This window comes from Pipistrellus hanaki (genome assembly GCF_964339955.1).
Source record: "Pipistrellus hanaki genome assembly, chromosome: 16".
Classification (NCBI taxonomy): domain Eukaryota; kingdom Metazoa; phylum Chordata; class Mammalia; order Chiroptera; family Vespertilionidae; genus Pipistrellus; species Pipistrellus hanaki.
In genome coordinates this window covers 7,365,591-7,428,080 of record NC_140518.1, presented here as the reverse complement: position 1 = coordinate 7,428,080, position 62,490 = coordinate 7,365,591, and the positions used below count along the sequence as shown (strand labels likewise).

The 62,490-nt window shown below is 49.7% G+C and overlaps 3 protein-coding genes across 5 annotated transcripts; all 3 read left to right on the top strand.

Moving 5' to 3' along the window:
* Window positions 1-3,046: 3,046 nt before the first annotated feature.
* On the top strand, window positions 3,047-15,417 carry MSL1 (MSL complex subunit 1). Of its 2 annotated transcripts, XM_084862208.1 has the most exons (9): window positions 3,047-3,975; window positions 6,691-6,914; window positions 7,974-8,356; window positions 10,266-10,313; window positions 10,751-10,815; window positions 11,437-11,504; window positions 11,929-12,053; window positions 12,222-12,294; window positions 12,877-15,417. In XM_084862208.1, the coding sequence occupies exons 1-9, from the start codon at window positions 3,199-3,201 to the stop codon at window positions 12,965-12,967; spliced, it is 1,854 nt and encodes a 617-aa protein (XP_084718334.1). In that variant the 5' UTR covers window positions 3,047-3,198; the 3' UTR covers window positions 12,968-15,417. The 2 variants fall into 2 exon arrangements, with proteins under 2 accessions (XP_084718334.1, XP_084718335.1); XM_084862209.1 differs by lacking the exon at window positions 10,266-10,313.
* A 1,450-nt stretch (window positions 15,418-16,867) lies between these two features.
* Window positions 16,868-35,324, top strand: CASC3 (CASC3 exon junction complex subunit). 2 transcript variants are annotated; one of them, XM_084862206.1, is made up of 14 exons: window positions 16,868-17,161; window positions 17,560-17,587; window positions 17,920-17,957; window positions 24,378-24,536; window positions 24,621-24,760; window positions 25,258-25,434; window positions 25,581-26,272; window positions 29,174-29,238; window positions 29,744-29,858; window positions 30,097-30,195; window positions 30,421-30,635; window positions 32,205-32,324; window positions 32,565-32,628; window positions 33,553-35,324. In XM_084862206.1, the coding sequence occupies exons 1-13, from the start codon at window positions 16,931-16,933 to the stop codon at window positions 32,586-32,588; spliced, it is 2,103 nt and encodes a 700-aa protein (XP_084718332.1). In that variant the 5' UTR covers window positions 16,868-16,930; the 3' UTR covers window positions 32,589-32,628; window positions 33,553-35,324. The 2 variants fall into 2 exon arrangements, with proteins under 2 accessions (XP_084718332.1, XP_084718331.1); XM_084862205.1 differs by having other exon boundaries at window positions 16,889-17,161; window positions 33,558-35,324.
* A 3,452-nt stretch (window positions 35,325-38,776) lies between these two features.
* On the top strand, window positions 38,777-55,034 carry RAPGEFL1 (Rap guanine nucleotide exchange factor like 1). The gene is made up of 15 exons (XM_084863148.1): window positions 38,777-39,648; window positions 42,381-42,459; window positions 43,296-43,431; window positions 43,623-43,720; window positions 46,028-46,140; window positions 46,379-46,546; window positions 47,695-47,792; window positions 47,912-48,034; window positions 49,013-49,191; window positions 49,340-49,430; window positions 49,902-49,952; window positions 50,271-50,358; window positions 50,524-50,588; window positions 50,956-51,010; window positions 51,590-55,034. Exons 1-15 carry the CDS (start codon window positions 39,144-39,146, stop codon window positions 51,712-51,714), a joined length of 1,974 nt encoding a protein of 657 aa, XP_084719274.1. The 5' UTR covers window positions 38,777-39,143; the 3' UTR covers window positions 51,715-55,034.
* Window positions 55,035-62,490: the final 7,456 nt, after the last annotated feature.

Genomic DNA, 62,490 nt, shown 5'->3' with positions numbered 1-62,490 from the left:
AAAACCAGCTAAGGCACCATCACCATGAGTTTAAGAGTCTCATGCTCTACCAACTGAGCTAGCCGGGCACCTTATCACCATGAGTGTAGAAGAAAGAGAAAAACATGATCTCACTTGTGATCCCCATGGCTGTTGTGCTGAGAACAGATATAAGTAGGGGAAGGCACAGGTTGAAATTGGGTGGCTCAGTTGGTTAGAGCAGTGGTCGGCAAACTGCGGCTTGCCAGCCACATGCTGCTCTTTGGCCCCTTGAGTGTGGCTCTTCCACAAAATACCACGTGCGGGCACGCACATACAGTGCGATAGAAACTTCGTGGCTCATGCACAGAAGTTGGTTTTCGGTTCTCAAAAGAAATTTCAATCATTGTACTGTTGACTAATGAGTTTGCCGACCACTGGCCTAGACCAAGGCTGTTGAGGTGTTGCTAAGGTATGTGATCCTGGATATATATTTTGAAGGCCAGTGGAATTGAAGACTGATTGGATATAAGGAGAGAAAGGAAGGCTGAAGAAAAAGCAAGATTTGGGAGGGGGAAATTCAGGAGTGTGATTTTAATTTTTTAAAAAATATTTTGATTTTTTACAGAGAGGAAAGGAGGAGTTAGAAACATTGATGAAAGAGAAAGATCAATCAGCTGTCTCCTGCACACCTCCTACTGGGGATGTGCTGTGTCTGCAACCAAGGTACATGACCTGGATCTCAGTCCGTAGGCCGACACTCTACCCAGTGAGCCAAACTGGCTAGGGCCAGGAGTGTGATTTTAGATTTAAGTTTGAAATGCCTATTGGACATCCAAGTGGATATGTCTCCTAGGGAGTTGGATGTATGATTTTGAAGTTAGGGGATGCATCCAGGAAGAAGATACACATTTGTGAGTTGATCAGTGTACAGGTGGTATTGAAAGTTTTTTTTTTTAAAAAACATATTTTATTGATTTTTTACAGAGAGGAAGGGAGAGGGATAGAGACTTAGAAACATCGATGAGAGAGAATCATCGATCAGCTACCTCTTGCACATCTCCTACTGGGGATGTGCCCGAAACCAAGGTACATGCCCTTGACTGGAATCGAACCTGGGATCCTTGAGTCCTCAGGCCGATGCTCTATCCACTGAGCCAAACCAGTCAGGGTGGTATTGAAAGTTTTGATGCTGGAGAGATCAGCATTTGAAATCACCTCTCAGCACATCACACCCTTCTAATCCCAGTACTTCCCCTGCAGAGCTGAGGCCTCAGAGTCTGGTGGGGAGCAGACTGGGGCTCTCCTGGCTTCTTAACCATTCACACCTGGTGTGTAAATTTCCCGTGCTCCATGCTTCGGGCCCACAAGGCAGAGACTAGTTTTAACCGAGGTTTTCACATTAGGCCAAGAATGTTAGTCTTTTTCATCTCCATACGGGTTGAAAATATATATACCTCAACAGAAAATAAAAACAGCCAATTAAAACTAAAAGCTTTTTCACGACGAATTCTGGGAGGACTTACTGGCTAAAGTTGCCTGGAAATTAAGACACACACACGATGAACACTGAAAGGTGACAAGTGCTCAGCAAAGCTCAATACCCCAACGCAGTGGTCGGCAAACTCATGAGTCCACAGAGCCAAATATCCATAGTACGACGATTGAAATTTCTTTGGAGAGCCAAATTTTTTAAACGTAAACTTCTTCTAATACCACTTCTTCAACATAGGCTCGCCCAGGCCGTGGTATTTTGTGGAAGAGCCACACTCAAGGGGCCAAAGGGCCGCATGTGGCTCGCGAGCCGCAGTTTGCCGACCACTGCCCTAACTAACGTGTTCCTATCCCCAGGAAAGGTAAACATGACTGCTTTTGCCCCGACTCTCCCGGAGGCCCCAGGATGCGGGGAGGCAGGGACACGGAGGCCAGGACGGCCGTTGGGAGGGCACTGTTGGTGGTTGGCGGCCCTCATTGCAGGGAGGCGGCGGGCGGACATCATGGACTGTACCCCCCGGTGACAGCCCGAGGTTCGCCCGCTTCTGCCCCGGATCCCTCAGAGACAAAGGACTTCGTTTCCACCCCCACCACGGGTGTGGGGCGAATGGGGAGCGGAGGGGGTGGCGGGGCTGGAACCCCACCCGGGAAACACCCACGGGCTCCCCGGGGAGACTGAGTCAGGTTCTGGTCCCGGAGGCGGGCGGGCGGGCAGGGCTGCGGGGCCCGCCGGCCAGGGGAAGGGGCCGCCGAGCGCGGGCCAGGGACGTGGGGCGAGGGGTCCCCGCCCGCCGAGGGCGGCTCTGCGCCCGCAGCCCCCTTCCCTCCCTCCCTCCTTCCCTCCCTCCTTCCTTCCTCTCAGGTCCATTCTCTCGCGCTCCTGTTCCCCGGGGAGCCTCCGCAGGCCCCGTCCGCCGTCGCCGCCCTCGCCCTTTCCTCCCTCCCCCCGCAGCCCACCTTCACCCCGCTCCTCCGCGGGCTCCTGCGGGCTCGCCCCCCGCCCGGCCTCCCCGCGCCCCTCCCGCCCCCTCGCGGCGGCGGCGGCCCCTGCACAATGGCGCGCCGCCTCCCCGCTCGCGGCTCCCGGTTCGCTCCCGCCCGCCGCCCGCCCCGCGCATGCGCCCTGCGGCCGGCGGCGGCGGCTGCGGCAGAGTCGGCTGCGAGCGGCTCCGTTTTTTTAAAGGGAAACGCCGAGGCGCCGGCCGGGGTGACTGTGGGGGAGGGGACCCCGAGCTGCGGAGACCCCCCGAGGGAGGCGACAGACCCCCTCCCGGAGTAGGAGGGCTTTGGGCGGACCCATTCCTCCCACCCCTTCCCGAGGCAGCGCGGGGGGGAAATGGAGGCTCGGGGCGGCTGAGGCGAGCTCGGGGCGGGGGGCCGGGCGGGGACGGGGGGTGCGGGGTGGGGAGACGAGGCGGGCCCGGCCGGGCCAGGGGGGGCCGCGGCGAGCGCCGGGGATGAGCTCGGGGGCGGCTCGGGGCGAGCTCCTGCCTCCGAGGCGGCGGCGGCGGCAGCAGAGGCGGCGGCGAGGCCCCCGTGGGCCGGCGGCGGGCCTCAGCCGCGGCCTCCACGCGTCCGCACGCCGGCGGGATGGCGCCCGGGCCCCGGAGGCGCCGCGCTAGCCGAGGCCCGCGGCCGCGCTGCTGAGGCGAGCCCGCCAACTCCCCTCCCCCCGCCCGCGACCCCCCGCACCTCGCCCCTTCCCCGCCCCCTCCCCGCCGCGGGCCCCGGCCGCTCCGGACCACTATGACCATGAGATCCGCCGTGTTCAAGGCGGCCGCGGCCCCGGCCGGCGGCAACCCCGAGCAGCGCCTGGACTACGAGCGCGCCGCGGCGCTGGGCGGGCCCGAGGACGAGGCCGGCGCGGCCGAAGCCCACTTCCTCCCGCGGCACCGCAAGCTCAAGGAGCCGGGGCCGCCGCCGGCCTCCGCCCAGGGCGGCAGCCCCGCGCCCGCCCCGGCCGGCTGCGGCGCCAAGGGCCGCGGCTTGCTCCTGCCGGCCGGGGCGGCCCCGGGGCAGCAGGAGGAGAGCTGGGGCGGCTCGGTGCCCTTGCCTTGCCCGCCCCCGGCCACCAAACAAGCCGGCGTCGGGGGGGACCCCGCGGCCGCCGCCGCCGGCTGCAGCCCCCGGCCCAAGTACCAGGCGGTGCTGCCCATTCAGACGGGCTCGCTCGTGGTGGCGGCGGCCAAGGAGCCGACGCCCTGGGCCGGGGACAAGGGTGGGGCGGCTGCCCCGGCCGCCACCGCCTCGGACCCGGCGGGACCCCCGCCACTACCTCTGCCCGGGCCGCCGCCCCTCGCGCCCGCCGCCGCCGCCGCCGCCGGGAGCCTGGCGGCCAGCGAGGGCAGATGGAAGAGTACGAGGAAGAGCCCCCTCGGGGGCGGCGGCGGCTCGGGAGCCTCCAGCCAGGCCGCCTGCCTCAAACAGATACTTCTGCTGCAATTGGACCTCATCGAACAGCAGCAGCAGCAGCTGCAGGCCAAGGAGAAGGAGATCGAGGAGCTCAAGTCCGAGAGAGACACGGTACGGGAGGGGTTAATCGGCGGTCGGGCCTGGGGGCGCGTTGTGCGCATGCTCGGGGCCAGGGGCTGTGGGAGGCGAAGGTCTCCCCCCGTTAGGGGGAAGGAGGTTGACCGCCAGGCAGAGGAGTACCCTTAGGCGCCGGGTCCCTGGGAGCCGGGCTCCCAGACACGTTGGGCTGGAGGGAAGGGTGAAAGGGCACCCTCCCGAGGGGGTGGGGGGAGGTGGGAAGGGAAGGTTGCAGGTGCCAAAGGGTTAATTTAAAATGACAGCAGCAGGCTTGTGGGAAAGATGGTTAGCGTGGGGGAAAGACCCGGTGTGTGATGGGCTGGCGCTGAAATGGTGGGGTGCACCCGTGGTGGCTTGGAGGAAGGGGTTAACTTAAAGAGCTGCTGCGTTAGGGAGTCATTGTGGAGGAGAGGGACAGAGCAGCTGTTGCTCTAACCTCTGCCGTAGCATCTTCGGGTAGGGTGGCAGGCCTGTTCATTGGCAGAGGGGGAGAGGTGATTCACGGTGGAATCCTCTTTCAGTTTTCTTAAATGATATTAAGAGAATTACTGCTTTCGATTTTATTTTTATTTTTTTAAATAGGAATCTGTTCTAAAACCTGACCCAGTGACCGGCTCCCTTGTATAAGAATGGTATTTAGCCCGGCTGGTGTGGCTCAGTGGATAGAGTGTCAGCCTGCAGACTAAAGGGTCCCAGGTTCGGTTCTGGTCAAGGGCAACATGCCTAGGTTGCCGGCTTGATCCCCAGTAGGGGAAGTGTGGGAGGCAGCCAGTCAGTGATTCTCTCTCATCATTGATGTTTCTCTCTTTCCCTCTCCCTTCTTCTCTGAAATCAATAAAGATATATATATATATATATATATATATTTTTTTTTTTTTTTTAAAAAGGAATGGTGTTTAGAGGCTGGAAGATTTTAAGGCATCAGGGGAAAGTGAGCTTATTAAATGTGTTATGTAGACCCTCTCCACCCCCCAAAGTCTCTATATGTTAGAATCTTAAGGTAGCAGGGAAGTCACTTATTTATTTGTACTTCTGAGCCGCCTTAAGGGCACCTTATGTGCTGAAACATATTCCTTCAGATATCAGGAGAGCTGTGGTGATTGGGTATTACTGTGCTAGCATACCTTGCAGCTGCCTAAAAATAAACATGGTTTCTACAATTGTGTTAAGGTTGCAGCAGTCTCTGTGCACGCGCGCTCGCGCTCGCGCTCTCTCTCTCTCTCTCTCTCTCTCTCTCTCTCTCTCTCTTTCTCTCTCTCTCTCTGTTTGTGCCAAGGGCTGAGCAAGGGAGCAGGGGGCTATTCATTGTGTTTGCTTTCCAAATGAATTGCATTAGGCAGCGGCTGTTTGAGGAATGCATTCTGCAAGGTGGAATGGGAGCTGGGGTAGATTTCATTAAAATACCTCCTGGTGTTGATTTGTGGAAGTTACTCAACATGGAGGTGGCCCTGCTCAGCTACTGTACTGCAGTCCAGGGGTGTGATGGTACTGTCATTACAACACACCATATCCTTACATGGGGGGGGGGGGGGCCCAGGAGAAGAAATCAAGGAAATGTCACCCACAAACCATGGTTAAGTAATGTTAAGGCTGCGAGTCAAAACAGAAGGGGATGAAGAGAGAGTATGGTGACAGGGGCTCTGCTGATGGTGGAGGTCTCTGCTCAGCTCCTGAGGAATGGCCTCTTTGCAGATTTTCCTAGGCAGGAAAAGTGAGGTGAGTTAAGGATAGAGCGCCAGTCTGAACTTGGCATTCGCTGCTTCTGTTGTGTATTGCAGTCTTAGTGTTGTTTAAGCTTGTTTCTCTTTTTCCAGTTGTTGTTTGGCCTCTACTGAAATCTGTGTACAGCTATGGAGATGTAACAGAGGCAGCATTAATATCACTGTCTACCCCAAATAAGATCTTATTTATAGGATATCAGTAGCCCAGTTGGCACCTTTTCTCAGAACATTTTGATGTGACGTTTTCAGTGATAATAGACTTCCATTTTCTGTTTGATTCTGTCGTTCTCCCTTTAGAGTTAAAAGACTACGTTTAGTCAATATTCAGAGAAGTAGGTATAATTTTCTTCTGTTGTCTCAAGTGCAAAGCAGCAAAGCAGTATGCATATTTCACCATAGATGGGATTTATGGTAATACTTTCTATTTCAATTCTTCCAAATTAAATGTTCATTGTTTAGATGACACCCATCCATCCAACCAGACCCCTTTCAAATGACACTGCAATCCCTATTGGCACTGTGACTGTGTGAGTGTTTAATTCCTTCTCAATGTACTCTTTGGACTTTGCCCTTGATTATAGGTAGAGAGGATAGGATCTGGAGAACCCTAGGGCCTCCTAAAAGAACCTACGGTTAATTCTGGAAACCACCAAGCTGACTTGGAGCCACATGCTTAGCAGTGGCAGAGACCATGCTGTTTAAAAGGCATGTTGAGGCCCCTCCCAGTGAAGAGGATCTTGTTTCAGAAGAATGAACTACAAATTCCCCCGCGTCCCTCGGTTAGCCCCTAAAATTAAGCAGTGCAATATCCCTTGTCTTCTCTGTTGTGTTTAAGGAGAACTATTTAGATTAATGTCTGCCTATTAAAAATAAGTTTAATTGCTGTGACCCATGGAAAGAGGTAGAAGACCCTATGGATTCCTATAGGCCTGAGTACCTGCATTTAACTTTTTGTGTATTAAGTCTGCATTTTGCCACTCTCTTTTAGCTCCTTGCTCGGATTGAACGTATGGAAAGGCGGATGCAGCTGGTAAAGAAGGATAACGAGAAAGAAAGGCATAAGCTGTTTCAGGGCTATGAAACTGAAGAGAGAGAGGAAACGGAGCTATCTGAGAAAATTAAACTGGAGTGCCCCCCAGAGCTTTCTGAGACATCCCAGACTCTGCCTCCCAAGCCCTTCTCCTGTGGGCGGAGTGGAAAGGGCCACAAAAGGTGCGCTGCTGACTTTGTTATGCTGTCTGGACTTGATGAGGACACTGATTTCCCGGGACTGGCCGTAGGGGTTGGGACTTATAAATTAGTTTTACTACAACCACATTCTGAATTACGAGGTTTTCTGTGTTGAGAAAGTCTCTTGAAACATTTTTGTGCATGCTATAAAAGTCTGTTAGAACATTTTGGTCACAGTAGTAGTTACAGAATGCAGAGTACATCATAAAGAGAATGGACAACAAATGTGACAGCTGAGTTTCTTAAAGAAAACTATGGCAGTTCACTTCAAGTTAGGAAGTGTTACCTTTCTTCATTGTGTTAGGTATTACTGGATATAAAAAAGTAAGATCCAAAAAAAAGTAAGATCTAACTGTCTTTAGACTCAAAGAGATTTGCTGAAAGGATGGCATAAGTTTTAAAAACTAAGAATTCAACTGCAATAAAATATGCAGATAGACAACAGTAAAGACGGACTAAGTTTTGTAAGATTCAGGGATAATAAAGATTATTTTGAGTTAAGTAGGAGATGGATCTTGAAAAAGAAGTATAGACTTTAGGTTGCTAAAAAGAAAAGGAGATGGCATTCTAGGAATGTGGGGTAGTGGAGGGGGGGGGGCCAGTAGTGGTAGGAGAAAGAGAGCCAGATAGCAAGAAAACAGAAATAAAGATTTTAACTATCATAGTATAGGATTAGGAGGGTTAAGGAGAAATAAGAGATTGGTCTTTGGTTGACAGTAATGAAATAAGCCACAGGGTAGTGGCACCTAATATTAGCTGAAGGGTCTTGGATAAAATAGGGACCTTTTTAGATTTAGTAGGCAATAGATACTATAGGGGTTTTTAAGGATGGAAACTCACTTGTTCAGAAAACATTTACTAAGAGTCTATTACATATAACATATACTGTTAAGCATGAGAATATTCCTGCTTATGACTGTCAAAGGAACCTAGATATTTAGCTACCTGAAACAAGCTAGTTCTCCTACCCCCAAATGAAATCAAACCAGGTTTTATCCAAGAGTCAATGAATTGTATTATGTTTTCTCCCCTACCTAATAGGAAATCCCCATTTGGAAGTACAGAAAGAAAGATTCCTGTTAAAAAGCTGGCTCCTGAATTTTCAAAAGTCAAAACAAAAACTCCTAAGCACTCTCCCATTAAAGAGGAGCCCTGTGGTTCCTTATCTGAAACTGTTTGTAAGCGTGAATTGCGGAGCCAGGAAACTCCAGAAAAGACCCGGTCTTCAGTGGACACCCCGCCAAGACTCGCCACTCCCCAGAAGGGACCCAGCACCCATCCCAAGGAGAAAGCCTTCTCAAGTGAAATCGAAGATTTGCCGTACCTTTCCACCACAGAAATGTATTTGTGTCGTTGGCACCAGCCTCCCCCATCACCGTTACCATTACGGGAATCCTCTCCAAAGAAGGAGGAGACTGTAGCAAGTAAGGCATAGAGAACACTTGCTCTTATACCCTAGTGGTGGCGGTCAAGCTAACAAGTGTGAAAATGCCCTTGGCATTTTTTAAAAAGTGCAATCAATAAAGCAGAGTTCTGTCAAGAATGAGTAAGTTAACAGCCAGAGACAGACACTGTGCAGGCATTGCAAATAGATGGAATCACAGCAAAATGTGCTCAATGTATTTGCCTGCTTACAACACTGGGAGATGTGTTTGCCAGTAAGTTGCTCATCACAAGAGCACCAGACTTGGGGGTGTAATCTCCGGCAACTTGCATGCCCACTGAAAGAAGGGTTTTCTGTGCTGTGAAATGCATAGAACTTATACTTTGCTATGCACGACTGTTCCTGCCATTGATGTTGTGTGAAACCTGGGAGGGTGGTCTCTGGGTGTTCTCAGGGGCCATGGTAATTTTTGGGTTGGGGAGCCAGCTTGGGGTGGGGAATTTCACCTGGGCCTCCGCTCTTTAACTATATAAACATTTATCTGTATCTCTATGTCCCGGTCTGGGGGGCAGGAGGGATCTACAAAAGACCAACAGTCTTACTTTATCTTACTATACTTCACAAAGGTTCTAAATGTGAAGAGTTTACTTGGATTGCAGTAGCCCATTGGTTGTTCATATATTTAAATAAAATGGTCTACAAACTATTTTTCAAACAATAAGGACTATCTTGGGATATCTGAGCTGCTTGGGGAGGGTGTGGGGTGTGGGACCTTGGTCTTCATTCCCTTTTTTCTTTATGGCTTCCACACAGAGGTGCTCCCCTATCTCCTACATCAATCAGTAACTGCACTGTGCCTTCAACTGTGCAATGTTAGTCTGTGACAGTCACTGTGGGTGCTCCGGGTGATGGTGGGGGAAGCCTTCTTGAATAGAGCTGCAGCCCCGAGTTTCTACCACTGTGTCTTGTCCCAGCAGGGATGGGGATGGGAATCCATTCCAATAAGATAAGAGCATTCTCCAGGCTTTGTCAGGCTGTTCTGGTTACAAAATTAAGTGGGGAAGATAGATTACTCTTCTTAATTATCTAAAACTCATTAGGCCTCATTTGAGTACATGCAATAGACCAGGATCCTGACCTAGGTTTAGGGTTTTTTGTTGTGTTCAGTCAGTTGAACAGGTTCATCCTTAAGTTAACCTTCTTGCTGTCATGGCAATACTGTGTAACAAGAGAAACTGTGAAGCAACTTCCCATCCGGGGTTGGGAAATAGCTTGGTCCAGAGCTGTTCTATGTGACTGGCTGTCTTTGAAAACCGTATCTGCCCTAGCACAGAAAACCTGAAGCACCTCCGAGATTGTGGGCATAGCAAGCAGTATAGAAGGAGTCTGATGTGGGGGAGGAGGGAATCCCAGCCCTTTGAGGAGCCTGAGCTGTGAATAACGTGTGAACCCTTATTCTTGATGCCCTGTCTCAAGAGGAATTCTCAATGGCTTGATCTAAGGAAGCCAAAGTCTTTGTGCATGTTGTTCAGGCTGGACCAGCAAGGTAGTTTGTGTGGAGGGAGGAGGGAGCTGTTTAAGAAGACTACATATGTAAGTTTTGAGAACACTGATCTTTTATTTGAAAAATAGGGTCAACTTTTACTCACCTGCCATGTTCTGAGTTTAAGGTTTGATATCCTTGGCCATCAACTGTTGCAGGGAAACCACCCTAAATAATGAAGAAAAGAAGTCGTCTCAGTGTAAAAAAAAAAGTGGTGGGCTTATTTTCTTTTCTTTTGTCTGTTGTTCCCTCTTCCCCTCCCCCAGAGAGACATTCTCAAAAGAGCAACTCAAAAAAACCAAATGGCTTCCTAGCGAGAACGTCAGTGATGCTCCTTTCCTCCGTTTTGGGTATGGGCTTTTTTTCTTTTTACACTGAGATGATTCTTCTTTCCTGCATTATTTAGGGTGTCTGATGCCATCAAGTGTTGCAGGAGAAACTTCAGTCTTGGCTGGTGAGTAGAATAGGAATTGTGCCGGCTGGCCTGGGGGGCTGGGGGGTGGGATGGTGGATGGTTGGCAGCTGGATGTGGGGGAGAGAGACTCCTTGGTGTATGATTACACTATAGACTTCAAAATGACTACACGTTTCAGTTGTTTTTCAGGAACTGCAATAGCATCCATTATATGAATTGTCAGGTATTGGCTTAGGGGTTTTTTGTGATCCTGTGTTTGGCAGACTGCAATGGCATTTTAGGTTTTTTTATACCATAGCGAGGACACTGACTGGCTTCAGGGGAGCCATAGAATGGATTCCTATCACTTGGTAACTTCGTCTAACTGGGGAGAGACCTTGTCCTAGTGAATAGGAGGAGGGTTTTGTGATCTTGGATTTAAGAGTGGTTCCACCCCTCCTCCCTTTCTTTTTCTTTTTCTCTTTTTTTTCCTCTAGTTCCTTCTTGGAGGGACCACTCAGTAGAGCCTCTAAGGGACCCAAATCCTTCAGACCTTTTGGAGGTAGGTACCCAAGACCTGTTAGTGGAAGGCAGTGAGTAACAGAGTAGAAATGGGCGTTTAACCTGAATATGTCATAGTAACTGTATGAATGGGCTAGATAAAACTTTAAAATCAGAATGTCACTTGAGAGATTATCCACTCCAACTCTTTGTTGTATAGATGAGAAAACAAGTCTACGGGTGGTTAAATAATTTAGCTAGGGAGTGTTCAAAGCTGGAGTTCATGTTAAGTAGAAAAGTTAGCATGTACCACCGCTCAGCAACAAAATTATTTGATTCTTAAAAGTTTGATATTTATTTTAAACTGTGATTATTATCAAGTATGGGGGGTTTATGACTGTCTCACGAGTTGTTTTAGTTTAACGTGACTTCCACTTTGGAAAGTTATGGAAATGACTTTGAAATTTGGAGATTGCACAAGGGTGCAGGGGTGGGGGGGGTGGGGGGGGAGGAGAATGTGTTTTATTGATTCTGTTACCAGGAGGTTCCCTAATATCCATAGAACTCAGACTCCAGTGGGACCTGAAGGTGAAAGGTTTTACCTTCCTGGAAGCTGGAAGTGGATTAGTGTATGTGTGTCACATGGTGATAAATAGCTTATCAGCTTCTGTTCTTTACACAGAACCTAGATGACAGTGTGTTTTCAAAGCGGCATGCAAAACTGGAGCTGGATGAAAAGAGAAGGAAAAGGTGAGGCTAGAGATGTTCATCCTGGGAACAACTGAGCCCTGGGACCCTGACACCTCTCATCCATGCTGTGGCGAGTCCTGGATCTCTTAACGCTTAAATTACCGGCTTCCCAGTTGGTTGAGTATCTTTGTTTGAAGTGGTAGTTGTTGTATAATAGGTAAAATGTTTGGCTTCTTTTTCTCCGGGTGTGCCCTCTCTCAGTTCCACTCTCTGCTAAACATCAGCACATGATTTGAACTGCTAGCCCTAAACAGTGTCCTGTAACCAGGCAGGCAGTTCTCTTTAACATCCACCCCGCTTCCCCCAATCAAGAAGAGTCAGCAAAGCGCTCCCTAGCATCTGGATTGTGGGAGTTGCTTTTATAGAGAAGGTTTTCAGTAATGTTGGGTTTGTTTGTTTTGTTTGTCTGGTTTGTTTTTCCCAGATGGGATATTCAGAGGATCAGGGAACAAAGAATTTTACAGCGACTGCAGCTCAGAATGTATAAAAAGAAAGGAATTCAGGAATCTGAGCCTGAGGTTACCTCATTTTTCCCTGAGCCAGATGATGGTAAGTTTTGTCTACCTAAACGAGTAGTTTTTTTAACCAAGAAAATGGGCACAAGGTTCCAGGCTACACCTTGCTCTGAATGAATGAACAGTATGTTGGAGCAGGTGTAGCTGACAGACATTTCTCAGTTACGTCACTAACAAGGCTGCATTTGGCTTTCTTCCCTAGTTGAAAGTTTGATGATTACTCCCTTCCTGCCTGTTGTAGCATTTGGACGGCCATTACCAAAATTAACTCCACAGTAAGTATAAAGGGCTATTTTTCCTCTCCCCTCTTAGGTAGCTGATACTTTACCTCCCTGTCAGTCTGTATGAAAACCTAGATATAAGGGGAATTGGGTGGCTGAGAGCAGTGGTCGGCAAACTGCGGCTCGTGAACCACATGGGGCTTGGGAGCCACGGTTTGCTGCTCTGTTGACTAATGAGTTTGCCGACCACTGCTAGACTAAATGTTACCCTGTAGTTGGAAGCTGTGGGGATTAGGCAGTAGTGGCATATTGTGTGCGAAGAGGTAAAGGGTAGTATATGACAGTGGTCGGCAAACTCATTAGTCAACAGAGCCAGTTTGCTGACCACTGGCTTAGGGGATAGCTATGATTCTTTGACAGAAGTGAGACTACCTGGGCAACTAGCTTGTGCAGTGATGAGATTCCCAAGCCCAGAAATATGAGGATTTGTTTTTTAAGTTAGAAAGACATTCCAAACTTGGGACTTGGGAGTCAGGGCTAGGAGCGGTGAGGGACATTGTGTTTTTTTCAGTTATTCTCATGTCCACACTGAGTCCCTCTAGTGTTGGACATTGATTTCCTTATCCTTTTTGCCAGGAATTTTGAGCTGCCCTGGTTGGATGAGCGAAGCCGATGCAGGTTGGAGATCCAGAAGAAGCAAACACCTCACCGGACGTGTAGGAAATAACTGTGTGCTGGCGAGAACCTTCTGTCTTCAGATAGTTGTAGCGTGCCATTCCCAGAGAGTGGCAGAGACCTGTATATGTGACCTGTGTCCTCATGTATGTTATTCACTGATAATGCCCTTCCATACTCCCTTGATCTTGGTTTTGTTTTCATTATTCTGATTTCACAAAAACTCTTTCATTGGGCTAATTGTGAATTATAGAAGGTGATTGGGATATCTTTTCCTCTTTTGGGGAAAAGAGCTCTCAAGCTAAATCTCTAGGGCGGCAGATTTGGAAGCTTACAGGGTCTGCTTCTGTACATTTGCCGGTGTTAAAGGGGTAAAAGGGCTCTTTCATTCACTTGTGGAAATAAAGCATCCCCTGCCGTTAGGTCTGTGCTGCATGGCACTCTTCTTGCCCTGGGATACCCTTCCATGTAGTTTGAGTATAGTGGTTTTTACCCCAAAACAAACAAACGAAAACCCAACACCATGAGCTTAAGGACCAGATGAGGAATAACTGAAGTGATGAAGCAAGTCATCTTCACAGGGTAGCGTTTGGAGAGTTTGTAGGTAAATGTCTGAAAAGATAGTTCTCTTCAAACTACTCTGTGATATAGCCATGTGGCAAAGGATGTTTGGCTGTTTTTTTGTTTTGTTTTGTTTTTTTAGTTAATGGGTAACTGAATTTCTTTCCCCACCCCTCAAAAAATAAAATCTTTGGAAAATAGAATGGGGATGGTTACTTTTTGAAAAGTTATAGCTCTAAACGAAAGCAGTTGACATTTGGGGATGGCATGCCAGAACCTGTATAGATGTCCTTGTGTCACATCACTTCTCAAGTATTCCTTTATTGGGCTTTATCCTTTTAGCTGAGCTCTTGGTGGTGGGATAGAGATTTAGGGAGGGTGGGGGGTGAATGTGGAGATATGTGCTTCCTTTGGCTGGCAAATGTCTACATCTTTAAACAAACAGATGTACCTGATGAGCTTCTCTATTCACTTTGTAAAAACCGATTTGTATGTGTATCATCTTGGTTCCCCCTCTCCCTCACCACCACCACACACACCCCTTTTGTTAAAAAATGTCAGCCCAGCACTCCAGGCCACTTTGGTCTCAGTGTAAGTTCCCTATAACTATCTGGAAGGAAAACAGAGCCAAGACCTCTGGTCTTAAATATATAGGAATTGCCTTTCTTTAGTCTTCAGGACTACTGTGTGAAAACTCTTATCCTTGAAGAGAGTATGTCCCCAGATTATTAGCACTTTTAGAGGAAAAGCCAAGGTTTGTAGGGTGTGTGGCCGGCCCATCAGTGGAGCATGAGAGAATGGAATACCATTGTGGGAAGGAAGAAAAGAGAAGTTCCTCAGGGGCCTCCCACTGCTAGAGCTTTTTGTGAGATGTTAATCTGCTCCCTGGGTTTGACTTTTAAAGAATTATTCTGGCAGCACATGTAGTATTCTTGGATGATCTTGCTGCTCTTATTTCTCCGTGTGTGTGTGTGTGTGTGTGTGTGTGTGTGTGTGTGTGGCTTTGGGTTTTCATCTGTAACTCCATCTGCTTAGGAGAGTGGGCTCTCCACAAGAGAACCTGCTATGAACTTCATTGCAAGAATATAGAGAGAAATAGGACTTACGGTATTCCTCTAGGGGCTCTTGTCTCACACCTTGAGAAGAGGAAAGAGATTTCCAGAAAAATGGCCAGATTTTCTTTGTTCTCCATCATTTTAACATGGCAAGCTGTTTGGTTTTCCTACTCTGACACATGTTACGTTTATAATGTGCCCAAGAAGGAAAAAGACCAGTGTCTTGACTTTGTTCCTTGCTTCCTCGAAGTTTCTTCTTGATTTTCAGCATTTTTATTGGATTCCTAATTTGGGTATGAGTTAGCAAATTAATCTTTTGTTTGTGCCCTACCCAGGGGACTCCCCAGATTCTGAACTTGAGCTAGATGAAGAGGAATCCTTGAGGTGCTAATAGCCAGACTTAATTGGATTCTATTTCCTTGGGAATCCCTCTACCTAGAACCTCTTATGTTATTGTCCCCTCTTTTAGACAATTCTCCTTTGATTTGGATTTATTGAGGTTTGTTGAGAAGGATTTTGAAGAGTAGATTAGCAAAGTTCCAAGAGTGAAATTACAGTGTGTTAAGAGTGTGGGGGAAAATTAATCTTATTTTTTACCCACATGGGGGTACAACACTGTGAAATTCAGTCTTTAACTGAAGGCCCCGCAGTTCTCCTAAAACATAGATCTTTGTTTCTTTAACAAAGTTTAAGCTAGTGTTAATAAATTAAAGAGAGAAATTGCTTGTCTGTCCACTTCAGCTTTGTTTTAAACCCATTTCATATTGTTGTCTGTGTTGTAATTCATACTTTTGATACCATTTCTGATGTGTAAAATTGGTTGTCTTGTAAATATCTTATAAAGAGTTCAATTGTAAATAAACTATTGTGGCTGTTAATTTTTGAACTTCTGCTTCAATTTATTTTATTGTGAAGCATTAAATAATTCTGTTTGTAGATTTTATTTAATATGTTTTATTGATTTCAGAGAGGAAGGGAGAGGGCAAGAGAGAGAAACATCAAATCGGCTGCCTCCTGCATGCCCCCTACTGGGGATCTATTGCACAACCTGGGCTTGTGCCCTGATCCTGACCAGAATTGAACAGTGACCTGATTCATAGGTTGATGCTCAACCACTGAGCTATGCTGGTGGTGGTTTTTTTTGTTTGTTTGTTTTTTACATTAAATCATACATCATTTTGAACGAGGGCAGTTGGTTTTTGGAACTAGATTTACAAGTTCTCACACTTGGCAACTTGTTTACAGTTCAGATCTGTTTGGATCCTGGTTCTATCTCTGAAGGCATTGAGAATGCCTTCTAGTTTCATATTGCCTGTAACTTTATAAGCATCAGGATCCTTAGTCATAACTTGTAAAGATATCACACATGAACGAATCCTGTGCTGTGCCACAGGGACCTTTTTCTGATATATATTAAGGTGTATTCTTGTAGGTACACTAATAACTTAGCTCACCTATCTTGTATGTATATGTCCAAAGAAAATACTAGTGGGGGAAAAGGTTTACAGTTGTTTGTATGGAATACAATAGCTAATAAATAGTAATACAAGAATAAACTTGTAGGTACTCAACTGTAAACCTACTTTTGCTCCACCTGGTATACTGGGTTTTTTTCGTACTGACAAAAAAATTTTTCAGTCTTGCTAAAATCAAAGCATTTCCTCATCTGGTTAACAAGGAAATCATGCCACTACATTAAACCAATGACGGTTCCTAATCATCTCTTTTTTAAATCAGTTCTAAAATCTTGTAAGACTTAGCATCATGCCAGCCTGCACTTTGGGAGAGGTGGTGGCTGGGGTAGAGAGATACATGAATAAATGGAGAGGAAATGAGAACGAAGGGAACGTGCAACTGTAAATCCTCGGGCTTCACTGCAGACATCATGGCTTTTCCTTCGCCCTTTAGCCTAAAATGGGACGGGGTGGCAATCCTGATGATGCGGCACTACTTCAGAAGTTTACCTTGGCTCGTGATTTCACCAAATTCAGTAAAATGATCTGCTTCCAACGTAGGCAGAAACAAGAAATCGAAAAATAAACCACAACAGCTCTAATGCCGCAGTGAAGCTGTGACAGGTCGACGCCTTCCACTCGGGAAGCCCAAGATGGCCGGGCGAGCGGCCGAAAGAGGCTACCCAAACGCAGATCGCCCTCGCCCCGAGCCTGCCCGAAAGGAAGTCAGAAGGCGCGCCCCGCCCCCTGACGTAACCGATTACGTAATCCCGCTCGCCCGCAAACGTGCCGCAGCGCGCTAGGCCCGCCCCCCGCGCCCCGCCCCCGAGAAGCGGGAGGTCAGTGCCTCACGCGAAGCATGCTGGGACTAGCTTTCCAGCCTCCCGGCGGCCCCCGCGACGGGCGTACGTCAGGAACTGGCTGCGGGCGGCCGTTCTCCGTAAGATGGCTGACCGGCGGCGGCAGCGCGCTTCGCAGGACACAGAGGACGAGGAGTCCGGTGCTTCCGGCTCAGACAGCGGCGGCTCCCCGGCTCGGGGCGGCGGGGGCTGCAGCGGTAGCACCGGAGGCGGCGGCAGCGGCTCTCTGCCTTCCCAGCGCGGAGGCCGAGCCGGGGCCCTCCATCTGCGGCGGGTGGAGAGCGGGGGGGCCAAGAGCGCCGGGGAGTCTGAGTGTGTGAGTGCGCGCGGGCGGGGCGCGGTGGTCGGGGCGGCGGCTGGCCGGCCGGGGGCGGGGTGTGCAGGTGATGGTGGGAGGCTGAGAGTCGGGGATCGAGGCCGAGGCACATTGTGTTGGAGTAGAGGACGGCTATCCCGGGGCGATTTGCATCCGGAGCCCCCAGGGAAGAGGAGGGGTCGGGGGTTTCTGGGAGGAGTGCGGAGCCGCTGCGGATTGACAGCGAATGTTATTCACAAACGGGGCCGAAGGCGAAGAAGAGACCGGACCTCCCTCCGATGCTGCTTGTTAAATAAAGATGTGCCCATCCTCATCTCCCTTTTTGACTATTTTGTGTTGAGTCTCCAGCTCTCCGCCCTCTGGAAATCACTGCATAACCCATGACTTCTTTCTTTCAGGAGAGTGAAGATGGCATCGAGGGCGATGGTGAGTAGCATCATGGTGGTATTTTTGCCCCAAAACTCAGGTCACCTGTTTCCAGCAGGTGACATCTCGGGATGTTAGGGATTTTTGGGGGGGGGGGGGGGGCGGGGCGGGGGGAGAGTGGTACAGAGTGTCTCTTTGTAGCATAATACCAAAGAACATAACGTTTTAGCGGTATGATCTTTGAGCCCGTTTCCCATCTGTAAATGGGGACTATAATTTTACCTACTTCATAGGTTGATATCAGATTTAAATTATATTTAGCAGTCAGGAAATGTAATTATAATCATTTCTGTTATTTTTTTTTTCTTGACATATTTCTGTTTTCTTTTCAGCTGTTCTCTCGGATTATGAAAGTGCAGAAGACTCAGAAGTGAGTGTGATAGGTTTTTTCCTTTGATGTCTATATTTAAGTGTATTTTAAAAACATGTGTGTATATATATGCCTGTGGTTCAAAGGTATCATGACCTACTTGTTACTCTTTTGCATTCTTTATGCTTTGGAAAAGCTGATACATAAGGTTTTTTTAAAAAACATTTTTAGTTTTATTTATTGACTATAGAAAGAGAGAAACACCGATTTGTTTTGATCATTCATACATTCATTCATTCATGTGTGTGTTCTCACTGGAGATCGAACCTGCAACCTTGTTGTATTGGGATGATGCTTTAACCCAGTGGTCTGCAAACTCGTTAGTCAACAGAGCCAAATATCAACAGTACGATTGAAATTTCTTTTGAGAGCCAAATTTTTTAAACTTAAACTATATATGTAGGTATATTGTTATTAACTTAATTAGGTTACTCCTAAGCTGCCCTTTGCTAAAAACTCAAGGGGCCAAAGAGCCGCATGTGGCTCGCGAGCCGCAGTTTGCCAACCACTGCTCTAATCAACTGAATTACCAGGGCCCAAAAGGTCTTGTTCATTTAGAACAGGGGTGGGAACCTTTTTTCTGACAAGGGTCATTTGGATATTTATAACATCATTTGCGGGCCATACAAAATTATCAACTTAAAAATTATGTTGCTATGAAAAAAGCTAGATTTATTGAGAGAGACATGTTGATTGGTCGCTCCCTGTTCTCAGTTTTGCTTTCCATTGAAGACCTGTTGATTATCTCAGCGTTCTGTCTGCAGATCCACTTCTCTCTGCTTTCTCTGGCACTGACGCTAATTTGGTACGGGTCTTGTGGCTGTTGGTGCTTTGTTCTTTGTGTGTGTGTGTGTACTTTGTTATGTGCATTTATTTTAGGATACCTTGTAACCTAGGTTTTTTATTTTTGTTTTGTTTTGTTTTTTGTGTTATTAGAAGGGTTTTGATTTTGTTGTCTAGAAGTTCTCATTTCATGTGGATATTTGAAGATCAAAAACTATGCTACTACAGCTGAAACCGGTTTGGCTCAGTGGATAGAGCGTCGGTCTGCCGACTCAGGGGTCCCGGGTTCGATTCCGGTCAAGGGCATGCACATTGGTGGGGGGTGTGCAGGAGGCAGCTGGTCGATGTTTCTAGCTCTCTGTCCCTCTCCCTTCCTCTCTCTGAAAAATCAATAAAATATATATATTTTTTAAAACACAAAAAACTATGCTATTGTCATTTTTTCAGAATCCTTCAAGAAATTTTTTTAAAGAAACTTGACTCTGAAGGGAGAGGCGAGAGAGAGAGAGAGAGAGATGGTAGCTGGAAAGAAGCCTATGAGGTTAAGAGAGGGTTTGTTGGTTATTTTTTAAAGTTGGAGACTCAAGTATGGTTAAAGATGGAAAGAATGAGTAAAAGGGAAGGAAAGAGGAGGGAGTAGGCAATGTATGGTGGTGCTTGACTGAGCGCGTGAGAAATAGGGACGTGACCGGGAAACATCTTCGGTTGTAACTATGGAGAGGTGGGAAGGACGGTGTGTGGGAAGAAGCCGTGTTCCCTTCTTTGTTTTGTTTTCTCTGAGAAATAGAAGGGAAGACATGAAGAGGTGGGTGGAGAGTAGAGGTTAGAGTTGTGAGACTAGCCGAAACCGGTTTGGCTCAGTGGATAGAGCGTCGGCCTGCGGACTCAAGGGTCTCGGTTTCGATTCTGGTCAAGGGGCATGTACCTTGGTTGTGGGCACATCCCCGATAGGGGGTGTGCAAGAGGCTGCTGATCGATGTTTCTCTCTCATCATGTTTCTAGCTCTCTATCCCTCTCCCTTCCTCTCTGTGAAAAATCAATAAAATATATATTAAAAAAAAAGAATAGTAGTGAGACTAGCCTGGCCGGCGTGGCTCAGTGGTTGAGCTTCTAACTATGAGCCAGGAGGTCACAGTTTGATTCCCGGTCTGACTGGGAATCAGACCACTTCATGGGTCAACACTCAACCACTTAGCCACACTAATTCTATGTGTTTTTTTGTTTGTTTGTTTGTTTTAATATATATATATATATATATATATATATATATATATATATATATTTAATATATTTTATTGATTTTGTACAGAGAGGAAGGGAGAGAGATTCAGAGTTAGAAACATCGATGAGAGAGAGTCATCGATCAGCTGCCTCTTGCACTGGGGATATGCCCGCAATCCCTACTGGGCAATCCCCAGCTGCCTACTGGGGATATGCCCGCAATCAAGGTACATGCTCTTTACCGGAATCGAACCCGGGACTCTTCAGTCCCCAAGCCGACACTCTATCCATTGAGCCAAACCGGTTTCGGCTGTTTTAAAATATATTTTATTGATTTTTCACAGAGAGGAAGGGAGAGGGATAGAGAGCTAGAAACGTCCATGAGAGAGAAACATCAACCAGCTGCCTCTTGCACACCCCCTACTGGGGATGTGCCTGCAACCAAGGTAAATGCCCTTGACTGGATTGAACCCGGGACCCTTGAGTCCGCAGGCTGACGCTCTATCCACTGAGCCAAACTGGTTTCTGCTAATTCTGTTTTTTAATGCATCTACAGATATATGTGGCCATTACCACAGTTTTAGAACATTTTTATCACCTTAGAAAAAACCCTGTCATTGAGTTATCACCCCTGCCCCTAGTTCCTCCATCTGCATCTCCCCTAAGCAACCACAAGTGTACTTTCTGTGTCTAGAGATTTCCCTGTTCTGGCCTTTCATATGAATGGAATCATATAACATGTAGACTGGTGTGACTGGCTTCTTTCACCTAGCTAGTTTTTTAGTAAATTGTAGCATGCATTAGTACCTTCATTCTGTTTTCTGATTGAATAATATTTCGTTGTATGGATAGGTCACATTTTGTTCACCCATTCATCCATTGATAGACATTTGGGTTATTACTAATTTTTTGTTATGAGTAATGCTGCTATAATGCTGCTATTTCACGTTTTTGTGTGGAAATATGTTTCATTTATCTTGGGAATGTACCTATGACTGGGATTGCTGAGTCATTTGGTAACTCTGTTTAATCGTTTTAGGAACAGCCAAACTGTTATCCAAAGCAGCTGCACCAGTTTACATTCCCAAAAGCAATGTATGGGAATTCTAATTTCTCCACATGCTAGACAGCACTTGTATTGTCTTGATTTTTTTATTCCAGCCATCTTAGTAGATATGACATGGTATCTCATTTCAGTTTGCATTTTCCTGATGACTAATGATGTTGAGCATTTTTTCTTGTGCATATCAGCTAATTTGCATACTTTCTTAGAGAAAGTGCTATTCAGATACTCTGTCTTTTTTTTTTTTAATTTGTTTTTATTGGTTTTGGAGAGAGTGGAAGGGAGGAGGAGAGAGAGAAAGAAACATTGATGTGAGAGAAACACATTGATTGGTTGACCCCACACCTGCCCTTGCTGGGCTAGGGATCGAACCTTTAACCCAGGTACACGCCCTTGCCCTGGAATCAAACCCATGACCCTTCATTTTGCAGGCCAGTACTCTAACCACTGAACACACAGCTGAGGGTTTTGACGTTCAGTATGTTTTTTCTTTTGTTGCTTGTGCTGTTGGTGTCATACCTAAGAAGCCTTTGCTGAATCCATGCCAGACCCAAAGTCATCAAGATTAGCCCCATGTTTGTTTCTTTAATTATTATTTATTATTTGTTGTTTCACTTACTTATGCATTCATTGATTGATTCTTGTATGTGCTCTGACTGGGAATTGAACCCGAAACCTTGGTATAGCCGGTTGATACTACGCAGCTGAGCTACCTGGCCAGGGCTTAACCATTATGTTTTCTTCTAAGAATTTTATCATTTTAGCTCTTATATTCAGGTTTTTGATCCATTTTGAGTTAATTTTTGTGTATGGGGTGAAGTAAGTGGCAGTTTTGATCAAAGTCTAGGGTATTTAAATTTAGGATTTAAAAAGTAAAGCAGGTTTACTTTAAAAACTGCATAACAATTCCAGGTGTTGACAAAATATTCAACCTGTAGAGAATTTGTGAGCGTGTATTGGAGCCAAACTGGTGACATAACACAGGGAGCAAGATCTCAAATGCTCCGGAGAATAACAGTTTTATTGATTATTTTATGCATTTGAAATTAAGGAGTGAATGTAAGGAAGATTACATGGAGGTGGGGAAAAGCAATGAGGGTTGGATTACAGGATAGTTAACAAGATTATGTGCTCTTTTGAGGGTGGTTGCTTATTTAAAGGTGTATTAACCTACAAGTACAGAAACAATGGACAGGGCTTACTTAAGGCAAAGATACACCTTTTACTGAAGAAGTTATAAGCCTGAGGCGTTACACCCACCATGACCTGTCCAGTTAGTAACTTACGATCAGATCATCCTGTGAGGGTACTTTTTTTTTTTTTTAATTGATTTCAGAGAGGAAGGAAGAGGGGAGAGAGAAATATCGATGATAGAGAATCATTGATTGGCTGCCTCCTGCACACCCCCTACTGGGGATTGAGCCTGCAACCTGGGCATGTGCCCTTGATTGGAATCCAACCTGGGAATTTTCAGTCCGCAGACTAACCCTCTATCCACTGAGCTAACCCAGCTAGGGCAAGGGTGCTTTCCATTGAAATCCTTGTTTCACTCACAGGTAAGGCTGGTCTGTAGTGTGGCCGTGGAAATGGTTGGCTGAAGTGGAGGTGAAGACTGTGAACTCATTGCTAAAGTATTAAAGTTAATGACAGGGCGGGCCTAGGCAGAGGCACGGAGGTGTAGGCAGGTGATAGGCGCCCCCAGGGGAGCAGGAGTTTAAAATGAGGCTGGAGGAGTTGGATCTGGAAGAGACATTGAGAACAAGGAAGAACCCCCCTCTTACTCTGAAATGCGTGGAGTGGCGAATGAGCTAACACCACCGCAGTGAGAATTTTGCTAAAAAAGCGATTGAGTTAGAGGAGAGTTAGGCATTTGAGTGGGGAGAGTGCTCTCTGAAGTGGAGTCAGCAGTGGGGAGTTTGTCTCTGGAAAAGGGTTTGATGTTAGCTCTGAGTCAAAACGGTGTGACCCTGGAGAGCACTTTGGCTTCAGTTAGATCAGACTTTGACTAATCTGGCATCTCCTCAGCACTATGCCATTGTGTCTTCCTGCCCTGCCTGGAAACAAAATTAGTTGTCTCATTTGACATTCTACCAGACTAGAGGAGGTGGAGCATAAAACGAAGTTCCCTTATTAATCATGATACTATTTTAAGATGTTTAAATTCAGAGTGTGTGTGTGTGAGAGAGAAAGAGAGAGAGAGAGGGAGGGGGAGAGAGAGAGATATTAGTTAAGGTCCCATAAAGCACCAAGCAAGATTCTTGCAATTTTTGCTTCAGAACCTGCTTGGAACCTAGGATCAAGGAAAGAAGTGAATGATTCCCACACACCTATCCCCATTTCAAGAGGAGGGAAAACTTCTTATGGTTGAGGGAAAATGGAAGGAATCAAGGGTATTTGGTTGTTAAAAAGCTATGGATAAAGGCTTAGTGCAGGTAGGATTAAGCAGTCTTCCTCAGTTCTGTGGGTTTCATACCAGTACCACCTTTCTGAAAATCTAATCCCAGATATTAAAGGCCAAAATGCCCAGATGCTGAACAGAGAAGAATGGGGAAGAGGAATTAATTGGCTTGTTTGGACTGATCAGGCTGATTCAGCTCTCTTTGAAGAAAGGGCAAGAACTTAGAGCATCTTGCCTCATCAGGAAACTGACAGTGAGTCTCTGATCAGATTCCTGAGGCCAGCCTGGGTCTAGTTACAAAAGGGTGTGGTTCAGGCTCAGGTCAGACCCAGAATCCGGGACCCTTCACTTTGCAGGCCGACGCTCTATCTACTGAGCAAAACTGGCTAGGGATGCTTTTAATTTTTAAGTTTGTTAGAAAATGTTTTCCTAAAGAATGGAAAACTTTAAAATGCACCTTTCAGCCCTATCTGGTTTGGCTCAGTGGATAGAGCATCGGCCTACAGGTTCGATTCTTGTAGGGTACTACAAGGTCCCAGGTTCGATTCTGGTCAAGGGCATATACCTTGGTTGTGGGCACATCCCCAGTAGGGGTTGTGCAGGGGGCAGCTGACTGATGTTTCTCTTTCATCTGTGTTTTTAACTCTCTATCCCTCTCCCTTCCTCTCTGTAAAAAATCAATAAGATACATTTTAATAAATAAAATGCACCTTTCAGCCCTGGTTGGAGTGTTGTCCCATACACCAAAAAAGGTTGTGGGTTCACTCCAATTGGGACACATAGCTAGGTTGCTGGTTTGATCATTGGTCAGTTGGAGCATGTAAGCAGGCAACCGATGGATGTTTTTCCCCTTCCTTCTGGAGTCAATGAAAAACATCCTCTGATGAGGATTTTTTTTTTTTTTTAAGTACCTTTCAGATCTTTTCTCCACAGATGACAGGAAAACTTTTTTCAGGGTGAAGAAGGGGAGTACAGTGAAGAGGAAAACTCCAAAGTGGAGCTGAAATCAGAAGCCAATGATGCTGCTAATTCTTCAGCAAAAGAAGAGAAGGGAGAAGAAAAGCCGGACTCCAAAGGCACTGTGACGGGAGAGCGGCAGAGCGGGGATGGGCAGGTCAGTACCCAGCAAAGGCCTCCGTTTTGGGGCTGGAAGAGGGGCTTTCCGCGTTAGAGGAGTAAGGAGCCCTTTGTCCCCCAGGAGAGCACAGAGCCTGTGGAGAACAAAGTCTCCAAGCATTTGGATGACGACGAAGATCGGAAGAACCCTGCATACATACCCCGGAAAGGGCTCTTCTTTGAGCATGATCTTCGAGGGCAAACTCAGGAGGAGGAAGTCAGGTAACAGCCGCTGTTACTGTAGTATATAGATTCAGTGTTTACTGTATGCTAGGCCCTTTGCTGGAGTGCTTTACCGGCATTCACAACGTTTTTAAGGTAAGTATTACCTCTTTACAAATGAGGAAGGTGAAGCTTAGAATATTTGGTAACTCTTGGTGCGGCAACTAGGATCCACACCTACCCTCCACTTGCCTTCCCTAATCCGAGCTCGAGGCCTGTGGGATATGAAGCACTTGCATAGGCTGCCGTATAGTAAAGGTATTTCCTAGGTGCTGAGTAGTTTGAAGTGAAACCTTTATTTCTGTTCCTGTTGCATTTGAGCCCAGCAAGCCCTGAGGTACTGCTTCACTCTTGCTTTTGGGAGGCCTGCTTTAAATCTGGAAAGAGGGAAAGACTACAAGCTGCTTCTGATTCCATGCCCACCCCTGTTTGTTTCATGAACATCTTTACTTGACAGATTCTGCCAACCTAAGACACTTTTTCCTGGTTTTATCCAGACCCAAGGGGCGTCAGCGGAAGCTGTGGAAGGATGAGGGTCGCTGGGAACATGACAAGTTCCGGGAAGATGAGCAGGCCCCGAAGTCCCGCCAGGAGCTCATTGCTCTTTACGGGTATGACATCCGTTCAGCTCACGATCCTGATGACATCAAACCCCGAAGAATCCGGAAACCCAGGTGAGGAAATTTTGGAGCCTAGATTATTGATATTGTAGAAAGGACTCGGCTTTTAAAATACCATTCCAGCAAATAATTGAATGGGTGAGGAATATGGGACATCTTCCTGACTTTCAGTGTAAGACTTCTTTATCTCATTTGTTCAGGTTTGGGAGTCCTCCACAAAGAGATCCAAACTGGGTTGGTGAGCGGCCAAACAAGTCCCATCGCCACCAGGGTCCCGGGGGGACCCTCCCACCAAGGACATTTGTCAACAGGAAAGCTGCAGGGACCGGTCGCATGTCTGCCCCTAGGAACTACTCTCGATCTGGGGGCTTCAAGGAAGGTCGTGCTGGATTCAGGCCTGTGGAGACTGGCGGACAGCATGGTGGCCGGTCTGGTGAGACTGTTAAACATGAGAGTAGTTACCGGTCACGGCGCCTGGAGCAGACCCCAATGCGGGATCTGTCTCCAGAAGAAGATGCTCCAGTGCTTGGCAGTCCTGAGAAGGAAGAGGTGGCCTCAGAGACACCAGCTCCTGTTTCTGCTCCTGACACTGCACCCCCGCCCCCTGACAGACCTATTGAGAAGAAGTCCTATTCCCGTGTAAGAAGAACCAGAACCAAAGCTGGAGATGCAGTCAAGATTGCAGAGGAGATGCCGCCTCTACCTGAAGGGCTGACCCCCACCCCTCAAGTTCCAGAAACTACTCCTCCTTCACCTGCTAAGGCTGGGAACTGGGAGGCTCCAGTGGATTCTGCTACAAGTGGACTTGAGCAAGATGTGGCACAATTGAGTATAACAGAGCAGAATTGGAATCCAGGGCAACCTTCATTCCTGCCACCACGCGAACTTCGGGGTAGGTACCTTAGGGTTAGTAACCAGATGATCCCCCACCACCAACCCTCACCACCACCCCTTTACAACTCTGGGTTTAGGACATTGGACTTAATTTCAGGGGTGTGGTGTCTGACGAATATCTGTGTTTTCATTAACTGCAAAAAACAGATGTATTCCTGTATATATTCATCCAAGGACCTCATAGCAGTTTTATCTGTTGCCTACTGTTAACCAATAATGAGTTCCTGGCCTGGGCTGGTGAGCTCAGTAGGTTGGAGTGTTGTCCCATACACCTAAAGGTGGTGGGTTTGATTCCTGGTCAGGGTACATTCCTAGGTTGTGGGTTCCATCCCCTGTCAGGGTGCATATAGGAGGCAACCAATTGATGTTTCTCTCACATTGATGTGCCTCTCTCTCTGTCTGTCTCTCTCTCTCTTTCCCTCCCTCCCTCCTTTCTCTCCCTTCCTCTCTCCCTCTAAACATCCTGGGTGAGGATAGGGGGCAAAGGGGGGCGGGGGGGAATGAATTCCTAGGTGCAGAATCCTTTACCACTCTGTAGAATAGTGGAAGAAGAAGGCAGTTTTTTTTTTGTTTGTTTGTTTTTCATATATTCTATTGATCTTTAACAGAGAGGAAGGGAGAGAGACAGAGAGCTAGAAACGTTGATGAGAGAGAAACATCGGCCAGCTGCCTCCTGCACACCCCCCACCGGGGATGCGCCCGCAACCAATGCACATGCCCCTGACAGGAATCGAACCTGGGACCAGAAGGCAGTGTTTTTATTATTTGAGCTGAGCTAATGGCTAAAGTTTGAAGGCAGAAAGTTATTCATTTGAATTTGGATGGGAATCTTTTAATCTCTTTGAAAAGAAAGTCTCTCTAGAGCAGTGGTTCTCAACCTTTCTAATGCCGTGACCCTTTAATACAGTTCATGTTGTGATGACTCCCAACCATAAATTGTTTTCTTTGCTACTTCATAACTGTAATTTTGCTACTGTTAATGAATCATAATGTAAATATCTGTGTTTGCCGATGGTCTTAGGTGATCTTACTACCGTGTTTCCCCGAAAATAAGACATCCTCTGAAAATAAGACCTAGCGCAACTTTGGGAGAAAAAATTAATATAAGACTCTGTCTTATTTTCGGGGAAACAGGATAGCGGTTCTCAACCTGTGGGTCGCAATCCACAGGTTGAGAACTGCTGCTGTAGATAGAGCCTAAGACCCTCGGAAAACACAAATATTTACATTATGATCCATTAACAATAGCAAAATTACAGCTATGAAATAGCAACAAAAATAATTTTATGGCCGAAACTGGTTTGGCTCAATGGATAGAGCGTTGGCCTGTGGACTGAAAGGTCCCGGGTTCGATTCTGGTCAAGGGCATGTCCTTGGTTGCGGGCACATCCCCAGTAGGGGGTGTACAGGAGGCTGATTGATGACTCTCTCATTGATGTTTCTGGCTATCTCCCTCTCTGTGAAAAATCAATAAAATATGTTTTAAAAAAATAATAATTTTATGGTTAAGGGTCACCACAACATGAACTGTATTAAAGGGTCGTGGCATTAGAAAGGTTGAGAACTACTGTTCTAGAGGCTACCTAAAAGAACTTTCTGTAATGATGGTGCATGCATATGTTTTTTTAAATTTATTTTTTAATGATTTCAAAGGAAGGGAGAGGGAGAGAGAGAAAGCAACATCAATGATGAAAGAGAATCATTGATTGGCTGCCTTCTGCATACCTCACACTAGGGATTGAGCCTGCAACTTGGGCATGTGCCCTGGCTGGGAATCAAACCATAACCTCCTGGTTCCTGGGCTGACTCTCAATCACTGAGCCATGGCACAATGGTGCTTTTGAATCCTTAAAATGTGGCCAGGTCTGGGTGACTGAACTTTTCATTTTAAACATTGAAATTTAAATAGCCTCATGTGGTATTGTATTGGACAGCACAATTCTAGAGACTAGGTCCCAACTACCACCCATTTTGCCCATCCTTTGTCTTCCTCCAACCAGATAGATCAAAGAATCTTTTCCCTAGTTTCTGAAATCAGATTTGAACTCAAAGATTGGAAATCCTCATGTAGCCTGAGAGTTTCAGCATCCTTCTCTGGTGTGCATGGTTTTTGAACAGCAAAAACCAGTGTCATCTCAACTGCATCTGGAGTTGATCTTTGGGTCAAGAAGTATACCCTTCCACTGATACCTTATCATCATTTGGGAGAAAAAATCATTGGAAAACAGTCTCTACTATGTAATCTTTTTTGTTGTTGGTCTGAGTCATTTTCAGCCAGAAGGGAATCTCTTCCCAAGCTTCCAAGCCAGACCTGGGTGGCTAGCGTAGGTTATAAACATGCCTCACTTTCCAGTTGTTCAGAAACCCTGGAGCTAATATATTTTTTTAATGTGATGTGCTTATTGTAATCTCCCAGTGATTCTGTGCAGGGCAGTATTTGGTGGGGAAATTTTGAACTTGTATTTTCTCACTGAAGTAATTTTTAAAAATGTTAACGGCTTGATTGCTGTATTAAGGTAATGGTCACTGGGGGCAAATATCCAAATGCTGGTATTGACAGGAAGCAGATATAGTTTAAAAGGGATTCCGGTAGATCAGTTGTTGGCAAACTCATTAGTCATCAGAGCCAAATATCAACAGTACAATGCTTGAAATTTCTTTTGAGAGCCTAAAACCGACTTCTGCGCATGGGCCATGAAGTTTCAGTTGCACGTGGTATTTTGTGGAAGAGCCACACTCAAGGGGCCAAAGAGCCGCATGTGACTCGCGAGCCACAGTTTGCAGATCACTGCGGTAGATTATAAGCAGAAAGCCATTTACGATACTTTATTTTCTTGATGGTATGTTTGAGTTGCACGTCTGTCTGCTCTGCAGCAGTGACTTTTTTGGTGTGTTACAGGTATGCACAACCACATACACATGGGAGCAGGACCTCCACCTCAGTTTAACCGGCTGGAAGAAATGGTACAGAAGGGGAAAAGGGCAGATGGAGGAGGGAGCGGGGAATTCTTTTGAAATCACTTTTCCAATCAATTTCCTATGTTTTGTTTATTTTATTATTTAAAAAAAAATTTTATTTTATTATTTTTAAAATAAATTTTTATTGATTTCAGAGAGGAAGGGAGAAGAAGAGAGAGATAGAAACATCTTTGTTTAGAGAATTCTTGATTAGCTGCCTCCTGCACCCCCACACTGGGGATTGAGCCCACAACCTGGGCATGAGTCCTAACGTGAATCGACCTGAGACCTGGTTCATAGGTTGATGCTCAACCACCGAGTTCTGCCGTCTGGGCACCTGTGTTTTGTTTAATTTGGGTCTCCAGAAATGTAGAGAGTTTAGGTTCAAGTCTTGATGTTTTTTACTGATTTTTCAATTCATTTTTAAACATATGTCATATACAAAGTCCCACTTAAGGAGGGTGGGGACTTGAATGCGAGTCGTCTGCTCAGGCCTATTTCTTTATTTCAGGGTGTCCAGGGTGGGCGAGCCAAACGCTATTCATCTCAGCGGCAGAGACCTGTGCCGGAGCCCCCTGCCCCTCCCGTGCATATCAGTATCATGGAGGGACATTACTATGATCCATGTGAGCTCTTTTCTTAAGGTTGGGGTACCTATTTTGGCTTGGTGAAGCAAACTAAATAGACCAACCTCCTGCCTTCTGCCTTTCTTTCTGACCTGTCACAGTGGTTGTCATTATCTGTTGGTGTTTTCTTCACATGGAAAATTGAGAACATCTCTTAAAGGGTTTGGGAGATGGGCAGACTTGTCCATGTGATAGGAAGAATGAGAGTTTATGAGAATCCCAATGTGATGTTTTACAGTGCAGTTCCAGGGACCAATCTATACCCATGGAGACAGCCCTGCCCCACTGCCTCCTCAGGGCATGATTGTGCAGCCAGAAATGCACCTTCCCCACCCAGGTAAGCATTGCACCTAGCCTGTGTGCTTCCTGTACATGAGCATGTGTGTTGGGGGTTTTACAGACCCCATCCTTCTGAGCTCAGTGCTGCTTGCCTCTGAGGCTGGCCACTCTGCCTACTTGGGCAACAAAGCTCATAGGTCCATCCTGAGGACTTCTATCCCGAGCCTGACTATGCTGGAACTGGCCATTTTCTGTTTTAATTTGTTTTCCTCTCCTTGTTCAGGTTTACATCCCCATCAGACACCGGCGCCTCTGCCCAATCCGGGCCTCTATCCTACACCAGTGTCCATGTCTCCAGGACAGCCTCCGCCTCAGCAGTTGCTTGCTCCTACTTACTTTTCTGCTCCAGGCGTCATGAACTTTGGTAATCCCAGCTACCCTTATGCTCCAGGAGCGCTGCCTCCCCCACCACCTCCTCATCTGTATCCTAATACACAGGTGAGATGGCTAATGAACAGATTTTTATAGGTACACATCCTTTAAATCAGACAGGATTGTGGTATGTGGAGAATGCTCAAGAAATTGGAGAGAATAGTTCAATGCCACTGATTTACATATGATGCCCGGATGCCTCTTAGTGGTCAGCACCTGGAAATGCAGCTTATGTAATGCCCATCATCTGTTTACTATTCTCTTCCATTTTTTAATTTAATTTTTTTTTTTTAATATATTTTATTGATTTTATACAGAGAGGAAGGGAGAGAGAGAGAGAGTTAGAAACATCGATGAGAGAGTGTCATCGATCAGCTGCCTCTTGCACACCCCCTACTGGGGATATGCCCGCAATCAAGGTACATGCCCTTGACCGGAATCGAACCCGGGACCCTTCAGTCCCCAAGCCGACGCTCTATCCATTGAGCCAAACCGGTCCTGGCCCATTTTTTAATTTATTTTAAAAATTTTTATTGACTTCAGAGAACAAGGGAGAGGGAGAGAGAGAAACATCAGTAATGAGAATCATGCCAAAACCGGTTTGGCTCAGTGGATTGAGCGTTGGCCTGTGAACTGAAAGGTCCCGGGTTCAATTCTGGTCAAGGGCACATACCTTGGTTGCGGGCACATCCCCAGTGGGGGGATGCAAGAGGCAGCTGATCGATGTTTCTCTCTCATTGACGTTTCTAGCTCTCTATCCCTCTCAATTCCTCTCTGTATAAAATCAATAAAATATATTTTAAAAAATAATAATAATGAGAATCACTGATTGGCTGCCTCCTTCCTGTATGTCTCCTACTGGGGATCAAGCCCACAACCTGGGCATGTGTTCTTAACCAGAATCGAACCTGGAATCCTCATTCTGCAGGCCAACCCTCTATTCACTTAGCCAAACCAGCTAGGGCTCTTCCATTTCTTTTCTTTTTCTTTTTTTTTAAATATATTTTTATTTATTTTTTACAGAGAGGAAGGGAGAGAGATAGAGAGCTAGAGACGTCAATGAGAGAAACATCGACCAGCTGCCCCTTGCACACCCCCTACCAGAGATGTGCCCGCAACCAATGTACATGCCCTTGACCGGAATCGAACCTGGGACCTTTCAGTCTGCAGACTGATGCTCTACCATTGAGCCAAACCGGCTTCGGCTCTTCCATTTCTTTAGTGGTGTTTCATTTAAGTGTTTTAGTATGTCTTAGGTGGCCATTTATTTAACAGCATAAAGAAACTATTCTGTTTACCAGCCCTATCTCTCCCTGTGCTGCTTAACTCTCCATAAGTTGAAACCATCTGGTATCTAATATCACCACTGAGCTCAGCCTCTTCCATTTGTCAACTGATGGTAGGAATTAGAGAAAGCTGGGCAGTACTTTGAAGAAATAGGAACCGGAGCATAATTAGGCATAATAAGACAGAAATAAATATTCATTTTATTTTTAAGGGGTGCAGCTTAGAGATTTAAAAAATTATAAATTCTGTAATCCTTTTGTTTTTGCGCCTGAATAATGTTTGGTGTTTTCTGTTCATCGCAGTTTGGATTAATTCCTAACTTTCTCTTCTGGCTTGTGGGGTGTCCAGGCCCCATCACAGGTATACGGAGGAGTGACTTACTATAACCCCGCCCAGCAGCAGGTGCAGCCGAAGCCCTCCCCACCCCGGAGGACTCCCCAGCCCGTCACCATCAAGCCTCCGCCTGAGGTATGAGAGCTGCTTCCCAGGCTTTCGGGCGCATCCTACATCGGTGGGCTTTCCTTCTCTCCAGAAGATTTCCCTTTTGTTCTGGGTGTGTTTTTATTAAAACAGTTGTCTTTTTATTATTATTATTATTATTATTATTATTAAGGAATTATATGTGTACATATCTTACCATTGCCCCCCTCTTTTTTTTCTTGTCTTTTTTTAATGACCTGATAATAGATTCTAACTTTATTATTTCAGGTTGTAAGCAGGGGTTCCAGTTAATATGAATTTCTGAATATTTTAAATCTAACATGATATAAAAGTAAGTGCACAACTTACTGTGACTCTCATAAAACATTCTTAAAACTAACGCTCATGATTACTTGTTTAACAGTCGCCTAATTAATTAAGTTGTAACATGGGTTATCATGGGAGGAGGCTTAAAGAAATCCCAAAATTCACTTGTCTTTGTTTTGAGCTTGCATTGAACAGAGTTGAAATAGAAAACATTATTAACGTGGCAGAATTTCATTTGGGAAGCTGCAAGGAAAAAATGCAGGAGGGTATTTTCTATTAAGGAAATTAAATTTGAGGTGTTACCTCCGCCATGAAAAAAAAAAAAAAAAGAATAAAATCTTACCATTTGCGACAGTGTGGATGGATCTACAGGGTATTATGCTAAGTGAAATAAGTCACAAAGAGAAAGACAAATACCATATGATTTCACTTTTACATGGAATCTTAAGAACAAAATGAACTAACAAACCAAGTTGAAATGGACGCATAGACAACAGAGAACAGACTGATGGTCACCAGAGGGGAGGGGTACAAATTGACAGTTATAAAGTAGTCATGGGGAATGTAAAGTATAGCATAGGGAATATAGTCACTAATATTGTAATAACTGTGTGGTACCAGGTGGGTACTGGAAATATCGGGGGAAACACTGTGTCAAGTATATGATTGTTTAACCACTATGCTGAACATCTGAAATACAAAATAATATTGAATGTAAGGCCTAATTGAAAAATAAAAAAGTATATATTAAAAAGCAAATTTAAGATGTTACAGTTAGAGCCAATTCTAAAGGTCATGGAGGAAAAAGGCTATAAGGGTTTTGTTTTTTTTGGGGGGGGGATATTACTTCAAAACACATTTGGAATGTGGCTTTTTGAAAGCAACCTGTAAATACCCAGAAGGCCCACTAACACCTTGGTGGTTCTTCCCTTTTCCCCACTCCTGTCAGAACAGCAGAGGTGAGAACCCAGGAAAGAAGAGAAATACAGCTGGCTGCCTACCACCAGGAGGGCTTCAGAGATAAAGGGAGGCTCCTACCACAGCAGCTGAATGAGGAGGACCCTGGCTTCCTCTGAGGACAGGCTCTGTTAGAGACAGGGAGAAACAAGTGGACTTCCGACTGTCTCCACTCTCTGCTGGAGTTAGTGTGCTCAGAGGAGCAGAGATCAGACAGCCCACACCTAGTCTCCGTCTAGAAACCCAGGTTTTTGGCTCTTCTTCACTTTGTCCTGGGAAATTCAAATGTCTTCTCCCAGGGAAGCTCCTTCCTGTTTGTTTTCTTTTTATCTCCCTCCCCCTCTCTCCCTCTCTCACTTTTCCCTCTTTCTCTGCCTTTAAATGAGACAAGTTCATTTTCCTAGTTTGCTGGCTCCTCTGGTTCCCTTTTGGTTCTTTCCTACAATGCAGATAATTGAGAATTGCCAGCTAGTCTTTTCCCGCCAAATCTACCGCCATCTGGCCTTTCACTTGGTTGGACTTCATTATATACTTGGAGTCTCTTAACTTCTCTAACTCAAAGTGTATGGTAGGAGCCCTTCTTGTTTCGTTTTTTAGGAGCCTGAGTCTCCATCAGGAGTCTCCTAGTCTTCAGGCCTCTACTGAGGATAGAGTCTACAGTGGGGAGAGATGGCAAATCAGATGCTTCTGTGAGAAAGGGAGGGTGGAGTGGGCGCCTTTGCCCTTTAGGGATGTGTGTTCACAGTCCTTAGGGCTCAGTCTTTGAGGTAAGTGGTATAAGGACCTGCTTCTTTCCATCCCTCCTAATACACTCCTTTTCCAATTGCTGTGGACCAATGCATCTCTCTAGAGCAGTGGTTCTCAGCCTTCCTAATGCCTCGACCCTTTAATACAGTTGCTCATGTTGTGGTGACCCCCAACCATAAAATTGTTTTTCTTGCTACTTCATTACTGTAATTCGCTACTGTTATGAATCGTAATGTAAATACCTGTTTTCTGATGGTCTTAGGCGACCCCTGTGAAAGGGTCATTCGACCCCCAAAGGGGTCGCAACCCACAAGTTGAGAACTGCTGCTCTAGAGGCAAATACTATCCAGCAATCTGTCTGTCCTGTCCTTTATACTGCAAGTGTTTTACGTGTTACTACCTTATTTTCCTCGAGTTCTCCTGTCCTTGCAAGCAGAAGGTACTGCACCTGGGCCTAAGGCCTAAGGAAGCCATCACTTCTGCAGCAAGGGCTCCTTTCCTCCCTGTCCATGGCACTGAACCACTTTCCGCTGCCTCTGCGGAAGCGATTCCTATTATTGCAGCACTGTGTCTGCCAAGGGTACCTTGGCCACTGTCTCTGTCCTTCTGTGGAACTTGAGGGAGAAGGTGGCAGCTGTGTCTCTCCCCAAGTAGTCACTGTTTGTATTCCTTCTCTTAAGCAGCTGGCCTGCCCACTCTTGAGTCCATAGTGTGTGGGAGGGAGGAGAGGCACTCAAGCTGTAACCCTTAAGGAAGAGAAATCTAAGAGGTTTTTCCAGGGGAGCTGTTGGTTGTGCCTTTTGGTAGGCTGTTCCCTTTGCCTTAAACCTGAAGATGTCTCCTCAAGCCCGTGGGCAGCATGCCCAGATTGCCAGACCTTAAGACACTGTGACAGTTGTCTATGTTGGTCCGCTGTGTTTCGTTGCAAGAATTTCTTGTTGTCGTTGTTACTGTTTTAAAGGGTACACATTTGTGATCAGTATTGTGACTTGAAGATAATAAAATTTAGACTGTAAACTTGGCTTTTTTGCATTCATTTTGATTTGAGAGGGAGGGAAGATGACTTCTTAATCCCCCAGTCAGTCACAACTTGAGCCGGCTCAAACTTGTGAAATGGAAGCCCACTCAGGTGAGGACCCCCTGTGAAGCCACAAGTGTGTCTACTCCCCACCAGTTATCTTTCCAAACCATATTGCCACATGGACTCCAGGATACCCTGCAGTTTGGAAGTGTCAGGGACAAAAATTAGTGAGATGCTGCATACCTATGTGAAAGTCATATCCCTTAGGCCTGCCTTTGTGTTTGGCAAGTAAGTTTCCCAGGATAATGTGCCAAATGGCAGTACAACTGTACCAAGTCCTAGAAGAGCTGAGGTTCCGCTAGCTTTCTTCCTGAAAAGTAAAGAGTCCAGCTGACACTGAAGTATCAAAGACCACCGTCTAAGAAAGAGGTTCCCGTTAATCTTCACACAGGCAGCGTGGAGGGGCAATTGAAAGACCTCTAGCTGTGGCTCATGCTGCCAGTTACCTTTGCCACTTGGCCTGTGATGAACACAGGGCAGTTCCTACCTTTGAGTTGACTGTTTTCTCCAGATCCTGGGTGTGGTGGAAGTTTACTACAGAAGCTATCCACAATGTGGGGGAGCAGTTGAATTTAATACGGAGCTGGCAGGATCTGTTCTTGAGTCGCACAAATCCTTGTGCACTGGGGGCAAGGACATCATGGCACAACTTAATGACAGTTGGAACTCCCCCTCCACCATGACTTTCCTCACCTCTGTCCCCATTCCTCTTCAAATCATAACCGTTTGCTTCCCTTCTTCCCCATAGGGTGATGGGTATTTCTGGGCCTGATGTGGGGTCGTGTAAATAGTGCCAGGCAGCCTTGGGGGTGGTTACTGGCAGGAGGAATGAGCGGTTTAAGATACTTCCCCCTCACCCTTGCCTCTTGCTTCTTCAAATCCCATTGCTCTCTGTTGCCCTGGTAACCAGCTCAGCGAGAAGAAACTCAAGCTCAGCAAAGCCCCCAGGTTCTCCGTCCTTCCAGCCTGCCTCTCCGTGGCGAGAAAGGAGGAGTGTAAGGGCAGACAGAATGGGCCTTAGGTAGCCTTTGCTCATACCCTTCTTGGAAGTCCATGGGCTTTTTGCCTGCATCTCCTCACAGTTAATTATACCACCCTCTTTCCCTCATTTTCTTCCGTGATAGACCATAGGTGCCCTCCACCCCTTGGGTCAGCACACACGTCTGCTATCCTGTGGGTGAAAGATAAAGAATCCCAGTCAGTATCTGCAGCCCACTTGGGTTGGGGTGTCCCTCCGGGGCAGTAATTTTCAATCCTGCCTATTTTAATTACTTGGGGATCTTTTTTTAAAAATACCACAGTTCAACATTGTGGCTCAGTGGTTGAGCATCAACCTATGAACTAGGAGGTCACGGTTGCTTCCTGGTCAGGAATTTCGGTTGCGGGCTCCATCCCCAGTGGGGTGTGCAGGAAGCAGCCGATCAATGATTCTCATCCTTGATGTTCCTCTCATCCTCTCCCTTCCTGTTTGAAATCAATAAAAATACATTTTAAAAAAATACCACAGATCTTGGCTCCCTCTCAGTATTTTTTAAAATATATTTTTATTGATTTCAGAGAGGGAGAGAGAGAAAAACATCAATAATGAGAATCGTTGATTGGCTGCTGCCTGCTGACCCCTTAGTGGGGATCGAGCTTGCAACCAGGGCTTATGTCCTTGACCAGAATCGAACCCAGGACCCTTCAGTCCGCAGGCCAACACTCTTATCCACTGAGCCAAATCAGCCAGGGCTCACAGTATTTTTGAAAAGCTCCCCTGGATTCCGGTGTGCAGTGGGATAAGTACCACTGCTGTTCAAGGAGAACCATGGCTGCTTTCCTCCCTGATTTAAGTCTTGAACTTACTCTCTGCCTGATGTCATTGAGCAGTCGGAGGGATCCTGGGGTCCTGCTCCCAAAGCTTCCAGTTTCTAGAATTCTCTCTGCCCCTTTTATTTTTAGCCCCCACACTCTCTACACTTGCCAGTTCTTCCCCCTTCCTAACCGACAATCCCAAATCCTGCCCGGAGAGGAGGTTACCAAGGCAACCAGCTTAATCTGGTAACGGTGGCATGTGCTGGAGTGGAACCCTCCCCTTTTCTTATTTGGTTCATAAAATGCCTGGAGAGCTCCGAGCCACTCCAGCCAGTTGCCCCTCTTAACCCCAGGAGTATTGGGGTATCTACTAAAGGGAGCCCAGGAAGCTAATACTTGGATCTCTATTTCAGCTTCTTGGCCAAAACTGCGCTCTCTCCTACTTACTGTTCCCTTTCTAAACCCACAAACATATGGGTAAGCAAGCTCATTTCTGTGAACACATGCTCTAGCATACATAGGACCAGACATGCGCACACCCCAATATGCCAGTAGTGCACACCCTGTCCAATTCTACCACCACTCCCAGCCTTTGGCATTCCTGTCCCTGCCTGGTTGGTACACAGTAAGTGGGTGCGGCGTTGTCCAAGGCGCCTCAACCCATCTGGGACCTGGTGCCACTCCCCAACCTCGTTACCTTAATCTCAGTGTGCTTACACTGAGCCCACCTCCTCCTCAGGAACAGAATGCTCCTGGCACAGGCCTCAGGAGTAAGGATTATTTGGAGTGCAAGTTTGGCACCACTTGCCCCCACTCCATGGTTGTGTCAACTCTGGGGAGCTCTCTATGTGATGTCACATGGCAGCACAGGTCACCCATCTCCACAGCCCTGCTGCTTTCTGCTGCCAGCTGGGCTTCGGTGCCCTTGTGCTCCCGGTCTCCTCCCCCTGCCTACTGTCTCTCCTCACCCCAACTAGACCTGCCACAACCTGCTGCTCCCCACCTGGCTCCCGCCTGCCTGCCAGTACCTGCCTCTCGCAGGCCAGGCCCTCGCCATCTACTGAGCCCTGCCAGAAAGGTTAGTTGAGAGCCGCCACCAGGGCCAGTGCCAATCCACCCAAGGCCTTCCCAGCCCTTCTCGCAAGAAGGGAGATAAAGACCACGTGTTCCTGTAGGTGTGTTGGCAGCGAAAACTATCTGGGTTGAGAGTGAGGGATACCCAATCAGCAATCTTTGTAGGTCTCACCTGAGTCCAGGTAGGTGAGTCAAGGCATGCAGGCCACACACCTGCCCTGATTCTTTGAAATGGCACCAGGTTCCTCTGTAAGGCGGGGAGCCAGGAATCCCTCTCCATGGGTGTGTCCCTCCTCCTTCGCCCTTCATTTCTGCGTCGCCTTCTCTGAACTCGCCACCCAATCCCATTCAGCTCCTTACAATCCCAGGTGGCCCTCCCCCTAGCCCCCAGCCCCCAGGACCAGCCCCAACGCCCAAGTTCAAGCCTCGCGCGGCCCGGGGGGCGGGCCCAGGAGGGGAAGGGGCGGGGCGGGGGCGGGGCCTGGCGGAGGGGGCGCGGTCTCGGCGCTGCCACCTTCCCCGCGGCCAGGAGCGCCGCCGCGTCCTCAGCCCCGCGCTCCGCCCGCCGCCTCTGCCGCCGCAGCCCGGCCCGCGAGCGCAGCGCCGGGGCCCCGGCCCCGCATCCTCCCCTCCCTCCGGGCCGCGGGCCGGCCGCAGCCGGCATGGGCGGCCACTGACGGCGGGCACCCCTTCCCTCGGGCACCTCCCCGGGCCACCGGCCACTGGACTCCGGCCGGCGAGCCGCGGGCACCTCTGGCCCCGGTCCGGCGCCCGCACGGCCCTCGGCTCTGCCCCTCCGGCGCTGAGCACCGCGCCCCCGCCCCCCCGCCCGCGCCCGGGACACCTGGGTCCCCCGGCGGCCCGCGGACAGGGGCGGGTGGGGGGGCATGAAGCCGCTGGAGAAATTTCTCAAGAAGCAGACGTCGCAGCTGGCGGGGCGCACGGTGGCGGGGGGTCCCGGCGGAGGCCCGGGGAGCTGCGGCGGGCCCGGCGGGGGCGGGGGGCCGGCCGGGGGCGGCGGGCAGGCCGGGGCCCCGCGGCCGCTGCAGCGGCGGCAGAGCGTGTCCCGCCTGCTGCTCCCCGCTTTCCTGCGGGAGCCCCCCGCGGAGCCGGGGCTGGAGCCGCCCGCCGAGGAGGAGGGCGGGGAGCCGGCGGGGGTCGCGGAGGAGCTCGGCGGCGGCGGGGGGCCCTGCTGGCTGCAGCTAGAGGAGGTGCCGGGGCCCGGGCCGCTGCGGTCCCCGTCCTCCTACTCCTCCGACGAGCTGTCCCCGGGCGAGCCCCTGACGTCCCCGCCATGGGCCCCCCTGGGCGCCCCCGAGCGGCCGGAGCATCTTCTGAACCGCGTTCTGCAGCGGCTGGCCGGAGGGGCCACCAGGGACAGCGCCGCCTCAGGTAAGGGGGCCCCACCCCGGAGTGGGGGCTGCCACCTGGCCCCCCGCCCTTGCCCTTGCAGCATGGGGGGGGGGGGCGGGCGCTCCGCTGGAGCCCGGCTGGGGGGCTGAGGGGTCGGCCCCAGTGGGGTAGGGGCTCCTCGGAGGAACAGAGTGGCAGGGCCCCCTTGCTCCCTGTGGCAGCCTCACCCGCAGCTGGAAAAGCAGCTGAACCTCTGTCTTCCCTTCAGCCGCCCTCCCTCTCCCCTGGACATGGTAGCCACAGACTCCTGGGCCTCTGCTGACGATTCCCTCCTCCTGGGGCCCAACATGAGGGCTTGACACACTAAGATGGAAGCTGCCCAGAGCAGCCGAGCTCCCCTCCCCCCGCCGAGGTGCCCCAGCCTGAAAGACCTTCCGGGGGTCTCCCCCTTTGGGTTTGGAAGCCCAGCCGGTGGGGCAGTGCCAGGCAGGCAGGCACGGGGCCTGAGCCGGGTCTGGGGCTCCGGCAAAGGGATGCATTGTCCTTAGCCGCCTGGGAGTGGAGGGGGGTGTCCCAGTGGGGGCTGACTCAGAGGTGTTGTTGGGGGAGAGGTGACGGGGCAGACATCAGGGGCCTGTGGCGACCAGGGGGGTCTGGGCCTTCCCAGCCCCCACCCTTCCCCTGGCAGGCCTCAGCACACCGCCTCTTTCAAAAAATAATAGCCACACCCTGAGAGGCTTATTCCCCAAATGATGATGCTATTGCACCACTCCCCTCCGGCACCCTACCGAGGGGGCTTGGAGGAAACTGAGGCCCCACACGGCCGGGTGGTGGCTGAGGTCAAAGACCGGTGGGTCTGCAGGCCCAGCCCTGGGCATCGCAGTGAGCCCAGCAGGGGCTGGGGCTGGGGGACCCTGGTTGAGAATCTCGAGATGGGGGTTTCCCACCGTGCTCTCCGACCTCTGCAGGCAGCCCCGCCTGGGCGTGTGGGAGAGGGCTCCGGCCCCTAGATCCTCCTCAAGACCCGGGCCCTCTCCTTTGCCTCAGACGGCAGCTGCCCCGGGGAGCTGACACCTTTTAGATTTAATTAGAAAAAAATATCAAACACATACAGCTCTTCTAACCATAACTTCCCGCCTACGCTACACACCCTGTGTCTCTCTGACACATTCCCCCGGGAGGCTGGCTGTGCCTTGGACCCGAGCCCGCCTCGGAGGAGCCAGACTCCGAACGGTGGCCCCCACAGCCGCGTCTCCCCCATTCTGCTCCATGATCTCGTTCGCCAGCGGGAGAGAGAGAACAGAAAGGGCGTGAGGCATCGCTGGTCCTGGTCCCTCATCCCTGGAGCTGGACATCGGAGTCGGGGGAGCTGTGCACTCTCTTTAAGAACACAGCGGGGTAGCTGGGCAGAGAGGTGGAGGGAGAAACTGTTTTTCCGGGGCCTGGGTGGGTGCCACGGACTCTGCCCGGTCTTTCCTGGAGAAGGAAGGACTCCGGAGCTGACTGTCACCTGCATTATCCGGCCGGGCAGGCTCAAGTCCCCGAGTAACTGGTTTGGGAAACAACAACCCCAAACCAGTCCCAGGATGAACGAGAATCAGTTCAGCCTGCCACTCCGATCTCCTCCAGCACGCCCCAGGTTCTTACTGCCTTGGTTCCCTCCCAGGTGCGTGGGAGGAGAGGAGTGACAGACAGACGGCACCCCAAACTAGCCAGTCTCTCCAAAGCCTAAGCAGCCCCTTTCGGCCACTGGTTGTACCCAGACAGTGTGCCTCGGGCGTACTGAGAGAAGATCAGAGATTCAGGAGTGTGGGCTCTTAGCCCCGCTCCAGGCAAGTCCCTCCCAGCCCTGGGCCTCAGTTTCTTCTCATTTGTGAAGTGAGAGAGTCGAAGTCAAGGATCTCCTGTTGTGCTCCTCCTCCACCTTCCTGGCTGGAATTGGAGGCCAGGGATGGGGAGCCAAGGGCTCCCAGAAGCCTTGGCTTTGTCTCGAGGCGGTACCTGGGGACCTGGCCCTAACCTGTCCGGGTAAGGACACCTGGCTCCCTCCCTGCGCCCAGCCTGTTTGTGTGTGCCAGGCTGCCCTGCCCCACCCCAGGGCTGGATGCAAGTCAGGGCGACCTTGTACCTGGCTGACTGGCTGAGCCAGGCCCAGCTGGGGGCGTGGAGGGGGAAGAAGTGCTGGGAGGAGCCGTTTCCCTCCACCTTTCCATCATTAACCCGGCGATCTCTGAGCATCCAGAGGACACAGGGGTTTTCTCTTTAAAGGCGTTAGGATCCAAGAAATAACAGTTGCTCCATCTCCCTTTTAATCGGGCTGGTTCCCACCTGCCTCCTCTTTGGAACTCAGAGCTGTTCGGCAGGGAGTGGGGAGGAGAGGAGGGACACACACAAACACACGCCCTGCTGACCCTGACCGCTGTGTTTGGAAGTGGTCTAAAGAACTCTTTTCAGGGGGCCCATCTCAAGCTTGGTGTCTTATCTGACCGGCTCCCCGGACACACGGAAGAGAAGTGGGCGTGGCCACCAAAGGGTGCCCCTCCTTCCTTCCAGCTGCCTTGCAGCTGCCCACCGCACCCCTGCAGCGGCTGCCCCGAACCTTCATGCGTGTGTGTGTGTGTGTGTGTGGAGAGCATGATGGGGCAGGTGGCTGGGGCTCCAGTCTGGCTAAGGAGAACTCGCCCTTGGAGGCCAGAGAGTGGGGTGGGGAGTGTCCGGCTGCACCCTGGAAGTTCCCTTCTGACATCAGCGCTGCCCATTGATCTCCACAGATATCCTGCTGGATGACATCGTCCTCACCCATTCTCTCTTCCTCCCCACGGAGAAATTTCTGCAGGAGCTGCACGAGTAATATCCTTGTGGGGAAGGGACGATCGGGAGGGAGCCACTCCCCCGGCCCATTTGTGGTGTCAGTTCCTAGGCTGTCCCTTACAAAGCGTTTAGCCCTCGTTTCTCTCTCCGCCAGCTGTGTGACCTTGAGCACCTCCCAGGGCCTCAGTTTCTTCTTCTATAAAATGGGGGTAAAGAGCATCTGTCCTGCCTGCCTGCCGGGCTGCTGTGGAGATAGGTCTGACCACCGATGTGGGAGTGCTTTGGAGATGGCAAAGCCCTGTGCGCGGAAGGTGTTATTATTCTATGAAGAGCGCCTCTCTCCTCGCTGAATGGTTGCTCTAAACATCTGGTTGCCCAGCGAGTTATTACAGGGTCCGATGTAAACAGCAGGCCTGGCTGTGCTTCCGTGGGGTCTGCTAGGGACTGGCCACAGGCTGGGCTCCTCACAGGGTCTCGTGTGAGCGCAGGGCTTGTCGCTGAGTTATTTTAGGACCTAATTGCAAATGTCAGGCCACCGAGGAGAATATCACAGGCTCTCTTAGAAACACCCGGCCTGCCTGACAGGTGTGGTCAGGTTTGTGGCGAGCACCGTGACCTTTCTGAGCCTGCTGTGCGCTGCGGGCGTGGGCTGGTGGAGGTGGGGTTGGTCCAGACAGAAATTCAGAGGTGGGAGCTGGGGGTGGCCAAGTGGGTGCCATTCCTATCTATTCTGGGCTGGGGCATGAGGGACCCCTGGATCTCCCTTCTCCCTGGCCCCAAACCTACAGAGTATTTGGGGTGGTTTAGCCTCCCATTTCCCTTCTCACTCTCCTCAGGTCCGCCTGCCCCAGGTTTTTCCTTAACGGAGGGGTCAGCTTTGTCTCGGCAGGAGGCAGGGAGGGCCCCGAGGGGCTGGGCCAGAAGCAGGCCTGTCTCGCCATGCTCCTCCACTTCCTGGACACCTACCAGGGGCTGCTGCAGGAGGAGGAGGGCGCCGGCCGCATCATCAAGGTGGGCCCGGGAGGAAGAGGCGGGTGAGCGGGCAGTCAGCTCTGGAAGGGGCCCCTTCGAAGGAGCCGTCCCCGTCAGGAGGGGAACCGGAAGGAAAAGACGCCAGGGCGCCTGCGCTTCCATGTTCCCCTGTGCTCGAAGGCCCGGAGACCTGACAGAGCGTGACACCCTCCCTTCTCCCCCCTCCCCAGGACCTGTACCTGCTCATCATGAAGGACGAGTCCCTTTACCAGGACCTCCGCGAGGACACACTGAGGCTGCACCAGCTGGTGGAGACAGCAGAGCTAAAGTGAGGGGAATGGGCTGGGGAAGGGGCCAGGAGAGAAATCCCCATGTCCCTCTCTCCCAGGGGCTGCCTCTGGCCTTCTGGCTCCAGTATGGTCTTCTTTCAGTCCCTTCCTCTTACCGGAGAGGAGCACAAAGACGGTCTCTAGTCACTGTTTCCCTCTCACCTGGGGATATGTTCTTATTGACTTCACATAGAGAGGAAGGGAGAAGGAGGGAGGGAGAGACACACACATGAAACAGCCATGTGAGAGAGAAACATCCATTGACTGCCTCTTGCATGCACCCCGACCGGGGATGGAACCTGAAACCTGGATCTGTGCCCTAACTGGGAATCGAACCTGCAACCTTTGGGTATATGGGATGACACTCCAACCAACTGAATCACACTCAGCAGGACTCCAGTCATATTTCCCCCCTCATTCCAATGGCATACTAGTGAATATTTAACAACCAGTACTTGGTGGGGGGGGGAACCTCATCCTGATTTTCATAATATAAATTCTCTCATCATTCAAGCCACCAACATGACATCACTGACTGTGAAGCTGGGAAGAGATATAGAGGCCATTGTATGGTATTCTCACCATACAAATACCACGATGACAATAACCAGAAGAGCATAGATAATAGTGAAACATAGTGAAACAATTAGGAGACTACCTTTTTTTTGGTAATAATTGATAGAAACATACACACACTGGAATTAAAAAAAAAATTTTTTTGAGAGAGAAACATCGATTTGTTGTTCTACTTATTTATGCATTCATTTGTTGCTTCTTATATGTGCCCTGACTGGGGACCAAACCTGCAACCTTGGTGTATTGAGACAATGCTCAGTCTCACCAATTGAGCTACCCAACCAGGGCCCACATACTGTATAGCTTTGTTTTAAAACCAGTGGGCAAGATTTAGCACTCTGCTTTCAGAGGCAATGTGAACTGGCTTTAGGACACCACTGCATCCAACCATCCGTCTGTCCATCTATCCATCCATCCCTTCGGCCCTTTCTGTTTCTCTCCCCTTGATCCCCACCATCACAACCCTTATCTGGGCCTCATTACCTCTCACAGCCTGCAATCCAGGACTTCAGTTTATGGTCTCTTTTTAAAAATATATATTTTTATTGATTTCAGAGCTTAAGGGAGAGGGATAGAAAAATAAAAACATCCATGATGATAGAGAACCATTGATTGGCTTCCTCCTGCATGCCCCACCATGGGGATCAAGCCTGCAACCTGGGCATGTGCCCTGACCAGCAACCACACTGTGACCTCCCTCCTGGTTTATAGCTGGACGCTCAACCACTGAGCTAATGCCTGCCGGGCTTCAGGCTATGGTCTGTGTCTGTCTCTCCCTTCTTATAGTGATGGGGAGGGCGGGGAGAGAGAGAGAGAGATCTTTCCAACTTGACATCATGTTCCCCTTCTAAAAACATCATGGCTCTCTGTTGCCTATAAGACAAGAAAAGTTGCAATATCCTAGCACAGAATTCAGCACCCTCCCCTTCCTGTCTCCTAACCCTTCTCATCTCAACTCCTACAGAGCCCTACGCCCACCACACTCCTATCCATCCCGACCCCTAGACTTCTGTGCTTTCCCAACTTCCTGCTGTCGTTTAGACCGTCTGTTCCAGAAGGACCTCCTCCCACCCCCTTCTCTTCCTGTTGTCCTTCAAGGGCCAGGCCAAATGCCATCTTCTCAATGAAAGTTCCCCAGACCTTCCCTCTTAGGAATAGCTTTGTCCCTCCCTCATACCAACGTGACTCTCCGTGCATATTTGTTATGTCACCTGGCACCGGCCTCTGTGTTAGAAGTAGCTGTATGCACATCTGTTTCCCCCCAGAGTGTGAAGTTCTTGTTGGCAAAATTCAGCAAACAGCTGGTTACCTACACCTACCCTGTGCCAAAGCAATGTTCTAGGCCTGGGCGGTGGGAAACAAAACCAGTAAGAAGGAATCCCAGCTCTCCAAAGCTCTCAGTCTTGTAGAGGAGATAAGATGCAAACATAAACAAATGCTAGCCCATTGTCCTATAGCAGAAAAAAAAAAAAAAAGCAGCATTAAAATGACCTTCCCTGGCGGGTGGGGCGGCTCAGACAAGAATTCAGGGAAGAGGTGGCATTTGATGTGGGTCACTCGGAGAGTGGTCCCCTGCTGGCCATTGTCCTCACTTCTGACAAACTCTCACCACGCTCTGAACCGATGCCAGTGCATCCTTGCCCCGGTTCTGATGTCCCTGTTTGATGTTGCCTGCCTGGTGCTCCGTATGCCTGGCAGGGCTTCCTGATGCCCAGCTGTATCCATGCCAGGATCCCGGAGGAGAGCCAGCCGCCCAACAAGCAGGTGAAGCCACTCTTCCGCCACTTCCGCCGGATAGACTCCTGTCTGCAGACCCGAGTGGCCTTCCGGGGCTCTGACGAGAGTGAGTGAGGGCACCAGGAGGGGCGGGGCTTCCTGAGTGGCTTAGGGGGCCCACTTGGGGTCTTGGGTCTTGGTCGCCCTCCATGGAGCCTCCCCTGTGTAGCAGAACCTGTCCCTGTTACAGCATCCTTTTCAGAGGCCAGCCAATTTTAGGTTAGGGGTGGCATGGCGTGGGGGGCACCGGTGTCCTGGAGGGGACAATGCCCTCTGATGAGAGCCATCTTCCTGTCTCTGCCCAGTCTTCTGCCGCGTCTACATGCCCGACCACTCCTACGTGACCATCCGCAGCCGCCTCTCGGCCTCTGTGCAGGACATCCTGGGCTCGGTGACGGAGAAGCTGCAGTACTCGGAGGAGCCTGCGGGCCGTGAGGACTCCCTCATCCTGGTCGCTGTGGCCTCTTCGGGAGGTGAGGGGTCAGAGAGAACCCCGCTGGGACCCAGGAGAGGAGACACTCACAAGCCCCTCGCCTGGGGCGGGTAAACACTGGCTTCTAGGTCTGAGCTGCTCCAACTGTGGTGCTGGGACCAGCCCCATGAGCATCTCCTGGGAGCTTATTAAAAATGCAATATGTCAGACCCCACTTCCAGACCTGCTGAGTCAGGGTGTGCGTTTTAACAAGACCCCTAGGCTATTATTCCGTGCACGCTTAAATTTGGGGAGCGCTGGTCCAGGACACCTGGATGCTGATCTGGGTGCCTGCCTTCCTCGTCTTGGAATTTCGCCCTTTAATCTCTCGGAATGCTGAAAGGTGCTTTGTTTTTTAGGCGAACGATGCAGGGCGAGCCTGCGGTCCTTGTGGGCGTACAAAATACCTGCAACGCAGTCAGTGTATGTCCCTGTAAGACAGGAAAGAATTCCGCTTTTCCAGTGTCACAGGGACGAAAGAATGAGAGAGGAGCTGCGATAGAACACCGGGGGCTAAAAGAGAGGTTATCAATGCAAAAGAAGTCATTCTTTGAAAAATGTCAGAAAAGGATAGCACCAACTGGCAATAATACAAGTCCCGTTAGTCTAGAACAGTGGTCAGGCAAACTCATTAGTCAACAGAGCTAAATATCAACACTACAACGATTGACATTTCTTTGGAGAGCCCAATTTCTTAAAGGTGAACTTCTTCTAAGGCCAGTTCCTCAGCATAGACTCGCCCAGGCCGTGGTATTTTGTGGAAGAGCCACACTCCAGGGGCCAAAGAGCCGCATGTGGCTCTTGAGCCGAAGTTTGCCTACCTAGGGTCTAGAACACATGTGTCAAACACAAGGCCCGCGGGCCAAATCCAGCCCGCCAGGCCTTGCAATGTGGCCCGCACCGCGCTGTCATCACTGCACTCCGCTGTCAGTTTATGACATTGTCAGTTTATGACTGTTCAGTAAACCATCCGGCCCGCGATTTAGGCTGGATTTTAGATTTTGGCCCCTTCTCTGATTGAGTTCGACACCCCTAGTCTAGAACGTGTCCACGCAGGGCGGGGAGTTTCTGGGTGGGATGGCGACCGCGGCTGGGAGGTGTGAGGGTGCAGGGGGCCGGGCCGAGGCCGAGCAGCTCGTATTTCTGCAGAGAAAGTCCTTCTCCAGCCGACGGAAGACTGTGTCTTCACCACGCTGGGCATCAACAGCCACCTGTTCGCCTGCACACGGGACAGCTTCGAGGCGCTGGTAAGGCCGCCTTCCTCACCAGGCCTCGGCTGGGAGCCGTGGCTCGGGGGGGCGGGGGGCTGGGAGCAGAACCTCACGTGCCCAGAGGGGAGCCCAGCCCTGTCCCCTGCTGCCACCAGGTGCCCCTCCCCGAGGAGATCCAGGTCTCCCCCGGAGACACCGAGATCCACCGGGTGGAGCCTGAGGATGTGGCCAACCACCTGACGGCCTTCCACTGGGAGCTGTTCCGCTGCGTGCACGAGGTGGGCTGAGGCTGGAGCTGGCGGGGGCCTGGAGGGGGGAATGTGCCAAGTGCGGGGCCCGGAGTGAGGCCGTTTCTGCGCCCCAAACCCCGGTTAGACGCCGGCTTGCAGCATGTCTGGGGGCAGTGCACCACCAGAACCTCTCTCAGCCTTTGTCCCCCTCATCCGAGGAGACAGCAAAGAGAGAGGCCCCTTGCAGGGTGGCTCAGGGCCCAAGCGCTGCTTACCCACAACCTGAACCGTGGTTTATTAGTATTTTTTGAGTATTTACTCTTTTTAAAAATATATATTTTATTGAGTTTCTACAGGGAGGAACGGAGAGAGATAGAGTTAGAAACATGGATGAGAGAGAAAAACACAGATCAGCTGTCTCCTGCACAACCCCCTCTGTGCTTGCAACCAAGGTACATGCCCCTGACTGGAATCGAACCCGGGACCCTTCAGTCCGCAGGCCGACGCTCTATCCACTGAGCCAAACCAGTTTCAGCTACTTTTTTTTTTTTAATGATATTTTTACAGAGAGGAAGGGAGAGGAATAGAAAGCTAGAAACATCAATGAGAGAGAAACACCGATCAGCTGCCTCCTACACACCTCCTGCTGGGGTTGTGCCCGCAACCAAGGTACATGCCCCTGACCCGAATGGAACCCGGGACCCTTCAGTCCGCAGGCCGACACTCGATCCACTGAGCCAAACCGGTTAGGGCGGGTACTTACGCTTAAAGAAATAAAACAAGGCAGCGATCATGATGTCTGTTACGTGGGTTAAGTGCCTGGCACCTCGCAAGTGCTCCGTAGATGGCAGAGCATTATTCACGTTGGCTGTTTCCCCCTCTCTCTCTGCTGCATCCTGTCCTGTCTTCTATTTTCTACCCCTCCCGCCCCAACCCTCCTGCCTGCCTTCCTCGCCGCCCGCACTGCCATCCTCCCGCCCACATCACCCACCCCCCCTCCACCCCACCCCCGGCCGCGCGGCGCAGCTGGAGTTCGTGGACTACGTGTTCCACGGGGAGCGCGGCCGGCGGGAGACGGCCAACCTGGAGCTGCTGCTGCAGCGCTGCAGCGAGGTCACCCACTGGGTGGCCACCGAGGTGCTGCTCTGCGAGGCCCAGGGCAAGCGCGTGCAGCTGCTCAAGAAGTTCATCAAGATCGCGGCCATGTGAGTGCAGGGGGGGCAGGGCTGGGGGGCTGGGGGGGGCTAAAGAGGGGGAATGGGGCGGAAGCTAGCCAGAGGCCTGGGGTTGGGGGTGGGAGGGGCGGTGCCTGGGCCTCCTGACCGCCCGCTGACCCCGCCTCCCAACCCGCAGCTGCAAGCAGAACCAGGACCTGCTGTCCTTCTACGCCGTGGTCATGGGGCTGGACAACGCCGCCGTCAGCCGCCTGCGGCTCACCTGGGAGGTATGCGACCTCTCCCCTCCCCTCCTTTCCCTTCCCCTCCCCCCTCCCCCCTGCACTGGCCCACCTGGGATGTTGGCCGCCAGCCTGTCTTGACACCTGGGCTCACCTCCGTGGGAAGGAGGCGCCCACGCAGCCCTAGGGCGCCCAGCTCTGCCTGATGGGCCTGCCCTTGTGCGGATGGGAACGGAGGCCCACCTGATGGGAGGGAGGGAGGGAGGGCAGCAGCCCAGGCCAGGCGGCACTCAGTGAGGTGCCCTGGGGCCTGGTGGAGGCCTCAGTCTCCCCAGGATAATTCATTTCTCTGGGCTGCTTCCAGCCAAGGGGACTCCACTTCCCCACCCTCCGGCTTCCCGGCCCCTGCAAGACACCAGCCCTTTCCCCTCTGGCCCCGAGGGGCCAGAAGCTCCCGTGAAACTCGTGAAACTCGAGGAGCTCCCCTCGGACGCTCCTTCTCCCTTCCAATCCCCACAGAAGCTGCCCGGGAAGTTCAAGAACCTGTTCCGCAAATTCGAGAACCTGACGGTGAGTGGGGTTTGGCTCTTGTGTCGGCCCTTGGACTTGTACCCCGGAGACTCTCTGCTCCCATAAACCTTCTCCCTCAAGCTTCCCTTTCAAGGTGCCTAGGATCCCCCTTCTCTTCCCACCACGCTGGAGGATACTCCCTCATTTCCCCGGAGAAGACTTCCGTAGCACACCCCTACCTGATTGGAGACCTTCCCCACACCCCCCAGGGACACCCCCCTTCACACCCCTCGGGCTGGGGGATGAGGGAGGAAACGGGGTGTCTTTGGGGTACCCTGGGCCTAGCTGTCCCTTTACCCCTCGTCTGCGCAACGCCAGGACCCCTGCAGGAACCACAAGAGCTACCGAGACGCGATCTCCAAGATGAAAGCTCCTGTGATTCCTTTTGTGCCTCTGATCCTCAAAGGTGAGCGCTGTCCCCGATGGTGCTCCTCTGGCCCCGGCTCTGCCCCCCAGCCCTTCCCCCTGAGTGCCCCAGGAGAGGAGCCCCCCAAGGCTGAGTGGATTCCAGGGAAGGGGATGGGCCCTTTGAACCTCCTCTCGCCCACTCGTTTCTCTCTCCATCCGCTAGACCTGACTTTCCTGCACGAGGGCAGTAAGACCCTGGTGGACGGTTTGGTGAACATCGAGAAACTGGTAGGTGGCACTACCAGCCCCAGCCCCTCCCCCTCTCCTGGCACCCCCGAAAGACAGCAGCCTTTCTCCCCGGTGCCCAGCTTGCCTGACAGACTCCCGACTGTCTTCCTGGTGGCATCGCTGTGGCAACCCGCCCACGGGTGGGGTGGCAGAGCTGACAGGCAGCTCAGAGGGAGGGGCAGCTCTGCCTCCCCCTCAGCGGGCACCCTGTGACACCCACTTCTCTGGTGCTTCGGGGGGACCCTCCAGAACTGGGGACTGGAGGGAGCAGAACCAACAGAAGTGGAGCTCGGAGGAAGGGGAGCGTTGGGGGGGCATCTTTCTCTGACCTTCTCGGGTTCATTCCTTTTCACCCCCCCGCCCCCAGCATTCGGTGGCTGAAAAAGTGAGGACCGTCCGCAGATACCGGAGCCGGCCCCTGTGTGAGTACCGGGGTCGGAGAGTTACAGGAGTTTGCTGAGGGGAGGGTTCCGGGAGAAATGTTTATTTCCTTAACTCCATCAGCTCTCCGTGCTCCCGGGGCCTCCCCGGGGGCCCTCCTGCTCAGCACATTGTCCTCTGGCCAGTGTGTGTGTGTGTGTGTGTGTGTGTGTGTGTGTATGAGTGTGAGTGTATGAGTGTGAGTGTGTGTGAATATGTGTGTGTGTGAGTGAGAGAGAGAGAGAGTGTGTGTGTGTGTGTGTGAGAGTGTGTGTGTGTCTGTGTGTGAGTGTGTGTGAGTGTTTGTGTGTGTGTGTGTATGAGTGTGTGTGTGTGTGTGAGAGAGAGTGTGTGTGTGTGTGTCTGTGTGTGTGTGAGTGTGTGTGAGTGAGTGTGTGTGAGTGTGTGTGTGAGAGAGAGTGTGTGAGTGTGAGAGTGTGTGGGTGAGTGAGAGAGAGAGAGAGTGTGTGTGTGAGTGTGTGTGTGTGCGCGCACGTGTGTGTGTGTGTGTGTGTGTATGCACACGTGTGTGTAGAGGAAGAAGAGGCTCCAGCAGCCCCATGAGCTCTCCTTACACCCAGGCCTGGACATGGAGGCGTCCCCGCACCACCTGCAGACCAAGGCCTACGTGCGCCAGTTCCAGGTCATCGACAACCAGAACCTCCTCTTCGAGCTTTCCTACAAGCTGGAGGCCAACAGTCAGTGAGGACAGGCGCTGTGGTCAGCCCGCAGGGTCCTCGGGCACCTGACACTCAAGCACTTTGCACCATGTCCCCCCCACCTCCGCCATCTTCCCCCTGGAGCAGCCTCCCGCCCCACGGGGAGGGGAAGCGCCGAGGGACTTACTCCGGGACTCCTAAGCCTGTCTATCCTGCTGACGCCCTCGCCCCCTGCTCCTTCAAGCCCACTCCACACTGCGGGCCCGGCCCTGCCAGGGAAAAGGGGCACCGAGCTCTCTCCTCTGCCCCCTCCCCTCGAGGTCTGTTCCCCAGGAGAGTTCCCCACCTCCTCTTCCCCAGCAGGAAGGAGCGTGGCCACCCTCTGGGCCTCCATGGGGGAGGCCTGGCAGCCTTCCTCTCTCCCCTCTCCGGTTCTCCCATTCAGGGCTGGGACCCTGGCTGCACCCCTCTGAGTATTCTACGGCCCTCGTGTCTGTGTGTGTGGGCGTGTGTGTACATGTGCCCCCCTTCGAGGAGCGGAAGTGCCCCTGGCCATCGAGGCAGGGTGTGTGCTGGCGGGGGGGGAATCCTTCTGTTTGGTGCTACCCTTGTCTCTCTGCCCCTGGGTCAGTGACTGTGGGTGCTACCCCCACGCCCACACTGCCTGCTCAGTGACCCCCGCTGCCCTGCACCCAGGCGTGTGGACCAAGCTGCCGGTGAGGACTGGGAGCAGCGGCAGGGGGGAGGGCTTACCCGCCAGCCCTCGGGAACCACCCCCCCTCCCCCGGCCCGGCCTCCTGAAGGTCCCTGGGAGGGCTCCGCGGAGAGGATAACAGATGCTCAGGGAAACACAGGCCCACGCTGCCCACAGGACCCGCCTTCTGCGTGCCAGGGGGATGTGGTGAGGCGGTATCAGGAGTGAGGGGTACCTGCTGCCCACACCCCTGCTTCTGGCTCTGCGTCTGACACGAAGAACATGATCTGTCCTCTTCCCTGTCTTGACTCCCTCTTGGTCCTCTCCCTCAAGCTGGGGTGGGGGGCATCCCTGTCCCTGGGGGCAGGCAGACCCCAAAGTGGGGGGAGGGGGCGGCGGAGACGATACAGGCAGACTGGACTCCAGCAATGCCCTTATGGCCTCTGTCTCCCTCCCTCTCCCGTCACGGGCCTCAGGGCGGAGGGGAGCAGGGGCTCCTGGCAGCTACGGGGTGAGGTTTCCAGGCGCAGCCTCACCCTCCCCCTGGCACCACGTCTTTCCCTCGTGAAGAGGCGGCGGCAGCAGCAGACACAGCTGCTGTTCCTGCTCTGAGGATGTATATATTTTTTACCCAAAGCTCTGGAATTGTAATTTTATTTTTTAAAACTCAAAAGAGGGAAAGAGCCTTGTATTATATGTAAACAGTGTATCATAGGTTATGTTGTACAGTCCCTTTTATACAGTGGCCGGTCTCATTCCTGCAGCAAAAAAAAGTCTCTCATTCCCGCCCCCACCGCCTCTGATGCAGCCCCCGCATCTCCCCACCTCTGTCCCCCAAAGACAGTGACCGAGGCCCTCCTCCTGCCCCTGCCTCCTCCCTGCAGCTGCGGGCACCCGCTTCTCCCTGTGGCCGCCCTCCCTCCCCACCCCTCTCAGCAGCCTTCTCGCTCCAGCTCCCACACCCTCCTCCACCTCTGGGCCCACTGGGCCAGTCTTGACCCCTGCCCTCTGCTTCCAGGGCCTCCAGGCCTCCCCCGCCCCGCCCGCAGCTTTGCCAGAGTGAACCGTGTGTGCTGTACAGGCTCCGCTGGCATTGCGGCAGCTGCTGGGTGGGAAACAAGCTGATAAAGTCTATGAGTCAACCCTCCTGCTGTTCTCCATTCTGTTCCTTCGAGGCCCAGGGAGGCAAGAGGGGACCGCAGCAAGAAGGTTCTGGAACGAGTTTGAAAATGTGGATGCGAGCCCTCGCCGGTTTGGCTCAGTGGGTAGAGCTTTGGCCCACGGACTAACAGGTCCTGGGTTCAGTTCCTGTCAAGGGCACGCGCCTTGGTTGCAGGCTCGAGCCCCAGCCCAGGTCGGGGCAGGGGCAGGAGGCAACCAATGGATGTGTCTCTCTCACATCAATGTTCCTCTCTGTCTCTCCCTCTCCCCTCCCACTGTCTCTAAGAATCAATGGAAAAGTATCCCCAGTGAGGATGAATGGAAATGTGGAGGGGAGGAGAAGGTGCCAAACCCCTAAGACATGTTACACTGTGGCTCAGAGTAAAGGTTTTAGTCTTTCCATGTTCCAGGCGCCATACGTACCTGATCCTGTTGAATTCTAACGCTGTGAGGAGGAGGGCGGAGGCATGGTCCTCACCTGAGGTCCATGTTACAGGGCGAGCGAGAGGGCAGACCTGGGCCTCTCACCTAGACCTGCTCCTGCAGACAGCATGCACCCTCCACACAACCAGTATTTGCCGGTTATGTTAAGTCATGAGCAGCTAGAACCTACGCTCCAGGAGATACTGTATATGCAAACGGCTGTGCTGGAGCCCTTGACCTTCCCTCATCCTACATGCTATTTTCTTGATCTTCTGGATGTCAGAGAATGCTCCTCTCAGCCACCCAGGTTCCCCAGGCAAGAAAGAATACAGGACTCACCCTGAATGGCTCTTTCTCTCATACCTTGTTCGCCTCATCGGCCAGCCCCAGAATATTAGTATATCCCAGACTGGTCCGCTGTTACCATGACGGTGACTTCTCTATTACCACCTAGTCCAAACCATGTTCATGGCTTCCCAGGACGACTACACTAGCCTCCTACTGTGCTCTCAGCTTCCTCTCAACACTCCTCCCCTGACCCCGCCAGTGAGTTCTCCACCTGCAGCCAGGGTGCTCTTTTAGAAACCTAAATCAGATCATTATGGCTAGCATGAAAAAGAGGAGCCTGCCAAGTGCCAGTGACGATATGGAGAGCTGGGACTTTCAGAAACTGCTGGTGGGACTCGAAGCGGCTTCACCATTTTAGAACATTGTCTGGCAGTATCTGCTGAAACTAAATGCACCTCAACTCTGGCCTCGTGTGTATCCAAGAGAAATTAGTGCTGCTGTCCACCAACAGACATCTACACCAATGATCAGAGTGGTTTTACTCATGATAAATTGGGGGCGGGGGGTGTCCTTCAACAGGTGAATGGTTGAACGGACAAGCCAGTTGTTATATGTATGTATACATATTTAGAGAGAGTAGAAGGGAGAAAGAGAGAAAGAGAGAAGCATTGATGTGAGAGAGATACATTGATTGGTTGCCTCCCACATGGGTCTGACGAGGGCTGGGGATCGAGAGCCTGCAACTGAGGTATGTGCCCTTGACCAGAATTGAACCTGAAACCCTTCGGCCTGAGGGCTGACGCCTATCCATTGAGTCCATGGTATATTCTTTTTTTTTTTTTTTTAAATTGATTTTTTACAGAGAGGAAGAGAGAGGGATAGAAAGTTGGAAACATCGATGAGAGAGAATCATCGATCAGCTGCCTCTTGCACACCCCCCACTGGGGATGTGCCGGCAACCAAGGTACATGCCCCCGACCGGAATCGAACCCGGGACTTTTCAGTCTGCAGACCGACGCTCTACCACTGAGCCAAACCGGTTTTGGCTGACGGTATATTCTTACAATGGAATACTACATGGCAATAAAAAGGAACAAATGACTACTCTCTGCACGAATGAATCGCATAGACATAATATTGAGTGAAAGGAGCCCGACACATAAGACTACATGCTGTGATAGTCCATTTAAGAGAAGTTCAAGATTGGGCAAAATTAATCTATGCAGATAAAAGCAAAAAATGGTTATTCGATGGGGTGGGAGAGAGCATTGGCTGGGAAGGGCATGGAGAAGCCCTTTGCGGTGATAGAAATGTTCTGTATTTTGACCTGGGGGTGGTACGTGTGTGTGTGTGTGTGTGTGTGTGTGTGTGTGTGTGTGTGTGCATTGAGTTGTTCATGTGAGATTTATACATTTCACTGTAGTTATTTTATTTATATTATTTTTTAAAATAAATTTTATTGATTTTTCACAGAGAGGAAGGAAGAGGGGTAGAGAGTTAGAAACATCGATGAGAGAGAAACATCGATCAGCTGCCTCTTGAACACCCCCCACTGGGGACGTGCCCGCAACTAAGTTTCATGCCCTTGACCAGAATCGAACCTGGGACCCTCCAGTCCGCAGGCTGATGCTCTATCCACTGAGCCAAACCGGTTTGGGCTGTAGTTATTTTATACCTCAACTGAAACAATTGGGATCGTAACACCCATTTCCAATAATCCTTAGATTAAAAATAAAAATCTCCTGCCCACCTGCTACCCCCTGTTCCCCCACTCACTCCACTCCAGCCACACTGAGCACCTTACTGCTCCCAAAACACATGGCATTCATTCTTGTCTCAGGGATTCTACCTTTGCCCTCCCTGAGCCTTTCCTGACCACTCTGATCCCACCCCCTCTCCGCCCTTACTCTCTGACCCTTAGCCTCCTGTATGTTATCGTTTCCCGACATCATATACACTTCCTGGTGTATTTGCTTCGGGGTCACTCCTCCACCAGAATGTCAGCTCCGTGAGTCGGACATTCAGTCACCGTTCAGTGCCGAGAACAGGACCCCACACAGATAAGACACTTAATACATATTTGCTGGATGAATAGACTAGGTTGGTTGAAATAGGAGCCATAAAACACACGATGATAAGTGCTCTGGGGATTAAGCCAAAGATGTTCACTACTGGTCTGGGGATGGTGGTGGGGCACAATTAGAGGAAAAAAAACTTTGGAAGCGATGGCCCGGGACTTAAGCAGCAGAGGATTGGATGGCCAAAGCGTGGAAGTGGGAATCGGGAGGGCAGGAGGAGTGGTGTGGGTTATTTCTCTCATCCTCATCTCAGCAGTCATCAGACCCAACACCTTGTAGGGGTGATGATAAAAGGTGACATTTGGAGGAAAGTCCTTGGCCACCCAGTATGCTGGGCATTATGTGCATTCTCTCATTTAATCTTCTCGACAAACGCAGGAGGTTGGCTCTCTCCGTCTGTTTTCCAGGTGAGAACTAAGGTCTGGAGAGGTTTCTCGGCAGAGGCACAGAGAGGCTAAGTCCCTAGCCCTGAGTTTCACGGCTAGTAGGGATCTGAGCCTAGTTATTCTGACTCCAGAGCCCCAGTTTAAGCTCCGCACAATCCTGGGATATTGAGGAGCTGAGGAACGCCCACCTTGTGCTCACCAGGCTGCAGTGGCCACCTGACTATAGCTGTGGGGACTATCCTTTCTGGTCCCTTTCCTACCTGTGTTTTGCTTCCTTGTGGGGAGAGTGGCCGAGAGACTCAAAAGGTGGTCCTAGGGTTCTGTGGACTGGGTGGGGGAGAGAATGAGCTTATTAAGTAGCATTGCACCTTCTAGGCTGGTCTAGCAATGGTGACAATGATTTGGAGCGGTCAGAAGACCAGTGTAATAAGATGCCTACCCTCCTGATCAGGTGTTAAGGTCAAGAAGAGTGAAGAATTTAAGCAATACCCTTTGGATCCGCTAGGTGTCGCCACCAAGACTACTTTCTCACCAGGCTTGGGAACAGGGAGGAGGAGTGGGACAGGGAGAATGGGCGAGACGCTAGTGCATTTCTCGGGGATCTCTTGAATCTGTCTGAAAGAGTCTAGTCCCAAAGATGAGACATAAATTTGACCAGAATAACTGGTATAATTTATTCTCTCCATCTCTACTGGCTCTTTGCCATTAGCATTGAAACCCTCTCAAGTCTCTATTTGTAAAAACATGTTCCTTGACCCACCATGCCTGCTGTAGTCACTTTGGTTCATGGCCAAACTTCTTCAAAGGCTTGATTCCACTTATTGTCTCCACTTCCGCATATCCCATTCATTCCCTTTTTTATTTTGTCTTGTTTCCCCAACTCTTCATCATAAAAAATTTCAAACATAGAAATGTTGAAAGATTAGTACAATGAATACTCTTAAATCTTTCTAGGTTCTATAATTAACATTTTGCTTTTGTTCTCTGTGTGTGTCTCTCTTTCTACACACACACACACACACACACACACACACACACACTTTTTCCTTTGCCAAGCTATTTGAAAGTAAGTTGCCTCAGCAAGAATCTCCTAAGAATAACATTCTCCTACACACCCACAACAACAGAGTCATACCTTGAGAAAAATCAATATATTTCTATGATATCTAATTTCTAGTCTAAATTTATTTTCCCCAGGTCATCTCAAAAAATATCTTCAAAAATGTTTTAAAAAAAAAAACAACCCTTCCTGATCTAATCTAGTTCCATGTGTTGCATTTGGTTGTTATATATCTATAATAGTTCATTTTCTTTTTATTTATTTATTTATTATTTATTTTTTTAAATATATTTTATTGATTTTGTACAGAGGAAGGGAGAGAGATAGAGAGTCAGAAACATCGATGAGAGAGAGTCATCGATCAGCTGCCTCTTGCACACCCCCCTACTGGGGATATGCCCGCAGCCAAGGTACATGCCCTTGACTGGAATCGAACCCGGGACCTTTCAGTCCCCAAGCCGACGCTCTATCCATTGAGCCAAACCGGTCCCGGCTCATTTTCTTTTTAAATTTTAAAAAATTTATTGAGGAGAAAGAGAGGGATATATATATATATATATATATATATATATATATATATATATATATATCTGTAGCTCCATCCATTTATGCACTTATTGGTTGACTGCTATGTGTGCCCTGACTGGGAATCAAACCTGAAACTAACTGATGTGTGCCAACCAACCGAGCCAGAGAGGGAGGTCTGGATTCCAGTAAGCGGTCTGGTACCTCAACTGGACATTGGGTTATGGAATAGTAGTCTGGGTTCCTTATAGAGATCTAGTCCCCTGATACACCACTGTGTTCGGTGTTTGTGGCCTGGGCCCCAGGTTGGCAATCACAGTCCTGCCATGAAGGTCTGGGATCCGGATGTAGGTCTGGGTGCTTGGAGGGAAGTGTGGTCACTAGGGGGTGCTATGGGCCCAGATGGGAGTTTTGGGTCAGGCACAGGACTTTGGGATGATTAAATGGTGGTCTGGACTAGCCTGGGTATTTAGGCTCCAATAAAGGTACAGTCAATGTGTTCTTGCCTGGGTCCCTGGAATGGCCTTCTGGTCCTCTCCATAAAGGTCTTGGACCCGACTACAACCTGTTTGGCTCAGTGGATATAGCATCGGCCTGAGGATTGAAGGGTCCCAGGTTCAATTCCAGTCAGGGGCACGTAACTTGGTTACGGGCACATCCCCAGTGGTGGGTGTGCAGGAGGCAGCTGATTGATGTTTCTCATCGATGTTTCTAACTCTCCAACCCATTCTCTTCCTCACTGTAAAAAATCAATAATAAAAAAAAAGGCCTGGGACCCAGATGGAGGTCTGGGATCTGGAGGGCAGTTCCAGCCAGGGAGAGAGGTTTTGGCCTGGGGGGCGCTCTGTTACCTGATGAGGACATCTGGGTTATGGAAATGGTGGTCTGGGTTACAAATTGAGAAGTACACCCAGGATACAAGTCTGAAATCTGTGTTTTAGGCCTGGGCTCTGGGATAAAATTCTCGGCCCAGCCATGGTAGTCTGGGTCCCGGATGTAGGTTTGAGCACCAGGTGCAGGTCTGGGTCCTATGAGGACAGTTCAGGCCCGGAGGAAAGTCTGAGCCCTGGGCCATCGGATACCTCACCTGAACATCTTAGTTAAGGAACAATTGTTGGGGTTACGCATAGAGATCTAGTCCCCTGATACAACTCAGTGTTCCAGGTTTGTGGCCTGGGCCCTGAATTTACCTAGTAGGCCCCGCCATGAAGGTCTGGGACTTGGATTTAGGTCTGAGGCCCGGATGTAGGTCTGGTTGCTTGGATGTAGGTGTGGGCTCTAGGATGCGTTATGGGCCCAGGTGGGATGTTTGGGTGAAATGCAGGACCTTGGGATGATTAAATGGTGGTCTGGACCAGCCTGGGTATTTAGACTCGAATAAAGGGATAGGCAATGTGTTCTTGCCTGGGTATGAACCTTGGCTGTGGGCAAATCTTCAGTGGGGGGTGCACAGGAGGCAGCTGATGGATGTTTCTAACTTTCTATCTCTCTATATAAAAAAATGAATAAAATATATTTTTCAAAAACATGACCCTATAATAGCTGAGGTCCCTAATACCTGTCCTTGATCACATCTTCTTCATTTCTACCCAGAGGCAACCACTTTCCTGACTGTGGTATCATTTCCATGCATTTTTGTGCACTTTTACTACATATGTATACATCTCAAAACGATAGAGTGTTTTGCATATTTTTTAGTAACAGTTTTATTGAGATATAATTCACATACCCTGTAATTCACATGCTTAAAGTATACAGATCAATGACTTTTTAGTATATTCACACAGTTTGTAATCATCACCACAATCAATTTTTGAATATTTTCATCACTCCAAAAGAAACTCACTGTGGAAGAACGTTCATAGTAGCATTATTCAAAATAGCCAGAAAGTGGAACAATTCAATGTGTGTCAACTGATGAATGATAAACTAAAATGTGGCATACCCCTTAAATGGTATGTTACTTGGCCATAAAAAGGAATACTGTACTAATGCTGAAACATGGATACACCTTAGAAACATTATGCTAAGTGAAAGCTGGGTGAAAAAAGATGACATATTGCATGACTCCATTTATATGAAATGTCCAGAGTAGGCAAATCTATAGAGACAGAGAGTGGATTGTGATTGGTAGGGGATGGAACGAGAGCAGATTTGGAAGAGACTGGTAAGAATTAGTAGTAATGTTTCATAATGTTGTGACTATACTAAAAACCACTCAATTGTGCACTTTAAAGTGACTAAAATGAGTTCATGTTATGTAACTTTTATTTACTTGACTTGTAGACATATCACTCCATCTTCACATTGTGTTCTCTCTTGTATGTGAATTTAGGGCTCACCCTACTCTAATGTGACCTAATCTCAATCTGACCTCAATTTAACTAATTACATCTGCAAAGAACTTAGTTCCAAATAAGGTCAAATTCTGAATGAATGTGAATTTTCGGAGGACATTATTCAACCCATGGCAAGATCCGAATTAAATGTTATGATATGTGAAGTTATGACAGTGCCTAGCACACGGTAAGTACTGTGAAATAGTTATGATTACTTCTTTGACCTAACTTCTGGCCTCTCCTATAGTTCTAGCTCTAACCACATCAAAATGCTATTTTTATTTCCTTTTCTTTAAAAAATGTTTTAATCCTCACCCGAGGATATGTTTTTATTGATTTAATTTTATTATTATTTATTTACTTACTTAGTTACTTATTATTTCTATTGACTTCAGAGTGAGGGAGAGAGCAATAGAAACATGAATGATAAGAGAGAATCATTGATCGGCTGCCTCCTGCGCACCCTCTACTAGGGACTCAGCCCACAACCTGGGCATGTGCCCTTGACCAGAATTGTACTGGAACCCTTCAGTGGATAGAGCAGGCCTCTTTTTATTGACTTTAGAGGGAGGAGGGAAGAGAGAGAATGAGAGAGACACGTTGATCAGTTGCCTCCTGTATGTGCTCTAGCTGGGGATCTAACCCTCAACCTAGGTATGTGCTCTGATGGGAATCGAACCCAAGACCCTTTAAGCGTGTGGGCCAATAGTCTAACCCCTGAGTATGCTGGTCAGGGCCAAAATGCTTTGTTTTTAGACTATGCCATGATTCTTCTTTAGCACATACTCTTCCTCTGCCTTGAAATGCTTTCCCTCCCCTCTGCCTCTGGCCAATTCCTACTTACTCATCAGGCCTCACTTAGAAGTTACTTTCTTTATGAAGCCCACACATATCTCCCTAAATCTGGGTGAGATGTCCCTGTATTCCACCCCAGTGGCTGTCGTTATCATAGAGTGATGTTGTAGAGAATGGAAGCTTACACTAGCTGTGGTGGGTAGGGAAGATCCTCTGAAGGGGGAGCATTTGAGCTAAGGCCTGAAAAATGAGGATGAGGCAGAGTAAAGCCAATACACACACACACACACACACACACACACACACACACGCCTTGAGAAACCACTTGGTGCGTTGTTGAAATAGGAAGCACAGTGTTTAGTGAGCAAAGACAGAACAGAATAAAAATGAGGCTGAAGAGCTGGGAGTTTGGATCCACCTGGCCGTCACCCTGGTTTCAGGCATGCAGGACTACATACCTGAACGTCTTTACCTCTGCACCTACCGATCCCTATGTCTGGAATGTGATCCTTGCCTTCTCTGATTAATAATAAAATCCGACTCATCCTTCAAAGCGGAGTTTAAAAGTGTTTACGAACCCTTCTTCCATTCTTTAGCGGCAAGTAATCCCTCCCTTGCCTCATGTCCCAGAGCCCATATGTCCCCATAGCACTGATCACGTGCTGACTTGTAGTTCAGCTGGCTGTTGACATGCCAATCTGCTCCTCCCCGGTGAGTTCCCTGAGGCAGAGGCTCTGTCTCAGCCACGCTGCAGCCATCTCCTGGTGCCTCGCCCGGAGCCTAGCCCACAGCAGGTGCTCAATGAATGCTGTGACATTTACTTGACTAGTGGGTGGTGCTTAGCACTACTAATGGCAGAACACGAAGGAAAACAAAAATAATAACAACTTCTGGCTTATCACCTGTTTTCCCATTCATTACCTGATGGGAGCCCAGGAAACAGTCGAGACAGGCACTATTAGCTCCATTTTATAGATATTAGCGGAGCTCCAAGGGCACACAGGTAGGGTATAGTGGGAACGAAATCCTACTCCTCTCTCCTTGATTCAGAGGAGGGGGCCGGAGGTGAAAGAT

Excerpts from the sequence above, each read along its gene's own strand:
- MSL1 (XM_084862208.1), top strand. The coding sequence starts at position 3,199 with ATGACCATGAGATCCGCCGTGTTCAAGGCGGCCGCGGCCCCGGCCGGC. Across the intron at positions 10,314-10,750 it reads AGAAACTTCAGTCTTGGCTG|TTCCTTCTTGGAGGGACCAC; the intron begins GTGAGTAGAATA and ends TTTTTCCTCTAG. Across the intron at positions 10,816-11,436 it reads ATCCTTCAGACCTTTTGGAG|AACCTAGATGACAGTGTGTT; the intron begins GTAGGTACCCAA and ends TTCTTTACACAG.
- CASC3 (XM_084862206.1), top strand. The coding sequence starts at position 16,931 with ATGGCTGACCGGCGGCGGCAGCGCGCTTCGCAGGACACAGAGGACGAG. Across the intron at positions 17,958-24,377 it reads AAAGTGCAGAAGACTCAGAA|GGTGAAGAAGGGGAGTACAG; the intron begins GTGAGTGTGATA and ends AACTTTTTTCAG. Across the intron at positions 24,537-24,620 it reads GGCAGAGCGGGGATGGGCAG|GAGAGCACAGAGCCTGTGGA; the intron begins GTCAGTACCCAG and ends TTTGTCCCCCAG.
- RAPGEFL1 (XM_084863148.1), top strand. The coding sequence starts at position 39,144 with ATGAAGCCGCTGGAGAAATTTCTCAAGAAGCAGACGTCGCAGCTGGCG. Across the intron at positions 42,460-43,295 it reads CTGCAGGAGCTGCACGAGTA|CTTTGTCTCGGCAGGAGGCA; the intron begins ATATCCTTGTGG and ends CGGAGGGGTCAG. Across the intron at positions 49,953-50,270 it reads GCAAATTCGAGAACCTGACG|GACCCCTGCAGGAACCACAA; the intron begins GTGAGTGGGGTT and ends GCGCAACGCCAG.